Source organism: Pipistrellus hanaki (genome assembly GCF_964339955.1).
Source record: "Pipistrellus hanaki genome assembly, chromosome: 6".
Taxonomy (NCBI): Eukaryota; Metazoa; Chordata; class Mammalia; order Chiroptera; family Vespertilionidae; genus Pipistrellus; species Pipistrellus hanaki.
In genome coordinates, this window is record NC_140508.1 from 32,888,679 (window position 1) to 32,960,767 (window position 72,089).

General features: G+C 45.3%; 2 protein-coding genes across 5 annotated transcripts in view; one reads left to right on the forward strand and one right to left on the reverse strand.

Moving 5' to 3' along the window:
• Window positions 1–4,044, forward strand: part of TMEM74B (transmembrane protein 74B) — a 7,987-nt gene extending 3,943 nt beyond the window's left edge. For all 3 annotated transcript variants that reach the window (XM_084888955.1, XM_084888957.1, XM_084888956.1), the window contains exon 2: window positions 282–4,044. In XM_084888955.1, the coding sequence (XP_084745081.1) occupies window positions 323–1,021 (699 nt within the window). In that variant the 5' untranslated portion in view covers window positions 282–322 and the 3' untranslated portion in view covers window positions 1,022–4,044. The remainder of the gene's footprint in view (window positions 1–281) is intronic.
• Window positions 4,045–14,344: 10,300 nt separating this feature from the next.
• Window positions 14,345–48,703, reverse strand: PSMF1 (proteasome inhibitor subunit 1). Of its 2 annotated transcripts, none has more exons than XM_084887711.1 (7): window positions 48,432–48,702; window positions 42,521–42,673; window positions 41,082–41,164; window positions 29,387–29,572; window positions 18,299–18,352; window positions 17,102–17,260; window positions 14,345–15,368 (listed from the first exon to the last, which is right to left on the reverse strand). In XM_084887711.1, exons 1-7 carry the CDS (start codon window positions 48,558–48,560, stop codon window positions 15,338–15,340), a joined length of 795 nt encoding a protein of 264 aa, XP_084743837.1. In that variant the 5' UTR covers window positions 48,561–48,702; the 3' UTR covers window positions 14,345–15,337. The 2 variants fall into 2 exon arrangements, with proteins under 2 accessions (XP_084743837.1, XP_084743836.1); XM_084887710.1 differs by lacking the exon at window positions 14,345–15,368 and adding an exon at window positions 16,170–16,567 and having other exon boundaries at window positions 48,432–48,703.
• Window positions 48,704–72,089: the final 23,386 nt, after the last annotated feature.

Consider the following 72,089-nt stretch of genomic DNA (forward strand, 5'->3'; position numbering starts at 1 on the left):
AAGGGAGGGGTAGTAGTACTGCCACTTAATAGATGGGGAAACCGAGGCCCAGAAAGGATACATGAATTGCCCAGAGCCACTTGCCAGCCAGTGGTGGGGCAGGATAGGACCGCCCTGCTGTCTCTGTCTCATTCCCACCTCCCCTCTCTCTGGCAGGCTCCCCTGTGGGAACTGTGCCTGGCTCAGCTGCACATCCCTTGGGGTCCAGGGTGCTGTCCAACACCAGCAGGATCTTGGTGGAGGTTTGCTAAATCCTACTGACTCCCTGTTTTCTCTTCCAGCTGCCAAGGGGCCAAGGGATGAGCTGGGGCCCTCCTTCCCAATGGCATCGCCCCCTGGTCTGGAACTGAAGACACTGAGCAGTGGTCCCCAGACCCCAAGGAGAACAGCTCCTCCAGGCCTCGTGGCCCCATCCAGGCGGGGTGTGGAGAACGCCTGCTTCTCCTCAGAGGAGCAGGAGACCCATTTCCAGAACGCTGGGGACATCAGGCTCAGCAGCTCCCCCAGCCCTCCGGGCGGCGTACCCTCCAGGCCCCGGTCCCAGCGGGATGACCTGTCCCTGCATTCGGAAGAAGGGCCGGGCCTGGAGCCCGTCAGCCGCCCCGTGGATTATGGCTTTGCTTCTGCTCTGGTTTTCCTGGTGAGTGGGATCCTCTTGGTGGTGACAGCGTACGCCATTCCCCGCGAGGCCCACGTCAACCCGGACTCGGTGACGGCGCGGGAGATGGAGCGGCTGGAGATGTACTACGCCCGCCTGGGCTCCCACCTGGACAAGTGCATCATCGCGGGCCTGGGGCTGCTCACGGTGGGCGGCATGCTCTTGTCCGTGCTGCTGATGATCTCCCTGTGCAAGGGCGAGCTCTACCGCCGGCCGACCTTCGTCCCCTACCGGGGCTCCAGGAAGACCTATGGCTCCATCAACCTGCGCATGAGACAGCTCAGCGGGGACGGGGGCCAGGGCCTGGTGGAGAACGAAGTGGTCCAGGTCTCAGAGGCCAGCCGCACCCTCCAGGGGTCTTAATCAGGAGCTCTCCTGATCTGGAACCCGAGGCTACAAGCCCCCCCAAGGCCTGGGGTTTAAGGCTGAGCTCCACCCAGGGGCCCGGGGCAGGAGTCTTGGGGGCTGGAAGGGGAGGCCAGAGCCTGGCTCAGGCTCCCCATGCGGAGGGTGGCCCCCTGCTCTGTTTTGTCGCTTGAGGTTTTGTATACGTTTTGCTCGGAGATGGCTTCTGCGGCTAAAAATACAGAAGTTCAGAAACGGCTGCCCTTGGAGGATGAGGTTTCTTGGCATTTCTGACAACGGAGAGCAGTTTGAAAGGCTGCCCATCCTGTTCCTCATGCCCTGGGAAATTCCAGAATCTCTGTATACAGTCCTCAGCAGCGAAGTGTGGGTGCTGGGCGACTTTGGAGGGACCCCCCTCAGCCCTGACCATCTAAGGTGGGAGGTGGCTTCACAACGAGAGGAGAAGTCAGCACTGGGGTGACCCTCCCCGCTGCAGGCCTCTGCCCCCTGCCAAGTGAGGGTTGGATTGGACGATCCCTTGGGCCCCTCCAGTCCTGCCCTGGGATGAGCCCCTTCAGGGAGAAAGCTGTTCGGCAGGTCCTGGCCATTCTCTGTGCCATTTTCCTGGGCCACTGCAGGAGCTCTCACGGTCCTGCTCAAGTTCCCTAAGCCTCCCGGTGATGCCAGGTTAAATCCAAAATCTGCTGCAGCCTGGTGCTGGTCTTGCGATTGAATTTCCTGCAGTGACCAGATCTTAGCACACGTTTCACAAAGTCAAGTGCACAGTTTTCACCAACTCCCTGAAGAAGAGGTGCCTCTTAGGCAAGAAAGGGTGAGGGCTTTGCTGGGTTTCTGTGGACACGAGGTCGGCCTGCACTGCCTCCCCCTCCTCCCTAGTATTTCTCTTGGGCCTGACTTTATTCTGATAGAAGAAAATTTTTATTTATTTATTTATTTATTTATTTATTTATTTATTTATTTATTTTAGTGCTGAATTATAATCTCCCCCTCTCCCCCAACCCTTCTCAGCAGTAAAGTGTAGTCCCAAAATATCTGGGGAGAAGTCAGGCACATTTGGGTGGCCTGGAAACTCCAGCCACGCTGGTCACCGTTTGTTCGTTTCTCCTGTGGAGTGTTTCCAGGCTCTGTCCAGAATCTTTTTAAACTTCTGACAAGAAAGGAAGTGAGTTCCAGGGGGCAGGGAGATAGAGGTGTCTGAGCATGAGGGGAGACATTGTCCGGTCCGAATGGCCCGGAAAGGCTTTGAGAGGACATGCCTTCTAGGCCACGGGTGGGAAGACCCTAAAGGGGCCATTTCAGTGAGCCCCCTGACTCCATGCAGGTCCTGCATAACTCCGTCTCCACTGGCCGTGGGGGGTCTTGGATCCTGACGGTCTCCTGGGGGTGGGCATGTGGGGTGGGTAGGGGGTCTGTAGGCTGGAGCAGCCCTGATTAGAGCTGTAACGTGAGCCTTCAGTCTAGTGAGTGGAACATCTGGGCAGTGAATGTCACAGCTTCTATGGAGGATCAAGTGTCTGCCCCTGCCAGCAGGTTTGGCCAGAAGCAGAGGGCTAGGGGAGGGCTGAAGGGCACAGGGCTGTTCAGCTTGGCCTGCCAGGTGCTGTTCCTGGTGACGAAGGGATGTGGTTTGAAAAGAACAAAGCTTCAAGATGGAGAAAGATTCACAAGTCAGGGCTTCCGCCACTGTGTCCGTTTCCGCTGGGCTCCCGGCGAGGAGTGGATGCACAAAGTGGCATGAGCCATTCCAGGGAACCGACAGTAGAACTGAGCATCCCACATGATGAGCTCAGGCCCTTTGAATTCATGATGATGATAAAAACACAAAGCCAAGCCATATGGATTCCTGGGGTGGTGGGGGACTTATTTGGAGACTAAACCTGTTGAGTAGATGCACCTGGGATTATCAGTTCCTGTAGCTCAAGTGCAAGGAATTGTATTTAGGAGCTAACTCAGAAGATAAAGTCCCAGGAATCTCAGGTTTTCTCTAAGCCAGAGGAGCCTGCTTTGCATCCTAATGCAGAAATTCCTTTAGAAAATGCGTGTAATGGATCGAGGCAGTCATTACCTTGTCAGTGAATTAAGAAAACCTGTGAGATGCCAAAAACATTTCTCCACGATTGCAGCTGTGGATGAGAAATGAGGTTAGGGAGGAGTCAGCAAGAAGAGAAGCATCGGGTGCTGAGGACCGACTGCAGGCGTTTTGGGGGTAGGTGCGGAGTGGGCCCACAGGACCCTGTGGTCACTGGAACGGCCTCACCTCCAGGAACTGCCTCTCCCACCAGACATGCTACGAGGGCCGCACGTCTTACTTTTCCTGGTGTGTTAGAACAGATAGCGATGTGGGAGTTGGGAAGACTGGGGTTGAACCCAGGCTCTGCTCTTCACTGGCTGTGTGACATTAGGCAAGTCGCTCCACCTCCGAGGGTATTGTTTTCTTTATCTGTGAAGTGAGAAGAATGAAAGCTCGGGCTCAGGGAGGAGGTAAGAGATGAGATAGAGACCTGCGTGGAATGAGGTCTGGTCAATGCTCGAGCTCCTTCCCGCCTCAGTTGGAGATAACTGGATTAGGCCTAAGACCTCAGGGTCAACTGTCTGCTTTTCCCCTCTCACACCTCCTCCTACCCACCCGCAGATCTTGGTTCTATCTTCAGACTCTGTCTGCTGCCCACCCTCTGCCCCTGATTCAGCCTCCACTCTGTAGCCAGATGAATCCTGTTAAAAGGCTAATTGGAGCAGGTCACTCCTCCGCTCTGAACCCTCCGATGGCTCCCTCTCACTCCGGGCAAAAGCAGAAGTTGTTGCCCTGGCCAGAGGAGGGTTTACCGGGAAGGGCCCTCACGTGCACAGGCTCCAAGGTCCGGAGTCAAGTTTTTGTTTGTAATTTTGATTTTTAAAAGGATGACCTCCTAAATTGCCTAAGTTTTAGGTCCCCCACACCGGGGTCTGGCCTTATAATCCTATATAATAAAAGTCTAATATGCAAATTGTCCCCTTGGGCGGTTGTTCGATCAGGAGTTTGACTGCTCGCTATGATGTGTGCTGATCACCAGGGGGGCAGCATGGAACATGGCAGGTGTAGGCGATGCACTATGACCTCTCACTGGCTACTTGGGGGTGGGGGTGATGGGAAAGAAGGTGCAGTGAGAATGCAGGGTGTCTGCTGAGCTCACTCTCACTCCCCCTGCTACCCTCCCCCGGGACACCCGGGCTTGCGCCGGGAAGTCTCCCTACCCTCGCCCCCACCCCCGAGGCCTTCTCCGGGTGAGTTGGGCCACAGCCACTGGTTCCTGCGGCAGCGCCTGGACTGTAGGGGCTGGTCCCAGTGGGTTCACACAGGAGGTGGTCTGCGAGGAGAGAGCACGCTGTCTGCCCAGCTTCTGTGTGGTGTTATTGGGCGGCCTAGAGGCCACGCTCAACACTGCATGGTGTGGGGACTCGGGCACTGTGACTCAGGCGGAGGGAGTGCATACAGGGGCCCGAGGTCCCAGGTGCTGCCCGGGGCCTAGAGGTCACCTGGGAACTGCCCTTCCATGCCAGATGCTCATGCTTCAGTTGCCAGCCAGGCCATTATCACTCCCTTCCTTGGGAATAAGCATCACCTTCTTAGTGATTTTATTATTTATTTATTTATTTATTTATTTATTTATATGTTTCTTTTAAAAAAAAATCTTTATTGTTGAAAGTATTACATATGTTCCCCTTTCCACTCCAGCCAGTCCTGCCCCCCACCCCAGGCCTTCACCACCTTATAGTCTGTGTCCTTGGCTGGTGCATATATGCATACAAGGTCTTTGGTTGATCATCTCCTACCCATCCATCCCCACCTCTTTTCCCCTCCCCCGGCCTTCTCTCCAAGATTCCACACTCTGTTCCATGCTTTCAGATATCTGGATCCGCTCCATCCATCAGTTTATTTTGTTAATAAAATTATGGGGATTCTCTTTAAAATGTCCTCTTCCTTCCATGTATGCACCTACACCTACACATACATGCACACCTGCAGGAGTACATGCCTGTGCATGCATATGCACTCACATTGTGCATGAACACACACACACACACACACACACAGCTCTCCATGGTCTGACCTAGCTCAGAAGCCAAGGACATGTGCTCTTGCAGCAGCTCCCAGCCAGGGCGGCCTCTGGACTATGGATGACGTTTTCTCTTTCTCAGAAGCCACAGGCCTTGCAGCTTTCAGGATGCTAACTCACAGCAACAGTCTCCTCTCTCCATACTAAGCTGCTCTCTCTATCCTTCCTGCTCCCTGATGGGTGGAAGCAGAGAGATGTCCAGGGAGCATTTTCTACCTGGAATTCGGTGTGGTTCTCGACTGGGAACCAGGTGAGCAGGGTCCTGCAGGCCACCCCTTCCCTGTAGGCCTTTGTGCAAATCATTGCACCTCCCTGGTCCTCCGAATAAAATTGGGAACCTCCCCACCTGCCTTCTCTGGGGATTGAGGAGAATGGGGAACCAAGCAGAGGCTCTTTAAAGCTACGGGCATGTTACCCTGTGTCTGGAGAGCTTCGGAGGGGTATGAGGAGGGGAGGAAGGGAGGCATCACTGAGACACAGGCGGTGGGTTTCTGTCTATAGGTTCTGTTTGGGAGGGAAGTGGGGTGTCGGTGGTACTGATGAAGTCAAGGAGACACCTCCAGCTGCGTCTGCTGGTTTCCCTGGGAGAGAATGGGCTTCACTTGTCCACGGGGAGGTGAACTTCAGCTAAGGGAAGGAGAAGCTTGCTGAGACCTGCCTGGGCTGGAGTGGTAGGTATGTTAGCATTTACTGTCAAGTGCTGGGTATCTTCAGGGATAGAGTAGTGGAGCCAGGCAGGATTCAGTCAAGAGGCTCTCCAAGCTCCCAACTCCCCTCCTTTGAGAAAACCAAATGCCCCAGTGACCAGAGCCTGGCGAGAGAGAGTAGCACCCCGGGCATGCTGTATCTTCTTGTCTTTGGTCAGAACACCCTCTTCCTCACGTCATTCTTCTTCCTGGGCCGGGTTGTTAATGAGCAGATGGGAGGGCCCAGGGTAGCTGAATGGTGCAGAGGATGGCAAGACCATCGCCTCCCTCCTCCTAGGAGGCCAGGCACTTCTGAGCTTTCTGAGTGACTGGGGGCAGGGCCCGTTATGGAGGTGGTCCAATGGGGACCATCCATCAGATAAAAGTACAAAGGCCCTGCAAGACTCTGGAATCTGATTCCCTGGATGCTTGGTGGCTGCTTAATGCACTTGAGCCTCTGTTTTCTCATCTGTGAAATGGGGGTGGCTAATAGTGCCTTCCTCATAAGACATGGTGAGCAATTAATGAATTGGCACCTGCAAAGCACTTAGCACAGTGCCTGGCACTTCATAATCCCTCAATGTTAGCTATTCCCGTCCATCTGTCCATTCACACCTAATCTGCATTCTTCCCTGGGCAAGGCACCATGGGGCAAATGGCACCTGCCCTTGAGTTGGTCACAGGCCATCTAGGGAAACAGGACAGTGCCCAGTAGGCTGTGTGTGTGTGTGTGTGTGTGTGTGTGTTGGGGGTGGGGGTACAGAGGAAGTACAGGATTGTCTGATTGAATTGGGATTAGAAGAGGCTTTTGTGGAAGGGATGATATCTAATAGGAATCTTAAAACAGTGAGGCAGTACTGGATGAGGGGGGCAGGAAAGGTATTCCAGGCAGAGGAACAGCATAAACAGAGGCTGAGGGGCATAAAACAGCCCGGTGTGTATTGGGGAGAAGGAAGCTGGGAGGGAGGCCTGCGGGTTCTGTGCTGGAGTATAGAGATGAGGCATTCTGTAAGGCAGGGGCATCATCGTGGGAGTTTGCATTTCATCATTTATAGAATGGGGACGACCAGTCCTCAACTCACTGGGTTATGAGGACTCAAGTTCTTGCTGGTTCAGCACCTTGCACAGGGCCCAGTATGTGCTGAGGCTCAGTCAACCATTATGGTTGCTTGCAGATGTGTGTGGCAGGAAGACTTTGGAAGCCAAGTGTATTGAAGAGGTGACATTGGCACTAGGGAGGCCAGTCCCTGGGACTGTGGTCTCCAGCTGCAGCCAGGGAACTGACCTCAAAATCTAGGACTCCATCTCGGCAGCCTGTCCCTTCTAAGCATCTGAGCTGCCAAGGCTGAGGTGGCAGCTGCTGCTCTCAGACCCGGGGGAAGGGTAATGAGGCCAGCTGGCCAGGGGAGCAGGGTGGTGGGGCATCTGGGCCAATACTGAGGTAAGGTCAAGGGCATTCAGAAAAGACCATCCCTCTCTATCTCCCAGTTATTCTCTTCCTCCAATCTCTCCCTACTCCCCCCCCCCCTTTTTAAATAAATATATTTTATTGATTTTTTACAGAGAGGAAGAGAGAGGGATAGAGTTAGAAACATTGATGAGAGAGAATCATTGATCAGCTGCCTCCTGCACACCCCCCACTGGGGATGTGCCCACAACCAAGGCACATGCCCTGACCGGAATCGAACCTGGGACCTTTCAGTCCGCAGGCCAATGCTCTATCCACTGAGCCAAACCGGTTTCGGCCCTACCCTTCCTTTTTGATTCCTCTCTGTCCACACCTTTTACTGAAGCCACTCCTAGGGGTTAAATATCCACAGGTGAATTGTTACTATTGCTGACTCACTGACAGCATCTGACTTTCATCCTGAGAGACTCCACCCTCCCCCATAAAAAATGAAAGCAAGGGCCCAAACGCCAATGCCTGTAGGTGACATTCACGAATGAAGCAGGTGGCTGTGGACAGCAGTGGCAGGATTAAAGGGGGCGCCTGTGTCAGCGCGGGCTGGCTGTTGCACTATGATGGATGAATTTAGGGTTGCCAGAATTTATGATTTCTAAAAAATCAGCTGGACATCTGCCCTTTGTGTAGGTAAAAGGGTGGAGAAAAGGATTATCCTACTGCCTGAGTATTGTGACAGGCCTAATCTGAGGACAAGAGAGTGCTCTGCTGGGTACCTCCCCTCGCCCCTGCCCAGGGCTTACAAAATCACTCACAGAGACGGGAGTTCTCTCAGGAAGTGGACTAGCTCTACCTCTCAGCTGGAGGCTGCTGAACCACAGGGCCTGCAGACCACTCGAGTACTGCTCATCCAAGATAATCCATTCTTCCAACAAAAATCTGAGTGTCAAAGGTCTCTGTGCTGGTTTGGAGGTGTAGCACCAAACAGATGAAAAATATAAGGAAGGTGTTCTCGAGGGCTTGAGAGGCATCTTCTGGAGCATAGGGGCAATTGTGAACATGGGGACGAGGTCTGTGTCTGACCTGCAGAATTCCTGGTGTGGGAGGCCTATGGGAACAGCCATGCTAGCTTGAAGGGATGGCGGTAGTGACAGTTAGGGAGGAAGAAGGGAAGTCCTGCATCCCCTCCCAGTGTTCTGAGGCCTTGGAGGGAGGTGAAGGACCCTGGCACTCCTGGGTACCAAGTGTTGATGAAGGCAGTGAAGGGAGGCTGGAGCATGGGGTGGTACAGGTGGCTATGGAGCCCAGCATACTTCCTTAATAAGCAGATGGACTGTGGGGCTTTTGGTGGACTGGACAGACACCCTGACTACCCCGGCTCTTCTCTGAGAGTCTAAGATGAAGCTCTAATCATTCCCCAAATTATTCAGTTTGTCTTCTGGAGACCCTAGCATCAAAAAAACAACAAAACACAAAAACCACCAACCAATCAAACACCCCCACCCCCTACACACACACACACACACACACACACACACACACACATCAAAAACAGTGTGAATTAGAATAAGAGCATCTCCCCACAATCCCCAACATCATGGCCAGTGAAGAGATAGTTTATTTTTCTCCCTTCATCCTCCCTACCCCACCATAGTGGAGCAAGGATTTAAGAGATCTGAGGAGACATCTCAGAACTGTCTGTGAGTAGGAAAGTTTTAAATTGGACTAAGTTTGAAAATCAAATTGACCAGTTAGCTATTGGTTGGACGCTCATTGCTGAGATGAGAAAGGGGGAATTAACAGAGGTTGGTAGAATAAAAAGACTTCCTGTTACTATATTTCAGTGAGCCAGTCATGCATCACACAAAACTTTACATGAAATAGTGTCCTCTCTGTGCCAGGCACTCTTTTAAATCTTTACATCTGCTAGCTTATTTAAACATCATAACCACCTTGCAGAGTGGATGCTATCTTCCTTCCATTTTACAGATGAGGCAGCCGAGGAACAGGTGGGTTACCCAAGGTCACAAGATGAGAGCTGCTAAATAGTGGTCAGGACTCAAATTCAACAATATGCCATTGTGCAGCTTACTAAATTTAATAACATGCAGGCCAGTCAGAGCATGTTTGTGGACAGATATGGGCTGTGGGCTGCCCCTCTGAGGCCCATGGTTTAAATGTGAGCTGGAAAGTTCTGTGGGGGAGAGGGCAGGTCAGGGAGTACTGAACTTGGTCAGGTACCCAGCCCACTTTAAATCACGGAATCTCACAGATGGATAGGACCTTGGCGACAGTCAGGCCCACCTTTATCCCCATTTTGCAGGTGAGAAGAGCTAAAAGACTTGCCCAAGGTCACCATGCTTGGGGCCCTTGCATGTCCCTCTCTCCTTCCTAGGCTTCTCGCTTGAATTTATGCCCTGGGCACCAAGCAGTCTACAGGATGAGACTGTGCTCCTGTGGTTCTAATATGAGGAGGGGAAGGACACCTACAGCCAGGTGCCCGTCTTTTAGGGATGCCTGTCTGTCCCAGGAGTGGGCCATCCTGGATTGGGTAGCAGACTCCGACCTAACCTGTCCTAAAGGCTGTCTGGCAGCGGCGAGGAAGGTGGGCGCTGACCAAGGTGCTGAACCCTTACGGCTCCTTCCTCTTACTGCTCAGGCTGAGGGAGAAAAGGGAGATGGGAGAGAAAAGGCGTATATTTTAGTCACTTGGGAGGCCAACCTGTTTGGAGCATTTTTAGGGAGAGCCTTGGAGCTAGAAATTCTGTGGTCTGCATGACCTTGGAAAGGTCACTTAACTGCTCTGGGCCTGCTTTTCCATCTGTTAAACGGGGAGAGTAGCTCCTATCCTACTCAGCTCAGGAGGCAGAGGTGAGCATTATTTGGTGACAGAGCCCTGCACAGAGCCCGAGCCCATTTCTGGGGCCCCGTGGAGGTGCTCAGGCGCTCACCATAACAGGGATTTCAAGGGCCTGTTTCTTCTGTTTAATGCTCCTGTGCTGGGTGGTTGCAGATGCCCCTCACCTGGGTGCCCTGGGCGCCGTGGCTGTATGTGGAAGTGCTCAGATACAGGAGCTAACCTGACAAACAGGACAGGACTGAGACCATCCTGAGGTTATGTTCCTGTCTTGCACAAGCCCTGACTTCGTTTTCCAGCTTCAGAAATAGGTGTTTCTCAGGGATCCATGCTCTTCACCTGCATAAGATGCAGCGGTTCTACAGAAAGAGCACTGGCTTTAGAACTAGGTGGACCCAGTTTTCCCACCATGCTACCACCCCCCAGAGGGCAAGTCCAGCACCTCAACCAATGCTGCCAACAGTGTTATAGCAGGGGTGGCTAAGATACTACACATGACTAGGAAAAACCTAGTATACTGAGTACCAGATAATGCTTGTTTCCAGCACTGGAGGGCAGTTTCCCTTCCTTTTGTCCGTGAGCCACCAGGCTCAGTAATAGTAATAGCTCGTAGCCACTGAGCTCATGTGGCTCAGTAATAGTAATAGCTGGTAGCCACTGAGCTCATGTGGCTCAGTAATAGTAATAGCTGGTAGCCATTGAGCTCCAACTATCTGTTTATAGGACACATCTGGCCGGATCCGACAACAATCCGAAGGTAGAGGCGATGCTCACTTTGCAGATAAGGCCACACACCGGCAAAGGTAGGGCTGAGAGTGCACCAATGCCTGCCTGATTCTGAGACTCTGGCTTGGTTTTGAGCAAATTACTGGGCCTTTCCAAAGTCTCTTTTTCTGGCCTAGAAAATGAGGATAGTATCACATTATGGTTATTATTTGAAGATATAATGTATTCTATAGTACAAGAATGTATGCATATTTAAAAACATATGAGACACATTTGATTCACGGGTCAAGCAAATGGAGTGGATTCAGGGGGTAAAAGTAGAAAAACTTAAAACAAGGGCTCTTGCATGCACTAATCATATTGTGCCATGAGCCAAGAAGACTGCACCTGATATCCAGGTGAAGGAAAATATTGTAGTTTGTACACTAGAGCATCTTAAACTTTAATATGCACATAAGACTCCCATTTAATAAGTCTTGGGTGCAGCCTGAGAGTCTACATGTCAAACAAGTTTCCAGGTGCTGCTGCTGATTTGAATACCCATGTAGAAAGTCTTTTCCTCCCTTCTCAGTTCTCATACTTGCCAAATAATGTGAATCACCTGAGGAACTCATAAACATGGATTTAAAGGCCAGATCCCTGTCTGGCTTGGGCTCAGGGTGTACTTTGAGCAAGCATCGCAGAAGGTTCAGGTGAGCTGGGGAAGCATGGCTGGCAGTGCAGACAGACATGAGACCAGGAGACCAGACCTCTGACCCAATGCACCTTCCTGAATGAAAGGCGGGAAAAGGAACAAAGACATTTCTCAGGCTCTCTTGCATCTATGGTTAGAGAGATGATATAGGTTCTGTCAGATGCATTCAATTAAGCCTTGCATTTGAGCTGAGCTGAGTGGGAGTCAAGATGGCAGTATAAAGGGTGTTCACTTTCTGTTGCGGATCTATATAGTTGCTGTGTGGCTCTGGAGTTTCCTGATCCCGATAATGACAATGATGATGTAACCTTGCTAAATCTCTATACCCTTTTCTTTTTTTTTAAGCCCAAGTAATTTCTTTTTACTGCAGCTTAACCACTGGACTAACAGTTCAGCAGGACCCCTCTCCCCCTCCCCATCACATCACTCTTATTTTATGCAGTTCATATGGAAAAAGGCCTTATGGGGCCACCCAGACTTCTCTATTAGACTGCAGTTAGACTCAGTAGGGACTGGGCCTTCACTTGGTACCTCCTACCTAGCCCTGCCACTAGTGGATTATTGGAACCTCATTATCACTGTTCCTCTTTGCATTTTAGTCTGTCCTTATTCACTTGAGACTTGCCACCCATCATTACTCACCATTCCTGCCTTTTGACCCACCCTACAGGTGAGATCCAGGGCCACGCACAGCTGAAGTGACTTGGGTGTGTCTTGTATTGTAGTATCCCGAGGACAAACAAAAGCTGAGGACTTGATTGCCTGTCATTGAACATCTCCAATGGTTGGTAGTGGCCCACAAGCATGTTTTATGAGAGAAAGCTGAGGACATAAATGTGTGTGTGTGTGTGGGGGGGGGGGGGGAGGAGGGTGTCTTTCCTCTCCTTGGTGGTGGGGCCTATTTTATTGGCACAGCACCAAAGTAGGCAAGATTAGAAGGTGGCAGAGGACATTAACTGTCCCATACATTCTAATTCTCCTTCTCTGAAGTGAGGCATTGGTCAGTAAAAGAATGTCACTATGACAGTAGAAAAGGAAGCCATGAGGGAAGCTGAGTTCCAAAGAGTGAGGTTGTGTGGAGCTTGCTACCATTTTCTAACCATGTGTCAGCAGTACTGGCCATCCAGCAGGAATATAAAGTCTCCATTTTGAACATAATACATTGGAGTCAGTCTCAAGAGACTCATGGCTTCTTAATGGTGGTTGTCAGAAGCTCATGACTGAGTAGATGACTGCAATGAGAAACACAGCCAGCTCAAAATTAGGAGGAGATAAGGCAAGAAGAGAAGGTGGGAATGTGGGGGGTGCCAGGGATGGTAGTGCAGTGGTCTATGGCACTTCACCAAAAGACAGGAGTTGGAATAAAACCTTTATTTCACTTGTAAGCCACCAGATAAACAAAGTTCAAACCAAGCAAAAGTGATGCCATGAATGTCACTAGACTTGGGAAGGTCACGGGAAGTTAACTGCAGACAGCACCTGTCCGATTCACATCCAGCCCGCAACCTTCCCCCAAATTCAAACCCAATTATTCTATGGCTCACCAGCCATGGTCATCCCAAAGGTTGTCACCAAAGCCATGGTCTGCTCCCCAAGGGGGACTGGCTCTGGTCTCCACTCTATTTGGCCTAGGTAAAAATTATTTTTTTAAAAATTTTTATCCTCACCCAATGATCTTTTTTCCATTTATTTTATTTTTTAAAGGGAGGGAGGAAGGCGGCGGGAAGAGAAACATCAATGTCAGAGAGACACATCGATTGGTTGCTTCCCATTTGTACCCCGACTGGGGCAGGGAATGAGTCTGCAACTGAGGTACATGCCCTTGACTGGGAATTGAACCCGTGACTTTTGGTTAACAGATCAACACTCTAACCACTAAGCAAACTGACTAGGGCAAAATTCTTTTTCTTTTTTTTAAAGAGAGGACAAAACACCAACTAGGAGGGCTATACACAAGAAGACTAACAAATATTGACAAGGATGTAGGGAAACTGGAATCCTCATATCCTGCTGTTGGGAATGTAAAATGGCACAGCAAAGTTGGAAAACAGACTGGCAGTTCCTCAAAAGGTTTAGTATCAATTATCATATGATTCATCAATCCCATTGCTAGGTTTATATCCAGGAGAATTAAGAACACACCTCCACATAAAAATTTGTACACAATGTTCACAGCAATAGTATTCATTATTGCCAAAAAGTAAAAACAATCCAAATGTCCATCAACTGATAATGGATAAAGAAAATGTGGTATATTAATATAATAGAATATCATTCAGTCATAAAAAGGAATGATGCATTGATACATGCTACAACATAGATGAACCTTAAAAACATTAACTGAAAGAAGACAGGTGCAAAAGGCCACGTATTATATGACTCCACTTATGAGAACTGTCCAGAATAATCAACTCTTTAGAGACAGAAAATAGACTAGTGGTTGCCTGGGGTTGGAAAGGGGGAATGGAGAGTGGCTGTTAATGGGTATGGGTTTTTTTTTTTTTGGAGTGGTGAAAATGTTCAGGAATTAGATATAGTGATGGGTGCACATAATACGGACACACTAAAAACCACTTAAGTGGCCGAAATCAGTTTGGCTCAGTGGGTAGAGCGTTGGCCTGCGGACTGAAAGGTCCCAGGTTTGATTCCAGTCAAGGGCATGTACCTTGGTTGCGGTAACATCCCCAGTAGGGGGTGTGCAAGAGGCAGCTGATCGATGTTTCTAACTCTCTCTTCCTCTCTGTAAAAATCAATAAAAATATATTTAAAAAAAAAATAAAAAACACTTAAATGCACACTTTTAGAAGGGTGAACTTCATAAGTATGTGAATTATATACAAAATTATTTAAAAAAGAGAACTAGGTTTTTAAGTGCTGATATTTATTAAGGCTCCAACCTTTAGGGTTCCAAAAAACAACCCCGAACCGTTCCCATTTGCTGCTTGGCAATTACTTATGGCTGAGAAGGAAGGACGAGGCCTGACTACAGCTTGACCTAGAAGTTCCTACAAGCCCCATGGAACTAAGACATCATCTGTGTTACTCAATGTCCTTGATGCAAGGAGACCCACACACAAAATGGCTGATTCTGAAGATGAATCACTAAAGTTTCTGTTTTCAGAAAACAGAATTATGTATTGGACTATCCTTTCAACCTCTGCTACTAGTAAATCTAAGTGGCAAATTTATTGTTTCGATCTTGTCTTTTCTCTGAGTCAGGGTTCTAAAAGTGATCTATCCCCCTTCCCTGCTTATCAGATGTTCTTTTAAATGCCTCCTTTTATAGGAAAGGATGCTTTTATGAGTTAATTGCCCATGTCCTTTTGGTAGCAGGTATGACCCAATTGCAAAACAAAAACATTCCACCATCGCTGGCCCCTGGGGAAGCAAACTAGACTGATGACTATATTTGCAGCTCTGCCCCCCTTGGTCCTTCTCCAGAGCACACACGTTCCAAAAGACCAAGGTGGTCTTTTACTAGATCAGTGCTTGAGATGGGGTCTGCCAGAAATGCCCAGAGCGCCCACTCATGCTAGCCTCCCACCCTGGCCCAGCCTCCACATCTCAGGTTGACCTTGGGCCTACGGGCCAATTTATTTTACCCTTAAACCACTCTCTGGCAGGGCAGACAGGCAGTCCCAGGGTGTAGCACATTAGCAGATACCTCAGAAAGGCTCTGGTAGCCCCTGCCCACAGAGAAATAATATGTCCTAATTTAGGGGAAGGAACCCAAGGAGCTGAGAAATGAAACATGGCTGAAATGCTAGTTGTGGAATCAAAGTGACTAGTGCTTTGATGTCTTGCGTCTGAGCCTGGTGCTCTATGGTGCTCTCTCCACTCCAGCATAAGGTTCATCACTGATCACTTCTGTCAGGCCTCCTCGGGCTGAAAAGGATCCGAAGAACACCAAAGGTCAGGTGGGCCTGGACAGAGGGCACAGGCTTCCAGAGGCGGGGATCCCTGGGGGGAATGCCTTCCTGGGTGGTTTCGTGCTTGACTAGTTCTTCCATCCACCCCAGCCAATGGCTTTGAGGCTGGCCTCCCACTCCTCCCGGAGTTCCACACCATGCTCAGATGGAGCCCGTGCTCCTGTGCTCGGCTAGGCCCCACGGGGGGTGAGAGGCACAGAGTGAGACTCTGTAAGTACCACATAAAGCCTTGGACCTTCCTTCCTTTCCTTCTGCCCCAGTTCCAGGGGTTGGCATACACAGAAGCAGACATCAGAATGGGAAGGGCACCTCAGATTCCACAGGTGGCACAAAGCCATGGGAGGGGAAGGGACTCAGGGTCACTCAATAAGTTAGTGGTAAAAAGAGATCAGTGCGCAGGTCTGCTCTGTTTGTAGGCTGCCACTGCCCAGCCACAGACTCAGGCCTGGGTCAGGTAAGGCGGGACTGAGGGTTCTGCCCTCCAAGAAGCAAGCAGTCTTTCTGCAATGTGCCTGCCTGTGTGAAACCATCCTTGTGTCCTATGAGGTTTCCAGCCACTCATTTCATCCATGCAGCCACACTGGGACCATCTTGGTGATGTCAGGAGCCAACAGCAATTTATGAAGGGAAGGTGCCCGAGAAGTAAGAATGGGCCCAGGGAAGGAAAAGTCATTTAGCCCCACAAAGATTCAAGCTCAAAAGTCTCAGAATTGGAAGGAACTGTGCAGTAAAGAAAAATGGAAGACGGCAACATGACTTCTGTATTGACATTTGGTTCTTAATAATAACATCCAAAATGCATTTTGTTCTTATAGCGCTGCACTGGGTAGAGGGTATATGTTGCCGGAGTTTCCCTTGGGAAGTGGGGAGGAGCTGGTGGTGAAAGAGACTGACTTCTCTTTGGGACCTATATGCAGCCCAGTGGAGAGCTGCAGCAGGTGCTGCGACTCTGACAGGGAGTAGGGAGGCAATCCCAGCCAGCCTGCAAACACTTGGGCAGCGTCCCTTGCCCCCAGCCCGTAAGAACACGGTTGCTGATGGGGCCAGAGGTGGTAGCTCCAGGAGAGTGGAGGGAAGGCTGGGATGTTACATTCTTGAGGCTTTCACAGGTACATGTCATCGTAGCCCGGCGGGGGGAGATGGTCTGGGTTAGGTCTGGAATGGAAAGAGGGGCTGGTGAGTTGGAGTGATGGAGGGCGGACAGAGCCCTGAGCTGAGGGAGACTGTACTCCAGAATGATGTGGTGGTTTGTGGAGTTGAAGAGCACACATGTACTCTAGAGCCAGACTGACTGGGACTGAATCCTGATTCTTCTACCTTGGCTAAGTTACTTCATCCTTCAAGGCCTCGGTTTTCTCCATCTATTAAATGTGGCAGTAATATCAATCCATGTTAATAAGTGTTGATAAGGATCCAGTGGGTTCCTGCCACAGCTAAACACAGTGAGGGAGTCGCTCCTCCTCACCTGGGTCCTCTCTGAGGGGAACTGGGGGGAGGGAGGCACTGAGGAACGGGCGCTCCTGGAAAGCTTCGGGAGGGCATCTGACAGGGCCTGAAGGAGGCTCCACTCTCTTGCCAGTGGGGGATGGAGCTATGGCATCTGTGCCTGGTGTGATGCCTTCGTTCCTGCAGCACTGAGACGTGCTGTCATCAGGTCCTACTTCTCAGCATACCTGAGTGAATACCTACCCAGCTGGACTGGTCCCAATGGGTCCAAAGGGGTCAAAGCGCGCTCCTGGAGGCACAGCGCCTGGAGGGAGCCGGTTTGGAAGGCCTGAGGATGGGTCAACTTGTACTCTTGGGAAGCCAGATCTCAGAGGATCCACAATCATGCCACCTCTTCGATACCTGAGGCAAGAAGGAAAAATGGGTCTGCAGGTATGGCAGGGAGCTTTGGAGAAGAGGCGAAGGAGGTGAGAACAGACTAAGAATGCCTGGGCTAATCCTGCATGGTGGCTCAAGTAGATGCACAGGGATGGCTGCTCAGGGCAAGAACACAAACAGCACAGTTGGACTTCTGGATCTCCAGGGTCCCTGAGCCTACAAAATAGACTCCTGCCATGACCTGTACCCAAGGGGAGCAATTTGATCAAGAACAGGTGCCAGAATTTGCCAAGGTCAACGCAGAACCATCATGGCAGAACCATTATGAGGCTCTGCAGGACACTACTTTAGGTCTAAGGCCTAAGGATGACATTGGGACAATCCATGCTGCTTGCCTTTCTGCTGTTTATTTAAAGAACCCCAGGGCAATCTATGGACTGCCTGTGGGTCCTGACAGCATCTCTCTCATGAAGTTCCATGGACCCAACCTCATGTGCTCAAACTAGGACACATGTGCAGAGGTCACTGTTCAAGCTTAACCGTGCACTTCTGGGACTTCATCACTTGTCTAAAAATCAGATGGCCAAGCTGGGACACTTTGCAGCAGAGGTTAAAGTCTAGTGTGACTCATTCAGAGAAGACAGTGCATAGCTCAGGCTGTAATGACGTTAGTGGATATGTGACAAGAACCACCCAGAGCTTATTGGGGATTAAAGACTCCCCTTATCAAGCGAGGTGACCTCTGAGTAGCACTGAGATGTCCTAAAGTCTGTAGCCCACACCGGATAAACCGACATGGTATCCTGCCCTCCAAGGAGGGGGCTGCTGTCCTCCATATCATTAAGAGGGGCCAGAAAGGGCAGAAGAGCTGCTTGCTGTGCTGGCTTAGCCCCTCCCCTACACTCAGAGCAGAACAATGGCAATGACTTCTCAGCTGCTTGGCAACAGACTGCTCCTTCCCCACAAAGGAAGACTGATGAAAGCTCTAGAATTAGAAAGTGAGCTGGGCTGAAAAGCCAGGAAAGCAAGCTGTATTGCTGCCACCTCTCCAGCAGTACTCACCCAAAGGGGTCTAGGTCATCTCCCCCGACAGCAAATGGGCCCAGGGGATCACACCTGAAACAAACAAGGGACAATTACTGTCAGTCCCAGAGCAGCCAGCACCTGGGCCCCCAGGAGCCTGAATCTGACTCCCAGGCTTGGGGACAAGGGAAACCCTTGCATGAACCATCACACAAGGGATATTTCAAAGTGGCCCTTGGCAAAGACTAACACTGATAATGTCACAATGGCTGAATACAAAGCTACAGAACATGGAGGATCCCAATTGTATAGAAAGAAAAATATTAACAGTGGTAATTGCCACATACATTTTATTTTATTCACACCCTTCTCAAACTCTTAAACGTTGGATAAAGAACCAAGATCTTTTAGACCAGAAGATTATTTTAAAACCCAAAACCAAAAGCTCAGATTTAAAAGCTTTCAAGGATAGAGTGAGATGTGTACTCACATACAGCGAACTCAGTGCTTCTCAACCTTTTTTTTTTCATTATGGTTCCTGCATAAAATTTTCCCACCACAAGTGCTGAATATCTGTTTATGCTCTGTAGCCCACTGGAGGGCCACAAACCATTGTAAACGCTAAGATTTTTTTCACTCCTCCCCCATTACCCTCATTGACAATGCATGAGCAAGGAGAATAAATGGAGATTTTGTATTATATAATATATACACCCACAAAATAGAGCTCTCTCTCAAAAGCTTTATGTATCTTTATATTCTTTGATCCAACAATTGTATGTCTAGGTATCAATCTTAAAGAAAAAACACTTAATTCAGATTAAAATATCTCACTAATCGGGACCAGTTAGGTACATTAGGGCATATCCCTAAATTCGGCCAAGGAAACAATGCTCTTAGAATGTTTTAAAATGATGTGTAAAAATGTTTCTGTTCGAATGTTAACTGTGGGACAAAAAGGGATTATCAATAGCCTAAGAAATCAACTGTGAAAAGCGTGGGTGGGTGTGGATAAATAAAACTGGAAAGAAGGGCACTGAAAATATAAACAGCGGTGAGTTTCTTCTATAAAGAATATGGATATGAATGCAATAAAATAAAAAAGGTTTAGTATTTGAAAAAGTGGTCTTTGGAATCTGCTTGGAGTCCCAGTGAGCAATCTGAGCCTGACAGTTCTGGGGCATGGCAGATTCTTCATTAACAGCCCCTAATCTAAGCTCATAGGTAAGAAGCCATTAACTAAAGATCTGGGGAAAAATCCAAATGCAGGTGCTTCTCCAATCAGTCCTACCTCATGACTGGAAGACAGTGTGATTTAGATGGACTAGGTTTCCAAGGGGAGGTTATTGTCCCCAAGCTGGGCTCATGGCGCTGGCAGCCAAGGTCTCTGGTGGCCTCCCAGCATCCTGCCTCACTGGTCGGACCAACTGGTGCCAGAGGGCAGCAAGCATTTCACCTATCCCCACCAACTGCCCCCTTTAGAGCAGCAAGCAGAGGCCTTCTAGTGACTATAAAAATGCCTGGGAGAACTGAGTCTGATGGCTCCTGAAACATGCAGCCATCTCTATTTCTCTCTCGTGAGCCACAGACGGTGGGAGGTGAGAGGAAATGGAGAACAATGGGGCCTAGAATGGCAGCCGCAAGGCCAGCCCCAATAATTTGTGTACTTGAAACTGCCACAACATATCCTTTAGGCTCACACTCAACACACGCACACTTCAGTTTTTCAGTGAGCTCATTATGGCACATGTGCAGAATCCATTTTAAAATAGTCTCCGTCCTGGATGTGCTGACTGAGGCTCTAGGGTTTAAAATAAGAAAGTGACTTTTGCACATGGTCCCTGAAATCAAGCCCTACTACTACATCTGGTAATCAACTGAAGGAAAGAGTGTTGTATAATTAACCCGTAGGCACAACTTCTTGGCTGGCCCACAGGACAGTATGTCTCAGCTCTAAAAGAGGCCCCTTTAAAGGATTTGAGGTGAGTCTAGCCACCGTTTCCTTCTTATATGCTCCCCCTCCTCTCAGACACACAACACGCCTCTCCTGGACACACAACTCGGGTGGGCACCATGCCAATGGCTGAGGTGCTCTGGGGAACTGGAGTGGCCTCAGGGTTGGGATTAAGAGATGAGCTCTGGACTCTGGGTGGGGAACTACCTAGCTGGTTAGCAGGGGTCTATCACTAAACCTCTGCATCCCAGTCTTGTAAGATGGAAATCTAAGTAGTGACACCCACAGGGACTGCTTTGGAAAATATAGTTATTTTAATAAAATTTCTTATTTATTTTAACATATAATGGTTTTATTATTGTCATTTTAAAATTAATGACAAAATGTGTATTTTTAAATTTTGGGCTGTAATTTCTTATATGATAAACACTGACAGATATACCTCAAACAGAGCTCCTTGGGGTCCTTAATAATTTCTGAGAGTGCAAGAGGATTCCTAAGACCAAATGTTTGGGATCTGCCAGCATAGGAAATATAACTCAAGGAAGTTAAAAAAAAAAAAAAATATATATATATATATTCCTCCTATATAATAAAACCCAAAAATGCAAATTGACTGAACAGCAGAAAGACTGGTCGCTATGACATGCACTTAATGCAGGAGCTGCCCCCTGGTGGTCAGTGTGCTTCCACAGGGGGAGCACTGCTCAGTCAGAAGCTGGGCTCACTGCTGGCGCCTCTATGGTACTAAGGACCTCTCCAAGTGGTCCCGGACTGTGAGAGGGCGCAGGCCAGGCTGAGGGGACGCCCCCTCCCCCGCCAAGTGCATGAATGTCGTGAACCAGGCATCTAGTACACACACACACACACACACACACACACACACACACACACACACACGGGCGCGTGCATGCACATGCATGTTCATAGTGTGCAATTTAAAATGAAATACTGGACATGCTAAGAATACCCCACTGAGGTTACACAAATGATAACATAGCTGTATTATATAATATCAGATACTAAAAAACCATACTTAATACTTTAGTCAATGAATTATGAAATTAAAAAAAAGTAGAACACAAAATATTTGGAACATTAAAAAATATGTAAAGATATAGACTGGGATTAAAAATGAATTTTGAATGGCATAAGAGCTTTATATCTAAGGATTTATTTTTATTAAAGCTGTTTAAGCATGGGGAAAATTGTTTTTTCAAAATGGGGAACAGGATTTGGGACAATCTCCTCACTGATGGACGACAGATGGAGCAAAGGGAAATGGGTAAGAATTGTAAGTAATAACAACAAAAAAGTTAGACTTATATGAAAACAAACAATAAAACAACAACCTCCCTTACAGATCTCAGGAGTAGGACAGATCTACTTTTCACCCTCAATTCTCCATCACAATGGAATGTCCTCTCCATCTACACCAACATCAAACCCAGCATCAAACCAGCAGACCCAGTAGCCTTTGATCTCTGGACACACCTCAACACACAAAGAAGCAACTCTCTTTATGGACTAGGGCAGACATCCCAACTTCGGTTTGCATTTGGAAGTTTATGGGGTAGGCAAGATGAGGGTGTGGAAGGTGAGAGGTGAGACACAGAACTATGTCCTATGGGAAGTGGAAGAGGCTGCTATTTCCTACTGGGAGCATAAGCCAAGCTTTTCAGGGATGGGGTGATGAACACTCTGAAGTACCAGATAGGTCTGCTGCTGTATTGCTCTTTCTCTACTCCCCACCCTAAAGCCTCACCCCCAAATTAGGCATTTGAGGGAAAAACAAAAAGGTGAAACTGTGAGTGGTGGCTTGCCCAGGAATGTGGTGGTGGTGGTGGCGGCTGTGGCTATAAAAAGGAATGGATGTCATTACAGACATCTGGGCTACAAAGAAAGGGGCTGGCAAAGAGAGGGGGTGGAGGAAAAAGGGGGGTACAGAGGGAAGACCTGACAGACTCAACTCACTAGTGGCTGACAAAAAACCTCCTAAACATCCCGCCTCTTCTTCCAACGATCTCTTCTAGTTCAGTGTCCTAGTCCCGGGAAACAGGCTTGCCTGAGAAAAACCCAATGGGGCGGGGTAGGAGAAGGTTTTTCTCCATATGCCCCACATTGAACTTGTACACAAATTGATTACATGAACTAAACTGAAAGGAGCAGTGAGGAAAGCATAAGCTGAGGCGGACTCACAGAGGGGCAACCTCCAGGGAAGTTATGCTACTGTCCTACCTCTGTCCCCCGCCTTGTAAAGTACGCTGCGCTGATCTTACAGGGCTGTCTGGAAGATGAGCAACCACAAACGAAAGCCAAGAACTAGCCTTTACTCCTGTCCTCGATAAATGGCTGCCAGTTTTGTTTGTTTTTGTTTTTAATATATTTTATTGATTTTTTATAGAGAGGAAGAGAGAGGGATAGAGTTAGGAACATCGATGAGACAGAATCATCAATCAGCTACCTCTTGCACACCCCCTACTGGGGATGTGCCCGCAACTAAGGTACATGCCCTTGACTGGAATTGAACCTGGGACCTTTCAGTCCGCAGGCCGATGCTCTATCCACTGAGCCAAACCAGTTTCGGCCTGCCAGTGTTGATGTAAGGAAACAATGTCCATAAGGGGCCTGGATCTAAACACAGCCATTAAAGACACCATCCGGGTCAATCCTCTCCCACCACTGTGGCTCTATTGCTTCAAATCCTTTTATGGGGGTGGGGCAGGGGGATGATATAGGTAATTAAAAACAAGGTTCTCTCTGGGGAGACCCTCTACTCATTATACCTTCAGTCTTGTTCTCATCCCTGTTACCTGAATGGGACCTGCTAAGTATTTATTCAACATTTACTATATTCTGAGCAATGAGCTCAACATGTGATATTCATCAAATTCAATCCTAAGAAACCTCTGAGACAGGAATAATGACCCCAAAGTGCAGATGAGAAAACCAAGGCTCCGAGAGGCTACATGTGCTGGCAGGTAAAGCTACAAGGTCAGGATTTGAACCCAGCTGATCAACCTCCGAAGCTTGTGTTCCTAACTGCCATGTAATACTCTCTCCTTGACATGGGGGTTGGATGGGAGGCAGAAAGAAGGGGAAGAAGCCCTGCCTGCTAAGAGTGGTATGCAGGTGTGGTGAGGCTCGGCCTTCTGCTGTACCCCCTCCAACCCACCAGGCTCTTTAGCCAAAAGCACTACTGCCAACAGAATCCTTCAGTGGTTTCACCTGCCCATGGGGAGAGTCATGTACTCCACATCAGGGGCTTCCAAAATCTACCCATCCTCCCCAGCTGCTGTATCCTAGGACTCCAGACACAAATTCTTCCTCTAATTTCAGGGACAGTCCCATGCATCTGGCCTAGTGTTCCCTCAGTATGGAAACTGCCTCCCCCCCCCCACCCCCAGAAGAAATGCTATGAAATAATTCAGACACACAAATGAAAAAAGAAAAGCAGCTTAAAAAATACTGCTCTTCCCCATGAAGACACAGCTGAGGTAGCAGCTCCTCCACAAAGCCTTGCCCAGGGTATCCATGAAGGATCTCCGCACTAACCTCTGTTAATGGCCGCTATCACTTTAATTTACTCCCTTGTTTGCAAAGCTGGAGGGAGAGTGTGTGCCTCAGGCTAGGGGTCCAGCCCTAGGGATCTCTACCCCACAGGAAAACATTTGCAGAATAGGGAACTCATCAAATATGTGCAAGGCATAGTAAGTCCAGATGATGGAGCTACAACGAGGTGAAAAGTGGGGCAAAGTAAGTACTACTTAAAAAAAAAAAAAGCCAATAATCTTGGGATTAGACAAAAATAACTGAGTGGGGTCAACCCCAGGCTAGGGGCCAGGGGTTTTGGCTAACAAAACAAACACAAAGGGCAGGAGAGTGCAGAGCTGGCCGTGCCAGCAGCAGGCTAATGATTGGCTGACACCATTCCCAGGCTCTCTTCCCCACCTTGTGGGCCTAGAACAATGCCCACATCTTCCCTGAAGCCTTTCTCAGCCCGAATACCAAGAGCCTTCACTTAGTAAAGGTTCCTAAACTGAGGCCCACACCACTCGCCTGGTAATTATCCTCCTTGATAGGAGTATTGTATCCTGTCCCTTCCCTGAGTGGGGAAGCCTGCTGTAGGCTCTGCAACCACTCACCACCACCACCGCCCTACTCCATCTGCACCCGCTCAGCTGTCCTCCTGTCCTTCTAGGGCTCCGCAAAGGACAGGCCTTCAGACTGGAGCACCCTTTCTCTCCTGGGTAGAGGTCAGTCCCTCCTTGGGGAAGCCTTCCCTGAACACAGTGTGCTTCAGGTTCCGCTTCTTATGTGTTCCCAAGTACCCCGCTGTTCCCCTGCGAGATGAAATGAGAGCAGAACCCAGATGGTGTCACTGGCCTTAGTGAATCACCCAGGGCTGGATCTAGTGAGCTCAATGAATAGCACAGATTTAAGAACCAAGTGGCTCATCAGCATCTAAATTTTAAAATAATTATCCATGAATGTATGGATTATTTCTGGACTCTCAATTTTATTCCCTTGCTTTACACGTCAGTCCCACACTGTCTTAATTACTGTAGTTTTGTGGTAAGTTGAGACGCATAAGTTTTTTTCCAAGACTATTTCCACTATTTTGGTTTCCTTGCATTTCCATATGAATTTTAGAATCAGTTTGCCAATTTCTAAAAAAACAACAACACTAACAAACAAAACCTTCCAACAAAAACACTCTGGGATTTTGATTTTGATTATATTGAATATGCAGATCAATTTGGGGAGTATTGACAATAGGAAGACTTTTTACCTATGAACAGGGATGTCCATTATTTATATCTTCCTTAATTTCTTTCAACCATCTTTTGTAGTTCTCAATGTATAAATCCTGTACTTCTTTTGTTAAATTTATTCTTTTTTTAAAAGATTTTATTTTATTTTATATTTTATTGATTTTTTACAGAGAGGAAGGGAGAGGGTTAGAGAGGTAGAAACATCGATGAGAGAGAAACATCAACCAGCTGCCTCCTGCACACCCCACACCAGGAATGTGCCCACAACCAATGTAAATGCCCTTGACCAGAATCGAACCCTGGAACCTTTCAGTCCGTAGACCGACATTTTATCCACTGAGCCAAACTGGTTTTGGCTTAAATTTATTCTTAAGTATTTTATTCTTTTGGGCATTATTGTAAATGTGATCATTTCCTTAATTTCATTTCTGGGTTGTTCCCTGCTAATGTATAGAAATACAAGCAATTTTTGTGTATTGCTCTTGTATCCTATCACATTGCTGACTTTGTATATTAGTTTTAAAAAGTTTTTTTTTTAATTTCCTTAGGATATTCTACATATAAGACCCCATGTCATTTGTAAATAGAGATTGTTTTACTCCTTACTTTCTAATCTGGATTCTTTGCTCTCTTGAGTGATCGCAGAGCCTACAGCAGATACCCTTGCTTGTTCCTGATCTTACGGGGAAAGCACTGAATTTTCCTCTGTTAAGTTGGAGGTTAGCTGCGGGCTTTTTACAGATGTTCTTTATTGGGTTGAGAAAGTTTCCTTCTATTGCTGATGGCTTTTACCATGAGAGGGTGTTGAAATTTGCAAATGCTTTTTCTCTATTTGAGATGAACATGTGGGTTTTGTCCTTTGCTCTATTAATATGGTGTATTACATTGATTTATTTCCAGATATTAAGCTAACCAATCCTGGAATGAATTTCATTTGCTCTTTATGAATACTCCTTTTTATACATTGCTGGATTTGTTCTGCTACTATTCTGTTGATGATTTTTTTTTTTTTTCGGTCGAAGATTTTTGCATGTATATTCAGGAGGGATACTGGTTTGTGGTGTCCTTGCCATATCATTGGTTTGGTATCAGGGTAATACTATTCTCACAGAATGAGTTGGGAAGTGTCCCTTCCCTTTCTATTTTCTGAAGGAGTTTGTGAAAGATTGGTATTAATAAAAAATTATTAAGAAAATTTTCAAATGGCCCCAAATAGTACAAATAGTATAATTTATGAATCCCCACGCATCTTTCCACTCAGTTTCAATAATTATCAATATTCTACCACTCTTGTTTCACCTGTAGTAATGCCTGATTCTTTGGAGGGTGAAATTACTTTAAAGAAAAAGACTTCATTATAAATATTTGTAAAATATATACCTCTAACGGACTTCTTCTTTTTCAATATAACAAAAATTCAATTGTTTCACTTAACAAAATTAGCAGTAATTCCTAATGTTACCTAATACCCGGTCTATGTTCAAATTTCTCCAAATTTTAAAAAATAATTTTTAGAATTACTATGAATCAAGATCCAAGGAAAGTCCAACACTGTATTCAGTTGATATGACTTTTATTAACAGTCCTCTCTTTCCCTTTCTCCCCCATGCCATTCATTTATTTGATTGGGGGGGGGGGGAAACAAGGTCAATTTATTGTGTAAAAATTTTTCATGTTCCTCATGTGTCTGTTTAACTCGTTCTTCTATCCCTATGCTTCTCTGAAACCGAAGCTTGAAGGTTCGATCTACATTCAGGCTGCCGTGAACTTACGTATAGAAGAAACAATGTCTGGCTGTACTACTTTCAGGGTTAAGATTGACCTGGGGTTTCAGGAGTTATCAGTCTGATCCATCTATTATAAAATTCCCCATCAACCTTTTATCTGATGGTTTTAGCGACTACTGACAATGTGTATGACGAAGTTTGCAACATGGTGATTTTCTAATTCTTCCACTTCCTCCATGGATAGGATTTTTTTACCTTTATAATTCTAGACTCAGGTCTATGATTCCAAAATTAGGATGGCACAGCCTTCAGATGCCAATTGTGGGAGCTCTGGGGTGTTTTTGCTTGTCATAGTGTCTGGAGAGTCCTCGAGGCATTAATAGACAGAGACCAGATGCTGCCTGCTCTACAATTCACAGTAGAATCCCACATAACAAAGAATGTACTGCATCCCACACAACTTTTGAAAGACTTGTTAGACATTAAAGGAGATGTAAAGCCTACATAAATTATCTGAGTCCAAGACTATTTTATACATGAACACAAAGTATTTTTCATACTGGTCTAAAACAAAATTTTCCAGGACTATAAATGATGTTATCAAGAAACATTGTCTATCCATTATTTTGTTTGCCATTCTCCTAAGGGCTGTTCACCATTTCAGAAAAGTCATGTTAGCAATAGCAACACAGTTTATATACTCGAGTTGCTGACATGACTCATCTGTATGTGCCAGCTTTTGTTGCTGTCAAATTCAAGATAATTCCACATACAAGAGCAAATATCTGACTATGTTTTCCAGTGAAGTCTTGCTCAGGCATCTAAACAATGAAATACACGTTATCTTATTATTAACCAGAAGCCAGGTGCATGAAATTCATGAGGGGGGGTAGAGGGGTCCCTTAGCCGAGCCTGCACCCTTTCTGGGACCCCTGGCTACTAACTGCTCGCCTGCCTGCCTCATCACCCCTAACTGCTCACCTGCCTGCCTGATTGCCTCTAACCATTGCCTTGCCTGCCAGATCGCCCCCAATTGCTTGCTTGCTTTCCTGATCACTCCTAACTGCTTGCCTGCCTGATCGTTCCTAACTGCCTCTCTCTGCCTTGGCCCCTAGCTATGGCTTCATCCGGAAGGATGTCCAATGATATCCAGAAGGTCTGGTCTAATTAGCATATTATGTTTTTATTATTATAGATTACTCTCTTTATTTCTCATATTATAGTTAGGATTTTACACCAATTGAATTTGAAACTGAACATCTGGTAAGTAACAACATTTATGAATTCCATTTTGAGAGAGTAAAGGAGATTTCACAGAATATTTATTTTGAAATGGGCAGTGAGTCCAAAATAACTGAGAATTATTATCTACTTAAGGTCTAAAAATCTTCTCCAATTTGACTGCTGCCCAGGCTTCATTCTGAAATCTTGCCACTATATTCTGGTTACATCACAGCCAGAGCATTGTGCTGGTGTGAGGATACCTGGACCCCAGCCCTGCCTCTGTCTCATTTTTAGTGGCTCATGACCTTAAAAAGGTCATCTTACCTCTGTTCCTGTCTGTAAAATAAGAATGTTAGACCAGCTGAAACTGGTTTGGCTCAGTGGATAGAGCGCTGGCCTACAGACTGAAAGGTCCCAAGTTCGATTCAGGTCAAGGGCATGTACCTTGGTGCGGGCACATCCCCAGAAGGGGGTGTGTAAGAGGCAACTGATAGATGATTCTGTCTCATCGATGTTTCTAACTCTCTATCCCTCTCTCTTCCTCTCTGTAAAAAATCAATAAAATATATATATATATTTTAAATAAAGAATGTTAGACCAGACAAGCTGTTTCAGCCTCTCAACCATTTTTATTATTCTTTACTCTCCCACAGGACCCAGTATTTCTGAAGATTGCTAAAGAGACTACCAATTATTATTATACTAATCAAAAGTATATCAATTGACAAACAGAATAAAATAACAATGACAGCACTTACTGAGTGTGATTATGGCCTCGAAGTGAACCTTCCCCCACCCCTGCCAATCCCACCGTTGCCACTACATGGTGGATCCCAGATTGGAAAGTGCGTCTCAGCCAGAGACTGAAGTCTCCCTGGTCCTTCTCTCCTCCCCTGGAGCGTAGGCCTCCAGCCCTAAAGGCTGCTGTGCTCATCTGCAAAGACCTTGGACATGATCTGTTCATACACCATGCTGTTTTGGAAAAGTTCTGAAGTTGTCATCAAGGGGTCAGGGGACTCCAATAAAGTGAAATAGGTAAGATACTGGGACTACATCCTCTAGGGGACAGTACTCTGTATCTTTGCATTTTCCCAAAAAGCCCGCCCAGAGCCCTGCACACACAATGAACTCTGGAATCAATGACTGACACACCTCAGCAGCCACCTGGGAGTACTGAACACAAGCCCCATGGGCACTGACCCTTGGGCTGACCCAGAGGCTCTCTGTGGACTCTAGAAAGGGGCAGGCAGCCTTAAGGCGCTGGGTAGTTAGCTGACTAGTGGCAGCGCAAGAACTCACTGCTCTACTTATGTCTTCTATCTCCATACACTAAGGCTCTGACAATTCTGTTGAAGACACATAGTGGCCAGTGAAGAGGTCATGGCAAGATGGTCATGGCTGGAATCCTTCTACAGAAGCGTGACTGCCCACTGGGGGCTCTACTCACCAGGAAGGAGGCCGACTAACGTGTGGGTGCTGTGGCTGAATCCGGAGTGGGTCCACCTCTCTGGCAGTGGCAGGCGGAAACTCCCGTTGGGGACTGCTCACACTAGTCTTGTCCCAAGGGTCGTGAAGAGGTGTGATGATTTCAGACCCAATACGACACCGAAGTTCCTCACTGTTCCTGTAGGTCCTATAGGAGGTAGATGAGGTGTCAACTGCTTGTTGCTGGCTGGCAACCCTCAATACAGAATTTTGGTGGCTGCGGCGGCCTTGACAGCTCTTGAAAGTACGCTTAGACCGTTTGCAAGGGTGGGAATGGGCCGCCCAGCGGGCCTGGGTGAGGGGGGCAACAGCCCGAGGTTGTCTACGAGATTTGCGCCTAAGCTTCTTAGGCATCTGAGTTGTCCCTCCTCATTTACCACCCCATTAGAAAGCGGTGAGAGTGTAGGGGCATAGGGCCTGGACTGGCTACTCCTCTGTACCCACCCCATCCCATCCCACCCTCAATTATGTGTTCATCATGTGTCATGGGAAGGGTCATGGAAGGCAAAGGCTCTGTGGGGAGGATAAACTTGGTTCCTGGTCCAAGTAGGCAGGGCTCTGGGGGCTCAAGGTCTAGTTCTGTCACTAACTCAGGGGCCCGCGGAAGGCTGCTCTGGGCCTCCCTTATCTGCCAATGAGAGAAGCAATGTGAGCTACAGATGAGGTATTGAGGCAGAGTTGGGTAGCAGGTGTTTTAAAATAAGCCAGATGCTAGGTCAAAAAGCAAACCTCACAAATGTTAAAAACTGAAATAATATGTTTTCTGATCATATGGGATAATATTAAACATCAATACAGAAAGGAAGTCTCTAGATAGATGGAAATTAAGCAACATTAGCCTAGATAATTCATGAATCAAAGACGAAGTCTTGAAAAAAATACAAAGCATTGAATAAAATAAAACATATTAAAATATGTGGGATATAGTTAAAGCTTCATTGAAGGGAAACTTCGTAGCATTAAATGCTTACATTGGAAAAAGGGGGGAAATCACAATAAATCTCAGAGGGAAGGTGGGGGTGAGGGGGTAAGAGAAGAGATTAAGGAAAATTCTGACTTAAGAACCTAGAAAAAGAAGATCAAATTAAACCCAAAGCAAGCAGAATAAAATAATAAAGAACATAAATCAATAAAACAGGAAAGTAGTAGAGGAAATTAATTAAAAAGCTGGTTCTTAAAAAAATGAATAAAATTGATAAACCTACTGCAAGACAGGCAAGCATAAAAAGAGAAGACACAAATCATCCGTATCAAGAAAGAAACGAGATTTACAACAGCTTTGTTGCTAATGAAAGAATAATACTATTAAGAAAACTTAATTCAACAACTTAGACCAATTCTTTAATACCACAAACTGTAACAACTCAGCCAAAATGAAATAGATAATCTGAATACAGCAACTAAATTCATACTTAAGCAACCCAAAAAGAAATATCCAGATCCAGATTATTTCAATGGATAATTCTACCAAACATTTAAAGAATTAATTTTTTTTTTTTAAAAAGAACATCAATTTATAGTCACTCCCAGAAAAATACAAGAGGAGGAAACATATCCCAACGCATTTTTAGAGGCCAGTGATACCCTGATATCAAAACCAGACAATGAGTACAAAAACGGAAACTACTGACCAGTATTTCCTATGAACTTGGATGCAAAAAATGCTCAACAAAATATTAACAAACTGAATTTAAAAATATGTAAAAAGAAATATACATCACAGGATTTATTGTAGGTATGCAAGACTGGTTCAGTATTACCATATCGATAAGGTAAGAAAAAATCAAATAATTATGTCAATTGATGCAGAAAAAAATATGACAAAGACACACTATAGTAAATCTATTCATGAGAAAAACTCTCAACAAATTAGGAACAGAGGAGAACTTCTTCACTTTGATAAAGAGCTAACAATATATTTAATGATGAAAGTCGAATACTTTAGGAACAAGGCAAGAATATCCTCTCCTACCACTCTTATTTAGCATCACTCTGGAAGTTCTCGCTTTTTCAATTTTGCAACTTAGAAATTCACACATGAAACCTATATGTGCATGTTGACCAATGTCAACCAGTAAAATTTAATATAAAAAAACACACATTCAAACCTGAAAAAAATTAAGCAAGAAAAAGCACACAAACTAGAAAACAAGAAATAAAACTGCCCCCATCTGTAGATGACATGATAGTCTACCTTGAAATCCTAAAAGAATCTAGATATAAACTCCAACACCGTAAGTTCACCAAATATTCAATATACAAGGCAGCATATAAGATCAATACACAAAAATAAATAGCATTTCTATATACAAACAATGAACATTTGAAAACCAAAATTAAGAACTTCATTTACAATCACCTCTAATCCCTCCAAATATAACAAAAACATGCTCAGATTCTATATGTTTAAAATTACAAAATGATGATGAAAGTAATCAATTTAGATCTAAGTAAATGGAGACATACTTCCCTGTTTCCCCGAAAATAAGACAGTGTCTTATATTAACTTTTGCTCCCAAAGATGCACTAGGTCTTATTTTCAGAGAATGTCTTATTTTTCCATGAAGAAGAATATGGTACACATTTATTGTTAAATGAAAATAAAGAAAATTTATTACCTGTCTACGGTACGGTAGTACGGTAGTTGTCAACACAAACCAGACAAACTGTGAATCCTACAAGAATTTACTTATTTATTCAATGACAATCATGTCATCATCTTCTGGAACATCATCATAACAATTCAATTCTTGAATTTCCTGGTGAATTTCTTGTGACTCCATTTCTTTCAGAATCAGTGGACCAAATCTCTCATGTTTAGCCTGGGAGGGCCTTATTTTCGGGGGGATGCCTTATATTTCACTCAGAAGGAACCTGTAAGTAGGTCTTATTTTCGGAGGATGTCTTATTTTTGGGGAAACACGGTGTGTTTATCGTAAAAGTGTTAAGTTTCCCCATCATAGGTTTAACGATCGATAGGTTTAATGCAACTTCTATCAAAATTCCAGCAAGTTTTTTATAGTCACAAACTTATTCTAAAGTTTATACAGAAAGGCACAGACCTTGGCATAACTAAAACTATCTTGACAAAGAAGTGAATGGAGAAATCATCCTTCTCAATATTAAGTTCTACTGGGTATCTATAATAATCAATATTGTGTGACAGGGGCAGAGGAATAGACAGAAAGATCAATGGGGAAAAAAACCCCCAAAAAACCGGAATAGACCCACAAAAGTATAGACTACTGATTTTCAACAAAGTTACAAAAGCAACTCAATGTAAGAGCAAATGGTGTTGAAACAATGATATACACAGGCAAGAAATCTCACATTTTATACGTAAGTTAACTTACGCCCTGGCTGGGTGCTCATTTGGTTGGAGTGTCATCCCATACACCTAAAGGTTGCATGTTCGAATCCCAGTCAGGGCACATATCTAGGTTGCAAGTTTGATCCCCAGTCAGGGCATGCCCAGAAGACAATCAACTGATGTTTCTCTTTCTCTCTCCCCCCCAGTCCCTCTCCTTTTCCCTCTAAAAATTAATAAAAACATATCCTCAGGTGAGAATTAATTAAAAAAAATTTAATTTAAAATGAATCACAAACTTAAATGTAAAATAAAACTAGAATGTTGAGAGAAAATATTTGAGAATCTAGGGCTAGGCAAAGAATTCTTAAAACTTAACACAATAAAAGCAAAATTTGATAAAACAGATATTATTAGAATTCAAAATTTGTTTTGTAAAAGTCCCTGTAAAGAGAAAAAAAACACACACCACAGAATAAAGAAATTATAAACCCCCATCTAACAAAGGCCTTGCATCTGAAATATATACTTGTATAAGGAACTCTGAAAATTACAACAGTAAAAAAAAAAAAAAAAATAGAAAATGGGCAAAAGACATTTTGCCAAAGAAGATGTACAAATGGTAAATATACACATGGAAAGATGTTCAACATCATTAGCCATTATGAAAATGCAAGTTAAAACCACAATGAGATATCACTACATATCCACCAGAATAACTAAAATAAAAAATAGTGATAATACCAAATGTTGGTGAAGATACAGAGATCATACATTAACTGATGATGGAAATGTAAAATGGTATTTGTACTCTGGAAAATTGTTTGGCAATTTCTTAAAAAACTAAACATGCAATTACCATTGTACTCTTGGGCACTTACTGCAGAGAAATAAAGTTTGTCCACACAAACTGTACATGAGTGTTCATAGCACCTTTATTTGTAATAGCAAAAAGCTGGAAATAACTCAGATGTCCTTCAACTAATGAATGATTAAACAAACTGGGTACATCCATACCACAAACACTACTCAATAGCACAAAGAAACTAACTATTGGTACATGCAACAACTCAGATGGATGAGAAAGTCAACCCCAAAAGCTTACATTCTGTATGATTCATTTATATACGTATCTTTGAAATGAGAGAATTTTAGAAATGAAGAGTGCGTAATGGTTGCAGGAGCTAGGCACCGGGAGGAGGAGTGACTGTGGCTAAGAAAAGCATCAGGAGGGATCGATCCCGTGGTGGCTTGTATCACTGTATCCAAGTCAAATCCTGGTCATAAATGTCTAGTATAGTTTGTACAATGTTATCATTAAGGTAAAAAGTATAAAGAACACAGTCTCTCTGTATTATTTCTTAAAAGTTTAATTAAAAATACATTTATTGTATAACCATTAAATAAACGGAGGTTAGACTAGGTCAGTGGTTTCAGGTCTTTAGCAGAGCAGAGAAGGGGGGTTCAGGGAGGGCAAGAGAAAAGCCAAGTGGATGGGGCATAAGGACCTCCATTTCCTGCTCTGCTCCCCTTTCCACCAGAGCAACTGCTTTAACCAGTTAAATATCAATCCTGAACACTGTGCTTGAAGAAAGAGTTACGGTTAGAAAGTGATAATACCCGCAACTGCGTGAAAGTGCCAAGGGCCTGTGGGGTCCATACGTTCCTACAAAGAATAGGTTTCTACTTAGAACACAGAACTCTGGGGACTTTAACTGCTTCGTTGACGAAGTTGGTTGGGAGGGATAAAGGAATCTAACTCCTCTTTCCTTTCCGATCAGATGAATGGTGTGTGATGCACTTAGAAGACCCCTGATATCCGTATGCAAAATGTTTGCATGTAGAGCTCAGGTCTGATTCAGAAACTACCAAGGTAAGTTCTCACAGTTTCAAAGTCTGTAGAACTGCCACTTTGGTAGTAGCAAAAGACATCTTGTCATCCTGTCTAAGAAAGAAGGGGCATGGCAAATAAAATAGGTTTATACTCATTGGCAATTCACAATTTGCTCACAATATGTGTCAAATACACAATATATGTGTATATAACTAACTAAAACAGACAAGACATGCATAATGACCTGACAGGGAGGGCCATACGAGGAAAGGGGACTAGAAGCAGGCAGCTCAGTGTTATGCACAGTAAGGCAGAGGGAGGGCGGGCCTTATGATTAGGAGGCAGATCCCAAACCCTAACTCTCAAAGCCTCTGTTTCCATGGAGATGATTCCCAGTGATCAGATTTCCCCCCTTTGCTATTTACTAAGAGCTTGGGCCCAGCACTAAGCACTCTGCGCTGACATCTCATTTCATTCTCAGAACGGCAGCTGAAATAGTACTATTGTGTCCCTCCTTTCACAGTAATCAAAAAACAAAACACCCACCCACATAGGACCTAGCAACAAAGGTATTTAAAAAAATAAGTAAACGTTAATACTATTTCTCTCTCAGTATTGCAGAGACAAGGAAATGCCCTAATGTGCATGAACAGCTTAATACAGGCCTCGATTCTTCCCACAAGTTCTGTCAATTTCTCTCCCAGTGGAATTCCAGAATGAAGAGGTCAAGGGAGATCACACTCCAAATATTCTTCCCTTATATCTTGTTAAGGGGTTTGGTGGGGTTATGGTGTGGGCAGCTCTCCCAAGGCCAGGCTGGGCCTCACTTGACTCCTTGATTCCTTTGTCTACTATAGCGATTTTCAACCTTTTTCATCTCATGGCACACAAATTACTAAAATTCTGCAGTACACATACACACACACACACACACACACACACACACACACACACACACAAATATATATATATATATATTGGCTGAACTGACAAAAAAAGATATAATTTTTATTCATTCATAAATGGTTATTGTGTTGAAGGCTGTCATTTTTTGTTTTTAACTCTAACCTGATTTGCTTTTGATTTGAGGAGAGGGCAATGGATCGGTTGCCTCCCATGTGTGCCCCAACGGGGACTGAAATCACAACTTAGGCATGTGCCCTGACCAGGAATTGAACCCGTGACCCTTGGTTGCAGGGGATGATGCTCCAACTAACTGAGCCACATCAGCCAGGAATTTGCTCGTTTTTTTATTTGACAATCTAAAGGAAAAAAAGTCAGTGTGTCTGACTAAACAGTCAATTATTGCATGTTTTAAAAATTCCTGTGGCACACTGATTGAAAATTGCTGGTCTACATGCAAAACAGACCCAGGGCTTGCTCTCAAGGAGAGCACACACTAACAGGAGAAACCAACTCTAAAAAGTTAATCATAAAATACCCACTTATTACATTTTTAAAAGGTTGTTTCAAAACACCAAACGTGGGGTGGGGCAGGGAAGGCTTCTCCGAGGAGCCGGCATTTAAATGGAAACTGAAAGAACAGGAGCTGGCTATGTGAGGTAGCTGGGGAGAGCATGCTAGGCAGGGGGAAGAACTCTGAAGAGGGAGAAGCATGGCACCATGGCTAAGACACAGGGGCAAGTGCCACAGAATGAGGTTGGAAGGCTTAGGCACAGGCTTTAGGCCTCATCAAGGATTTTGTTCTTTATCCTCAGAGAAATGAAAATTCACTGAAGGGTTTTCAGCCCCCCCCCCCAATTAAAAAATACTTAACATTGTATCAATATAACATTTAAGTGTACAGTTCAGTAGTATTTAAGTACATTCACATTATTGTGCAATCCACCAACAACCACCATGTTCAGTACTCTTCATCTTGCAAAACGGAAACTCTGTACCCATTAAACACCCTCTTCTGTCCTTGCCCAACCCCTGGCAATGATTACATTACTTTCTGTCTCTAGGAATCTGGCTACTCTAGGTATCTGATATAAGTGGAATCATACAATATTGGCTGGCTTATGACTCGTTTATTTCACTTAGCCTAATGTCCTCAAGGTTCATGCTGAAATCCTCCTTCCTTTCTAAAGATAAATAATATTCCATTGTACGTATATACCACATTTTGTTTTTCCACTCACCTGTCCTAGGTACTCATAGGTACTTATGTTGCTTCCACCTTTTGACTATTGTGAATAATGCTTCTCTAAACATAGGTGTACAGATATGTCTTTAAGAGCCTGCTTTCAGCTCTACCAAGGGTATGCCCAGAAGTGGAACTACTGGATCATACAGTAATTTAATCTTTTGAGGAACCACTTTCTATAGTGGCTGCATCATTTTACATTTCACCAATAGAGTACAAGGTTTCCAATTTCTCCCCATTATCACTAATACCTGTTATTTCCTGATTTAAAAAAAAAATAGTAGCCATCCTAATGTGTGAAGGATTTCACTAAAGGATTTCAAACAAGGGTTTTTAACCATGCTTTGATCTATGTTTTAAAAAGGCTGGTCTGACTGCTGTGTGGTAAACCGACTGGGAGGCGGTAAGCAGGAATGGAAGCTGGGCTCTCCTCACAAAGAGGTTGTCTGGGAGGGGAGGAGACAAAGAGGAGTAGCCAGAATGATGGAGGTAGGTGATATGGAAGTCTGAGAGAAGTACAGAAGATTCAAAATGGTTATTGCTGATTAGATACAACTAAATGCAACAGGGTTTCTAGGCAGTTCTGATGACTGTCAATTATAGTGATACCAGGCTTCCTCCAAAATCCCAAAGGAGTCAATGAAAATGGGGAAAAAGTCCCTAAATGGAATAAAGTGGAAGTAAATGATGCTCCAACTAACTGAGCCACATCAGCAAGGATGCTGCTCAATTAGGACCAATTATATATTAAACAGATAATTTCATTATACTGGAAAAACATGCATTAACTTAAGTACCTTTTAAACATAATACTCTTGACTTTACACATCCTCAGTGGGATACCCACAAAGGACAAAAGACCTGGGAAGAAATCATATCTGAAACTTCATTTAGATTTGTTCTTGGTGGGTACTGATGTAGCAGTTCAGAAACTATTTGTGTATTCTTTAGGATCAAACAAATAAGTAAATATATTGGTAGTGATGGGCACTAGAGTTCTCACCACAGGAGGGAGATAGATACAAGGATGGAATAAGAATCACACGGAGTTAGATAAAAAGTAGAAGTATCAGCTTGAAATTTAAGACAAACAAACTTTAAGGAAAAAGCTGCCTACCTCTATTTTCTAAGACCTGGAAGCAATGACATCCTTAGACTTAATGAAAATACTCAGGGTGAAGATTTTTGTTTTTAAATAATATTCTCTATGAACAGAAATCATGGTTCCTTAGAAAAATGGCTAATTTAAAGGCAGGGAAAGGAAAGTGCAAGATGAGACTAAAACTTCTTATTGTGCCAGAAACTATGAAAACACTCAAAGAAGGATGAGGACATGTCAAAAGCTTGAAGAGGTTCCTACTGTCAACTCTGGAACAACTTGAGCATTCAAAGAATGACAGAAATGGACTATAACTCTGAAAAAACAAACAAAAAACAATAACAACAACAACAAAAAACCATAAGTCTACAATGATATATATATTTTTGAGGTTCCTACTGTCAAAATATATATATTTTTGAGGTTCCTACTGTCAAAAAGAGGTTTTTTTTTATATAAATATATTTATATAAATATTTTTATATAAATATATTTTATATAAATATATAAAATGATATATATATTTTTGAGGTTCCTACTGTCAAAATATATATATTTTTGAGGTTCCTACTGTCAAAAAGAGGTTCCTACTGTCAACTCTGGAACAACTTGAGCATTCAAAGAATGACAGAAATTGACTATAACTCTGAAAAAACAAACAAAAAACAATAACAACAACAACAAAAAACCATAAGTCTACAATGATATATATATTTTTTAATCTTACCTTTTTAAAAAATATATATTTTATTGATATTTTACAGAGAGGAAGAGAGAGGGATAGAGAGCTAGAAACATCTATCAGCTGCCTCTTGCACACCCCCTACTGGGGATGTGCCCACAACCAAGGTATATGCCCTTGACTGGAATCGAACCCGGGACTTTTCAGTCTGCAGGCCAACGCTCTATCCACTGAGCCAAACTGGTTTTGGCTACACTGATATTTTAAAAATTAAAAATAAAGGGGACAAGAAGAATAGAAAATATTTTTTTAAAAATGCTATCTAATAAATATAGAAAGAATAATAAAAATTACTATTTTATAATTGTCCTATATAATAAAGAGGTAACATGCAAATTGACCCTCATGCCCTCACAAGATGGTTGCCTATAACCAGGCTGGCAGGGGGTTAGTGAGGGACAACCAAACAACTGAATAAGCAGGCTGCGTGGGGCAACCAGGTTGGCAGAGGGGGGCAGTTGGGGGTGACCAGGCCTGGAAGGGGGGCAGTAATAGCCAACCAGGCCAGCGGGGGAGGGGGGGCAGTGAGGGGTGAGTAAGCCCAGGGGGGCGGGGGCGGGCAGTTGGGGGCAACCTGGCCGGCAGTGGATGGCAGTTAGGAGCAATCAGGCCAGCATGCAAAGACAGTGAGGGGCAATCAGGCCAGCAGTTAGGGGCAACCAGGCAGATGAGTGATTAGGAGCCAGCAGTCTAGGATTGTGAGAGGGATGTCTGACTGCCAGTTTAGGCCCGATCCCTGGGATTGGGCCTAAACCGGCAGTCAGACATCACCCAAGGGGTCCCGAATTGGAGAAGGTGCAGGCTGGGATGAAGGGGACCCCCCCGCCCCCCCGCACAGATTTTGTGCACTGGGCCTCTAGTCACAATAATAATAGACTCAGGCAAGAATCTTCGATAGATGCTAAAACCACTGGGTGAAAGACAAGTGGGAAGCAGATTGTTCAGTCTGCTAGTATAATCCCACAGATCACTTATTAAACACAAGGAAAAACACATGTCTTTATTGTAGAGAAAACTGGAATATAGTATCATAATGAAGTGAACAATTGAACAAAATCAACTTTGAGACAGATGTCACATGCCTGATGTAAAACACTAAGAACACAGCCTCACCCATGAAGTATTCTTGTGGAAAATGTTTAACCTACATCGAACGATGAGGAAACAATCTGATCAATCCAATCCTGAGGAAAAAAATCTGAACATTTTACACAACTGACCACAAGTCTTTAAAAATACCGCCACACACACACACACACACACACACACACACACACACACACACACAAAAGGTACAAGAAACTGACTAGGTTAAAGGTAGTTAAAGAGACATGAAAATAAATGCAAGGTGTGATCTTATTTGTATAGGAAAAAACCCTCAAACCCCAAAACAAAAGACTAGCTAGCTAAAAGGGACATTGCAGTGCTGACTGCAGAAATCTGAACATGAGCTATGTAGTAAATGATAACGAATGTATCAATGTTACAGCTCCTGAGGGTGATGAACTGTATTAAGGTTATAGGAGAATGCCCTTTTAAAGAGATAAATACTGAAATATTTAGGAGTTAAGGTCCACAAAGTCTGGAAATAATTCTCAGATGGTTCAAGAACAAAAAGGCATCTAAATGTTAAGCAAATATGGCAAAATGTTAAAAACATTTGGTGAATCTAGTTGATGGGTATATGAGTGTTTACTGTAATATTTTTGCAACCATCTTTTCTGTAGGGTTGTAAATTTAAAAATAAAAAATTAAGAGAATGAGAAGACAAGACTAGGAAAAAATATTTGCAAAACACATACTATATGATAAAAGACTGTTATCCAAAATATATAAAGGATTGAAACCCAACAACAGAAAACAATGTAAAAATTGGCTGAAGACTGAAGAGCCTCACCAAAGAATATATACCGATGGTAAATAAGCATATGAAAAGATGCTTAACATCATATGTCATTAGGTAACTGCACATTAAAACAAATAATGAGATACCACTACACATCTATTAAAATGGCCAAAATCTGAACTACTAACACCAACAAATGCTAACAAGAATGTGGGACAATAGGAATTCTCATTCATTGCTTCTGGGAATGCAAACTGGTACAGTTGCTTTGGAAAACAGTTGGGCAGTTTCTTATAAATCTAAACATACTCCAACACCACCAAGGGTGAACTCTAAAGTAAACTATGGAACTTGGGTGATAATGTGCATTAGTACAGTTTCATCCATTAAAAAAAAAAAAGCACCATCTTAGTGAGGAATGCAGACAGTGATGGAGGCTGTGCATGTGTGTGCGCGTTGTAGGGGAAGGGGGGGCAGGAAGTACATGGGAACTCTGTACTTGATGTTCCATTTTGCTGTGAACCTGGAACTGCTCTAAAAATAGTCTATTAAATAAATAAGTTCGGCCCTGGACGGTGTGCTCAGTAGTTAAGAGTGTTTTCCCATGCACTGAATGGTCATAGGTTCTATTCCCGACCTGGTTAGGCAAATTCCCAGGTGAAGCTATCACTTGGAAGTACCTGGGGAAGTCAAGCAGGTTTTCTGAATCAATATAATCATCCAAGTTGAGGGTCAAATCTGACACATGCTGTGAGCCATATTCCTAGAAAAATAAAAATAAAAAGTGAGAGATGGACTGTTTCTGGGCTAACGAAACATGTATGTGCACAAAGAGACATAGATAAGGACTGTTTGTAATACAAGAAATGACCTTCTAATGCTTGGGGACTTCTCTGATTTAGGAATATCGTGTTTTGTTTTTTTTTGAGGCAGAGCCCAGAAAATCTACTTCTTAGGCTCTTCTGCAGCCTGGGCACAGGCATATAACTGAGGAGCCAAAAAGATGCACAACTTGGACATGGAGGTGGGCAACATGGGAAGCAGGCTGAGCAAGAGACAGACCTCTCACTAAGGAGGGGTTCCAGGATCAGTGGCTCAGGAGAAGGAGCACCAGGCTGGCAGTACTGGCCAGTCCCTAGCATCCTTGTGGTGGCCACAGCAGTGGTTTCAACAGCATGGTTTGGGGCACTATCCTGGAGCCCAGATTTGAACCTATTTTCTAGCCCTTCCAATAATTCAAGGAACTATCCCAATTCTTCAACAAACCCTATCTGTTTACACTAACCTGAGGGGATTTTGTTGTTTGAAACTAAGAACCTTGTCTGATACAAGATCTAAGTGCTCATCAAAAGAGGAAGGGATGAATAAATTATGGCATTGTGGAATATGGCATAGTAAATTAATGAATAAGGTACTGTATATCTATATGCATTCCTATGTAAAGACCTCCACAACATAATACTTTTTCATGAACACACACAATCAGAACAAAAAGAAAATCACCGCCCTCATGGCGCTCACTGTCCAGCGATAAAATACAAACATAAACCCAAAGCATAAATAAGAACACATTGAGGTACCAGGCAGGAGAATGAAATGATGAAGGAGAGTAGTACACTTTAGATATTTCTGGCAGGTGAGAGTAAGTAGTCAGGATTGAGCTTTTTGTGGGAATGAACTGAAAGAGGGCGCAGGCCCAGAAAAAAAGGATGAAGGTGTGTAAGCATGTGAGGCACTCACAGAGGAAGAGCTTCCCAGCACAGGAAACAGGAGATATAAGGCTCCAAGGCAGCAAGAAGAGCAGCTTAGCTAAAGAACTAAAAGTATCCCTCAGGGGCTGCGGTTTTTCCTCCCAGGTTGTCACCGAATGGATTTATCTGAATTAACTTAACCATTCCCCTGTGATGGAAAGCCCCCTGCGCCCCTCCACCACCAGTGGTGAAAACCTTTGAGCACAAAGCTTTTCTATCTTTAGAGTTCTTGCCTCAGAATAAAATTCCAGAAGTAGGATCAATGGGTAAAGGCTTCGCAAATATTTAGGACTCTTCACCCATACAGTTAAATGGGTTTCACCACATCTACTCTCACCACCAGATCCCTCCTTGTCGCAGACACTCACCAGCGCATTGATGATCATGCTCTTCTCCACAGGGACAGCCTTCACAAGGAGCTTTCTGGACCCATCCTTCGACTCATACCGGAGGACGTACAGGTCTTTATTGCTGTTCCATCCGACAGGCAGCAGTTCTGATTTCTTATCACTGGGCTGCGGCTGAGAAGACACCAGGGTTGAGAGGAGGAAGGTTACAACCTCAGAACACAGCTAGGAATGACTTATAATCTAATCACATGGCTTGCTTCACAGATGAGGGCACAGAGGTCAGGAGAAAGACAATGTCCAAGGCCCCCCACAAGTCAGAGCCTGGGCCCCTGGTCTCTGGACTCCCGCCCGCTGCTCTCATCTCTGCCTGCCTTTGTCTCACAGCACTGGAACCTGTCAAGGATCTGCCTTGCTTCAATAACCTCCTCGCCATCCCTCTGCCCGAAAAAGGCCAACATTTCAAGGAAATCTGTGAAATTCTAAGGTAGTGCTTTTAAAAGTTTGGAACTGGGCTATCCACAACACAAAAGTGTTGACTAAAATACAGATTCTAATGTGCCCACTCCAGACTTCTGTAGTGGCTTAACAAAAATTATGAACAATTTTCATACACATGAAATACAGCATATGTGGAAGATAAAAAAGAATTATAAAATGGACACCTATGTATCTGCCACCAGTTTAAGAGATAGAATATCATCAATACTGCTAATGCCTTGAGTAGTGTACCCCCAATGAAGCTCTCTCCCTCCCCCTCATAGGTAATTACTACGATTCATCCATGTCAATGCATTTCACTAGGTGATTCACTATATAGTATTCCATTGCTCTACAGTTCACAGCTATATAGCATACCATTGCATGAATAACATACAAGTTACACTTTCACTTGTTGCTAGATATCTGGAGTGTGTACAGATTATCTGTTTAGCTATTCTAAAACTGCTATGAACATTCCTGTACACATCTCCTGCTACACATGTGGATAAATTTCCACACAGTATGTCTGGGGGAAGAACTTTTAATTTATAAGATAAAGTGTAACTGTATCTCAAAGAGGCACTGATTTACACTCCCATCAGCAATGTATAAGAGTTTCTGTTGCTCTGTGTGGTCAGAAACATTGCTATTGTCCAATGTAAATATTTCTGCCAACCTGGAGGGTGAAAAATGCATCACTGAGCATTCTGCTGTCTTCCTTCCTTTTCTTTTTCAGCAGCCCTAGGACTCTCTTTTATACACTAGGGTTTGAAAAATGGTTCTCAAACTATTTCTATAGTGACTTCCAGGTGGGGAAAGATTTCTTAAAACAAAACTGACAAAAGAAAAAAAGTGCTGCCTTTGAGACTACTCATAATTTAAAGCTGCTCTTCAACAACAAACACTACAAACAGGCAGCCACAGGTTAGGATGAGGTATTTGCCATGGCTACAAATGAAAAGGATTAATAATTAGCACATAAAGGAAATGCTTGGAAATGAATAAAAGTTGTGAACCCACTTGAAAAACTGGCAAAAGACATGCATAATCAAAGGTAAGTGCAGCTAGCAGTGTATACAGGGTTGTTTACTAGCACTTAGAGAAGCACAGGATGAATTAATGAGATACCAGGTTACACCCATCAGATTATTATCCGTATTTCTACTTTTAGTCAGGTGTTTGTGAGGGTGTGGGAGAACAGGAATCCCTAGACACTGTGTGCTGGGGCCACTTCAACTCTTACAACCACTTTGGAGGGTATTCGGTGCAATGAGGTGAGCTGACACACCATGACCTCCTGGAAGAAACCCTGTGCACAGAGGCACAGAGGACACGACAAAGAAAGTTCATCACCCAAGCGGAGGGGAAATGAGACATATCCTCACAGAGAGAAGGATATAGCAGTGAGAAGGAACTAGATCTAATTGGAGCATTACAGATAAAAGTAAAAAATACATATATATGACAAAGAAAGGTTAAGAAAAAATGAGATTTACAGCTGGGTGATATTTATGCACACATTTTTAAAATGCACATAAACTATATGTTTTTCATGGGTGCGTATTTATACAGCTAAATATGGAGAAAGTGGATGGGGAAGACCTGTATTCATGAGAATATATAATAGTACGAGAGAGTGAGACCAAAGATACAGAACAAGGGCAAAAGAAGAAGGTCCAGCAACAGAGGCCTTACACACCCCACGGACAGCGGGAAGCCAGGAGCGGAGAACTGGGGGCCTCTCCTCTTTGATCACCCCTGGTATTCAGGAATCCAATGGAGGGAGAGGCTCCAAATAAAAGTCAAGATGCTGCAACTGGCATGGTTGAAACCCTGGATGGATGACAAGGAAACTCCCAGGCTTGAAGCAGAGAAATGAGAGTGAAGGAAACCAAAAGTGAAACTAATCAAACCACTCTGTGAGAAAGAGAAACTCCCTGCATCCAAACTGGGTAAGTTCCCTGGAACATGTTTGGCATTGTGGACGTAATATTTATTTTGGAAGCCACGAATTTGATAATATACCTGTCTTTGTTTTGTTAAGGGCCTTTGAATATAAGTTCTCCATCTATAACAACCCATCAGAATTTTTTTTCTTAGAGTATAGATAACTCAGTCTGCTCACTATTCCATAACCTCTGGCATCCAGAATAAGAGAGAATCCTGGGGCCAAGTGAGGTGATGCCTCTCACTGCAATGGAACTGATGTTCCTCAGCCCAGGCGATGCCTTGATATGGGGAAAATAGCCTTGATGTGGGGAAAACAGGTGGGGCAGAGAGAGTGGTATCAGTCCAAATAAGGCATTCAACTGCCCTCCAGGCCCTGACAACAAGTATCAGGCCTCCCAGAAAGCTACAACTGGAAAGCAGCCAAAGTGCAATTGTGTAGTTTACTTCCCTTGGAGGAAAGTCTAAGAAAGGGCTGACAGGGCCTGAGAATTGCCCAAAGCCATGGTAAGTCGGGGACAGAGCTGGATTTGGTAGTCAGAGCTTCTGGTTGCCCTGGCTATGGGTGGAGAAGATTTTTCCCAGCCAAGACCACCAGACTGGCTCCAAGAAAGGAAATATAGTTGTCCCCTTAGGCAAACTGCTGGGGCTGGATGCATTTTTTAATGGTCTTGAGCTCATCCCAGTGCCTCTGGGCTAAAATGCTCCCAAAGAAATCAAACTGATCATTCTGGGCATTTTCTCGCTTTCATCATAATCTTTAGATTCTCACAACAAAAACAATGTTCTCTAAGTCTATGAACATCTCTTTCCTTTGCCACCTAAGCCACTTGACACAGCTATAAAGCTCTTATGAGGCATGGCGCTGACTTCAAGGAAGAAATACAAATTCAAATATTGGCTTTTTACTGAAGCCAGTGAATGCACTGCTCTCCTAATCAAGTATTATGCACACAATCCCCCAGTTCCAAAGGAGTCAAAACCGAAGAGAGAAGACAATTTAACTTTTTACTTAATTGCCAATATATTATATAATCAAGAACATACACACTTTTGGGACCTTCCTCTCTCTTTTATCACCCAGAGAAGGGTGGGGAGCAGGAGGTGGCTGGTTGGCAACACACACATCCTCTGAGCGTGGCCAACACCGCTGGTCGCTGCTGAGTCTTCTGGTCCCAGGCCAGAAAATTGAACCCTCCCTTAAATAAGTTACTAAGAAAGATGCCTCAGCTCTGAAGAAGCAGACTCAGCAGAAGTGAGAGGACACATGCAACCTGAGCCCCAATGACAGTTGAAAATAAAAGGGCCAAGAGTAGCAAAGATATTCTCTGGCATGCAATACAAGCACCCATCCCCTCAAAGAGCATGCGCACTTTAGCACTGGGTAGCCATATGAACAGTGGGCAGTGCCATTCCCACTCTCCCTGGCCTCCCCTATGATGTGTGGAGCCGCACCATTTTCTGTATGAACTCAGCGCATAGCACTACGAACAGAGTGGAACTAGATGGACCTTTGGGAATTAAGGATCTTCTATTTACTTCCTAAAGTCAGTATTAAAATGAGATCATATTCTTTCTGCACATTTCACCTGAAAATTTTGGAGTCCAGAGTATGTGGCAAAGGAGATGGTGCTGGCTGGAAGGAGGCAATAACCTAAGCCAGTGGTCGGCAAACTCACTAGTCAACAGAGCCAAATATCAACAGTACAACAGTTGAAATTTCTTTTGAGAGCCAAATTTTTTAAACTTAAACTTCTAATGCCACTTCTTCAAAATAGACTTGCCCAGGCCATGGCATTTGCCCAGGCCATGGCATTTTTGTGGAAGAGCCACACTCAAGGGGCCAAAGAGCCACATGTGGCTCATGAGCCGCAGTTTGCTGACCACAGACCTACGCTGTCAAAGTGAATCAGAGTTGCTGACAGGATGTGAGAGGAAGAGTGGTAGAAGCAGATCTGCAGTGTAGGCATGTCTTTTTAGCATGGGGAGAAGAGGGAGTCACACAGGCCCTCTGTAACAAACACCTGTTCCTACGGAGAGAGGTTCTGACAGTGTGTTAGTTAGACTCGCAGTGTTTCCCAACCTTCTCTCATGATGAGAATCACCTGGTGGAGTTGTTAAACCACAGATTCCTGAATCCCAACTAAGAAGTGCTAAACTAGAATTTTTGGGAACATATAGGTAAAATTGTATACTTAACTAGTGCTCTAAGACAGATTTTATATACAGGGCACTAAGTTAGGTATGCAATTTTACCTATATGTTCTCAAAAATTCTAGTTTAGCACTTCTTAGTTGGGATTCAGGAATCTGTGGTTTAACAACTCCACCAGGTGATTCTCATCATGAGAGAAGGTTGGGAAACACTGAGTTAGAGAAGCATTAGCTAGCTGGCAGGAGATAAGGGGAGTGGGGTACATGAGAAGGGGCAGAGAGCAGGGCAGGCATGTTAGATCTGAAAGACGAGAAAAAGAAGTGTGGGGGGCAGGGAGCTGAGGACCACTCGGGGAGTTCCAAGGTCATGACCAAGTCTAACTCCTCTCTCCCATCCCACTGTTCCATGTGTTACCCTACACATCCCGGGAGACTTCCCAGGAAAGACGGAAATGAAATGATTAGGGGAAGTGAAAGAGTGTTAAAGATTAGAAAGCTGAAGTAGGGCAGGTGAGGAGATGCTGGGCAGACTATACACTGAAAGGGGAAACGGGACTCTTGTGAGTGGGGGCTGTTTCTACCTTGTCCCAAGGTCTGAAGTACGGGGTAAATAGGCCACGAAGAGGCATTTGGGAGGGAGAAATGGCTCTTGCAGTGTGTGTGTGTGTGTGTGTGTGTGTGTGTGTGTGTGTGATCGACCCTTCTTTTCCGCAGGCAGCTGAGGGTACAGCTGTGGGGAGGAAACCTTCTCTGGCCCACATACGCAGGGGGTATGTGTGTACGTGTGTGAGGTGCTTGTTTTCCAGAGTCTGAGCTGGGGACGACAGCAGCGAGTGGTCTGCCAAGGATGGAGGGTGTGAGCTCTCTTGGCCCAGGCTGAGGCGTGAAGAAAGGACCCTTGACAAGGGCTGAGTAGGTCCAAGCTCACCCCGACGATACCCGTGCTCGGATCCCGCTATCTGGTGGAGCCCAGAACAGCATGAGGGCAGTTCCCCGGCCCCGACTGTGTGGGAAGGAACTTAGCGGACACCAGGTCGGAGAGGAGTGCGCAGGGGAGCAAAACCCGTCTGGGTGCCAGGCCCACACAGTCCTGGCTCGGAGACTGGCAGGCTGTGCTGAAAGCAAGTTTCTGACCGTGTGTTTTCCACACAGCTGTGCTGTGAGGTGCTCTGAGCGGAGTTGGGGCGGCAGAGCACCTCCCCGACCGCAGGCTGTACCAATGGCGTCATGAACCCGAGACTTGGGAGAGGGGAAGGTCAGAGCTCTGCACCAGGCCTCCGGTCCTCTGGGTTTGGGCAGAAGACACCTTCGCCCCTCCACCCTCGCTCCGAGCCGGCTCCCTGGCGTACCTGTTCGCCAGCACCCACGCAGTGGTAGCCGCGCATCACCAGCTCCCAGTGCAGGAAGCAGACCAGCGCGTCCTGCGCGCAGGTGATCGTCGGCGCCGCCGACGCGAACAGGACCTCCAAGCCCGCCATGCGTGCCCCCGGCTTCTGCGGGCAGAGGGAGGGAGAGAGAGTGCGGTGAGCCGGCCGGCCCGCCGGGTACTGATGACTCCGCACCGATAATCCACTCGCTCTGGCTGCTTCCACCCACCGCCAAAATGGAGACGCCCTCGGGTAAGGGGGCGCGGCTGCCGGAAGTAGCTCTAAAGAGCGGCGCAGCTGCTCCAGCGCGTCCGGGCTGGAAACAGGAGCGAAACACTTCAAAGGTTCCGCCTGGCTGTGATTGCTAAATGGGGGAATATGTTATGAAATATGGCAAAGATATATTATTAACAGTAATTACCTCTTAGTCATTTCTTGCTACGTGCCACATTATTCGGAATGCTTCACTACTTCTATTCATTTATTTAATCCTCGTGACACATATAAGGTTGGCTATTATTATACTTATAGCCACATTTTACAGATTGGTAAACAAAAGTACAAAGGGTTTAATTTGACCAAGATAACACAGCCATACAGTGAGTGTGGCAGAGATGGAATTGGGATTGAGCTGACTGACTCCTAGGATAGCATTTTATTATTTTAAATCCTCACTTGAGGGTGTTTTCCCCCCCCCATTGATTAAAAAAAAAATATTTTATTGATTTTGTACAGAGAGGAAGGAAGAGAGATAGAGAGTTAGAAACATCGATGAGAGAGAGTCATCGATCAGCTGCCTCTTGCACACCCCCTACTGGGGATGTGCCCGCAACCAAGGTACATACCCTTGACCAGAATCGAACCCGGGACCTTTCAGTTCCCAAGCCGACGCTCTATCCATTGAGCCAAACCGGTTTCGGCACCCTCCCCCCGCCCCCGCCCCGCCCCCGCCCCGCCCCTAGTGATTTTTAAAGAGAGTGGAGGGTAGGAAAGAGGGGGAGAGAGAAAAACATCAACGTGAGAGAGACACGTGGATTGCTTGCATACCCTATGCACCGGGACCAAAGCAGGGAATCAAACCTGCAATCCAGGTATGTGCCCTTGACCGGGAATCGAACCCACTCTTCCATCAATGGGCCAAAGCAATCACTGAGCAACCGCGTGGGCTAGGATAGGATTTATTAAGTGTTTATTGTGTGCTAGATGCTGTTCTAAAACCTTTACATCACCCTAACAACAATTCTGAGGTTTGTTTCATTATCACCTGCATTTTGCAGATGATAAAGCCAGCTCAGAGAATTAAGGCCACTTCCCCGAAGGCCACTTCCCCCAAGTGCCTGCCACAGAGCTGAAGTTCTTGATCTACTACTAAACTTCAATAGGTTATTTGCCTGTCTTCTTCATAATTACCACCTATTATTTCTTCAACAGATTTCTTGAAATCTAGTTTCCCATCTCAGTCAACAATTGGCTACAAGCCATTATTTCTCATTTTGATGCCTTCATTAGCCTCTGAACTGCCCTCTCCTGTACTTCTGTTCTATGTTCTACAACTATAGATTACATTAGAACATACGCTAGATCACATCCCACACCTCTGCTTGAAACTCGCAGGGCTCCCATCACACTCAAAGGAAAAATAAAGTCCTCCCCATGGCCTGCAGGAATCTGCATGTGATCTGCACCCCCATCTCTCCCTCATCACTTACCTCTCGCTGACATTAGCTACTCTAGCTCTCCCCTCATCACCTGCATTCTTGGTTGCTGTAATCTTGACTCCCATCTTCTCTCACACCCACATTTGCTTCAACAGCAAAGCTAGTGAACTTTACTCTCAAAATATATTCTGAGTCTGACCACCTCCACCTTGATCTGATTCTCTAGCCTCTCATGCTTGGACTATTGCAGTAGCCTCCTCCCCAGCCTCTCTCTTTCACATGTGCTATTCTCCTGGCCTTTCTTTGCATGTACTGCTGTCACTGCCTGCAGTGCTCTTTCTCCAAACATCTGCATGGATCACTCCTTCCTTTTAGGTGACTCCTTCCCTCTTCTCCTTCTAGCCTCAGCAGAGGGCTTCCCTGACACCCATCCAAAACAACCTCTTTCATGCAACCACTTTTTTTTTCTTTCCTGAAAAGTATTCATCATAACCTGATACTTCATTAGGTATTTGTTTGCTTGTTTATTTAATGACTGTGTTCCCACTAGACTGTGAAAAGGAGCAGAGGCCATGTTTGTCTTGGATATAGGTATGCCTGAGTATCTTCCCAGCTCAATATATACTTATTGAATGAATGTATGAATGAATGCATGCACATATGTGTGAATGAATGAATGAATGGGCTAGTCTCACTCACTCTTTTGCAGTCCACCACTCACTTTGTTAGCTGGCCGTGTATCTCTCAAAATTCTATGTTCTTGAGGTAACCCTTGGATGCCCAGATTCTTACACCTCATCTGTGGAGATTCTAGATGAGCAGATCTAAGAGTGGAATGCAGGTGTGCTGACCACACTCTGGGTGATGCTACAGTTGGGGACTGTGGAACTCCTGAGATGTACTGAGGGTGGCATAAGGCTATGTGCTCTTTCCACCAAGATTCTCTGCATTTTCAGGCATCCCTGATTTTACTTGCTCTGTCTCTTCTGCCCCCGATGTCTTTTACCAGTTATGGAAAATCCCACCAATTTATTCACTTAATCATTAACCAAACCTCCATAGGCTGGGCTGCCCTGGATGGTGATGCAGGCTATGTACTGCACAAAGGTGTCCCCCCACCCCACCCCAGTGGCAGCCCTATCCCTAAGTGCCTACTGTGATCCAGGCCCAGATGGACAAGCCATAGTTCCTGCCACTATGGAGTTCACTGTCTAGTGGTAAAAAAAACAAAAAAAAACAAAACAAAAACACACCACACACACACACACACACACACACACAAAAAAAAAAAAAAAAAAAAAAAACAGACTAAGAAAGCCCAGTGTGGAAACTGTAGGGAAGAGGGACACTTGGAGGTCTGTGCAAGCCCAGAGGAGGCAACTAATTCAGGATAGGGGTCATGGAGAGCTTCTTAAAGGAAGAGATGTCCAATTGCACTGAACTGTAGTGGAAGATAGGGAGCAAAAGGTGTTCCAGAAATAGGGAACGGCATATGCAAAGGCTTGGATGTGTGAAATGCAGCCAATACTCTGTGATTAGAAGGTCAATGCTGCCTCCAGAATGAGGCTTCCCTTCATCTCCTCTGCCCCAAATTAATTCCTCTCTCCTTAGGGCCATTGGCCAGGGGGTGGTGCCAAAGGGGCGGGCATGGGCCAGAGAGAGCTAGCAGACTCAGTGGGGAGGAGAATTTTATCATTCAAGATGACTAAAATGTCTGGTTCATGGTGATAATAAAAAGCAGACTGGCTGTTGATCAGTTTTATTATTGCTTTAAGCTTGTTGTTTTTACAGACAGTGTGCTCATGCACTTGCCTGCACTTGGGCAGACAGCTCCCCACCCCCCTCGGTTTGTCCATTGCTTTGAGCACAATTGGTTATAACTTGAACCCCGCAGAATTTTGGTTCCCTGTTATACATCATCATCATCCCTGTTAGTGTGTGTTCCCTCAGAAGCCAATGTGAGACAAGGATTTGAACAGTTTATTTGGGACCTGATTCCAGGAAATAGCAATAAGGGAGGAGGGGAGTGAGACAGGGAAGGGAAGGAAGCCTTAGGTGTTATGTGATCAAGCCAAGGTTTCACCCCTGGTTTGTCCCAATTGAGAGCAAAGGAACTGGGTGTTTCCCTCACTCCCTGTCTGCCCCAGGTTGAGTGAGGGCTGACAAGCCCTCAGGCAGAGAATTGCAGAGTTTAGAGAAAGCAGCTTTTGGTGCTTAGTAGGGAGTGCTGAGGTGTGAGTGGGACACTATGGCATCTGCTTACCTCTCCTCCCCCATTAAGGGTGAGCCAGGTCTTTGAAAGTTTCTGACCCAGGAGCTATCATGGAGTAGGCACTAACATTTGAATACGGAAATAATAAGGTAAGCTCTGACTATTGCACTAGGCTGTGAGTCCCCTGAGGGCCAGGACTGTGCTCTGTCCACCCTGGACCTCAGGGTCTCCATTGTTCTCCACAGATGGGAACAAACAGGAGGGTCCCGTGGGGCTGGAGGTTGTCCATGTCTGCCCCGGACCATCCATCCAGCACTTTCTGTGGACTTACCTCTGTTACCAAGAGTTTCAGTTGTTCCTGTGAGGCCTGTGTGTGGCTGAGAAGGTAAACAGGTGGAAGGTGCCTTGTTAGCTGGGCACCCGCTGCCTGGGCAGTGCGGAGCCCATGGGCCCAGGGTGATGGAAGAGCATGGCAGGTGGCTGCAGCCACCAGGTCCTGGTTGCCAAGTGACAGCAATGTGAGTATTCCGAGTTCTCTGGAGACCGTCTCCCTGGATACTGTAGAGGTGAGCTAAGGGGCAGGTTCCATGTGGACCCGGAGGTGGACTCATTGACCGCTGGAATCCTTCTTCTGTTCCTTGTGCCTAGCATAAGCCCAACCACCTCACCTCCTCAAGGAAGCTCTCCATGATTAGTACTGCTCAGTACTAACTGAAACCCAAGACCTCCTATTTCCCCTTCAAAGTGAGGTGCCCAGCATATTTGACATCTGGAAGAGAGAACTGAAAAGAATCCGAAAAGACTACATACTGTATGATTCCAATCATATGCTATTTTGGAAAAGACAAAACTATGGAGACGTAGTTTGCAAGATGAAAAGATCAGTGGCTGGCCGAGGTTAGGAGTAGGGAGGGCCAAGTAGGCAGAGCACAGAGGATCAGGACACTGTATAAAACTGTAATGGAAATACATCATTATACACTTGTCCAAATCCACAGAATGTACAACACCAAGAGTGAACCCTAATGTAAACTATGAACTATGCTGATAGTGATGTGTCCATGTAGATTCACCAGTTATAACAAATACACCACTCTGCGGGGGAATGTTTTCTTTTTTCCCCCCTCGTGCAGATGCCCATGATAGCACCATTTGTTGAAAAGAATACCATTTTTGCATTATATCGTCTTTGTGAAAAATCACTTGTTATAAAGACCGTCATTTTCCCAAGGGTGAATGGTCTTGGCACCTTTGTCAAAAGTCACTTGACCATATATGAAAGAGATTATTTCTGGACTCTATATCCTGTTTCTTTGGTCTATATACCTATCTTTATTCTAGTACCACATTCTTTTGATTACTGTAACTTTACAATAAAGTTTGAAACAGGAAGTGTGGGTTCTTCAATGGATCCCCCAACTATATGACAAAATTCTTTAAAATAATAGTCACATAGTAATAAATAGAAATTATTTTCCTGATTCATTCTTTTTTTTTTCATTTGTACTATAACTTATATATAGTACAAATCCCCCCTTTTCATGTACAATTCTATTTTGACAAATGTACACAGTCCTGTAACTATCAGGTACTCTAGATATTTCTGGAAGGTAGAAATTTTTAAAATATCATCTTTATTGATATATAATTTGCATACAATAAAACCACTAGTTTAATTGTACACTTCAGTAGGTTTTGGCAAATGTATATACCGGTGTCACCATGATCACCAAGATGCAGACATTGACATTGCTTCAAAAGTTTCCTCAGATGTCTCTGCAGCCAATGTCTCCGACCTCTGGTGCAGGCAATTACTGGTCTACTTTCTCTCTCTATTGATTAATTTGGCCTCTTGAAATTTCTCAAAAATGAACTGTATCTGTTGGTTTGGGACCCTGGGAAACGATGTCAGAATAGAGTTAGTATGCTAGAGAATTATAACAGATAAGGCTTGTTTTAAAGGGGGGTGGGGGGGAGAGCACTCTAATAAATTTAACAAAAAAGGGGAAAATTAAAGCCACATTATGATGCAGGTCTGACACCTGGAAAAAAGGGGAACAATGAGAATTGGAAAGGAGGGGCCTCAGGCATCAGTGCAGTTGTGAGAAAGTCTCAGCCAGCTCAACAAGGAGCCCCAGAACAAAGCCCCACAGACTCCCATGTCGGGCAGAAGTGGCGAGGCGTCCCTCTGTACCCCCGCTGTGCCCATCACTGGGTGGGCTGCTGTGAAGGGCATGGCCTGAGCATTATTCCACAGGTGCTACAGCTGGAGGTTGCAAAACTCCGCAGTTTCTTTCTTGAAGAGCGGTTGTTATCCCTCCGTGGCTAACACTTAAAATACTCTTTGTGCCTGCATTTTTTTACTCATCATTATGACTGAGGTTCATCTATGTTGTTGTGTCAGTTCCTTCCTTTTCATTCCTGAGTAATGTTCCATTGCACGAATGTATCAGTTTATCCATTCCCTTCTTGATGGACACTTGTGTTATTTCCAGTTTGGGGCGATTGTGAATAATCTATATTATATATATAAAAGCCTAAGTGACCATTGCAACTGAACAGATGACTGAACAGTCTGCGTGGTACAACTAGGCCAGCAAGGGGGGTCAGGGAGGGTGACCAAACAACTGAGCAGCAGGCTTCATGGGGTAACCAGGCTGGGAGGTGGGAGGGTGGGAATGCTGGTTAGTGAGGGGCAACCAAACAACTGAGCAGCAGGCTTTGTGGGGTAACCAGGCTGGGAGGGTGAAGGGTCAGTAGGGGGTGACCAGGCCAGCATAGGGGGCAGTAAAGGGTGACTAGGCCAGCAGGGGGGAGGCAGGGGTACAGTTAGGGGTGATAAAGCAGGCAGACAGGTGAGTGGTTAAGAGCCCATGGTTCTGGATTGTGAGAGGGATGTCCGACTGCCAGTTTAGGCCCAATCCCCAGGGCAGTCAGACATACCCTGAGGGGTTCCAGATTAAAGAGGGTGCAGGCTGGGCTGAGGGCCCCCCTTCAAACCTCCCCCCCGACATGAATTTTGTGCACTGGGCCCCTAGTGCTACTATAAATATTCATATACAGGTCTTGGTGTGGACATGTTTTCATCAGTCTTGGGTAAATTCTTACAAGTGGATTTCCAAAGTGGCTGTACCATCTCACACTCTTATAAGCCACGAGTGAGAGCCCTGGCTGCTCCACATCCAGCAGGAAGGCTTTAATATGAAAAATGTGGTGCTCACAAAGCCACTGGGTGGGTTGGGATATAAAGATTAGGCTGGAGGCAGCTTTGAGGGAGTCTGGAAGTGGCAAGGTGGCAGGAAAGCACGGGCAATGTCCCAAGGCAGAGTTCAAAGCCTGCAGAGATGACTGCAAAGCTGAACCCTGAAACTCCGGGTTCTGCCATTGCTGTTGGAGAAGCAATAATGTGCTGTTGCTGCCTCCTGTTGGCTGAATTTTACCCAGAACCCTGTGGGCAAGTCATTCTGGGACATGTTAGAGTGCAGGCCCCTGCCATACAGAAGGTGTGTGTGTGAGCCGGTGGGAGACAGGGACTGTTTTGTGGTTTTAACAGACAAATTGGATACCCTGTTTCCCCAAAAATAAGACAGTGTCTTATATTAATTTTTGCTCCCAATGACGCGCTAGGTCTTATTTTCAGGGGATGTCTTATTTTTCCATGAAGAAGAATACGGTACACATTTATTGTTAAATGAAAATAAAGGAAATTTATTACCTGTATACGGTATGGTAGTACGGTAGTTATCAACACAAACCAGACAAACTATGAATCCTACAGTATCAAGAATTTACTCATTTATTCAATGACAATCATGTCATCATCTTCTGGAACATCATCATAACAATCCAATTCCTGAATTTCCTGGTGAATTTCTTGTGACTACATTTCTTTCAGAATCAGTGGACCAAGTCTCTCATGTTTAGCCTAGAGGGGCCTTATTTTCGGGGGAATGCCTTATATTTCACTCAGAAGGAAACCTGTAAGTAGGTCTTATTTTCGAAGGATGTCTTATTTTCGGGGAAACACGGTAGTGAGTATTATCTCATTTAATCCCACAACTCTTTAAGGTAGAAGCTATTATGAATTTTCATAGAATCATTTAACTCTTTAAAGTAGGTGGTTGTATAACGCTGATAACATAAAAGCTAATTAAAAAATATTTTGTGTACTATTTTTACTAAGGTTCTTCAAAGTTAAAAAATATTTTATATCTATATTAGATTCTATGTTTAAAACAGACTTTGAGTATGAATTATGATCGGGAATTTAAGGTAGGACAGAAGAGCGGTCAATGCAAATGGCAAATAATAGTTCATCAGCAAATAACTTAGGAAATGGATCTGTAACCAGCTTGCACAGAACTCCTGCTCTTTCATCTTGGCAGTATGTTTCATTAAATATTTGAAATAAAAAGAAATTAAGGCTCTCATTATTAAAGTATAAAAAGTAAGGCACAGCGAGGTTGCACAATTGCTCCTAAGCGATGCAATCAAAATGTGAACCAGATGTTCGGCCTATATGCTACAGCACCACATGGGATGGCATCACAGGGGCTTGCAGGCAACCCAAGCTTTTTCTACACAGGAAAGGGGGAGAGAATGGCTTTTTGGGCCTGGGCTGGAGGCAAGAAAGGCTGGGTTAGGGAAAAGGATCCAGGCTCGGGACAGAGAAAGGATCCAAGCATGGAAAGCCCCTCCAACCACAGGACTCATGGAGGGTCCATGCAGACAAGGGAGGCCACAAGAGGGCGCTCGGGACCACCCGAATGCCTACCAAGGGCAGCTGTGCAGGGTGAGGTACATATTCCCTTTATCCTGAAGACTAGTACGTTCAGGGGAGCCCCAGGCTGGGGGACCTGCGCAGGCTCTGTCCTCAGTGCAGTCACAGTCTTCATGCATGGAAATGCCTGCTTTGAGCTCTGGACATTGTTGACCCTCAAGGAGCGACAGTCCTCAGAAAACCCAAGTCCCTGGGGACACAGATGGTCAGCTGCCCTTGATTCTGAGACCATTCTCCTCATATCCTCTATGCCCCTCAGCAGACATCTTTGTATCCATCCTTTCATAGACTTGGTTCTGATATTTTCCCATGCCTCCAACACCAGCCATGTCCAGCTCCAGCCCCAGCACCACCTCAGGCACTTGCCCCACCTTGGTCAGGCAGGGGGGATGTGCAACCGGTCTTACCTTAAAGGCCAGAAGCTTTGTCTGATCGATGCTCCCCTAACTAGAATATGAGCTTCATGAGCACAGACATTTGTGTCTGCTTGATTCACTGCTGTACCTCTAGCTTCTAGAATAGGGCCTGGCATACATGGTAGGTACCCAATACAAATTTGTTGAATTAATGAATAAATTAGTGAATGTACAGAGTGGAAAAGTGTCTAGGTCTTGGAGTCAAGCGACCTGGGTTTACATCTTGGCCTCATTACTTACCCTTTGTGCAACTTTGGTCACACCAGGGCCTTCTGTCCACCATCGGATCTATCGCAGGGGATCCTGGAAGGAGATGGGGTCGAAGGGTTGTGAGCACCATCCTGCCCTGTAGCTAAGGAAGCAGAGGGACTCAAGCTGCCTGCCACAGGTTACTTAGCAGGTCAGTTAAGAACCTCTGTGATATCATCCTCGCTCCTCCCTGGGCCTCAGTGTTCTCATCTGCCAAACTGGTAGAAGGGCACTTGAGCCAGATGGTTTCAAAACTCAGACCTGGTGTAAAGTTCTGGAGTGAAAAAGAAAAGAGAGAGAGAGAGTGAGAGAGAGAGAGAGAGAGAGAGAGAGAGAGAGAGAGAGAGAGAGAGAGAGAGAGAAGGGGGGAAAGAAAGGGAGAGGAAGAAAGGAGGAAGCGACCCAGCGTGTTAAAGGGGTGGCTTAGATTTCCGCTTTTCTTTCTTTCTTTCTTTTTTTTTTTTTTAGATCATAATGAGAAAAGATTCGAAGCAGATGTTGTCCTGGTGACTTGCAGTAGCAGAGAGTGAAACTGTGGTGTGATAATACCACACTAGCTGAGAGCAATATATCTATCAACAGGCCCAGTCATCAGAGCAAAGCAGTTGGCATTTGCAGGAAGCTAGTGCCCCACGCCTGAGTTCGGTGTTCGAAAGGGCCTCGGACTCCCACTGGGTTCACAGATGCTTCTGGGAAAGGCCCATTCCTCAGAGGTTGTCCAGCCCCCAGCGCCCACTCCCACCTCTGGGGAGAGCCTCACTCATAGGGCGAGGCCGCGACCCCAGCTGCTCACTTGGCGACACGCTTGAGTCAGAATGGGGAGGCAGCAGTCAGGAGAGCCAGGCTTGGAGGGGGCACATGGAGCGTGGCCCAAACAGCCCTCAGGATCACAGGCCGCATGGTTATTACTTTTTAATTAAAAGGGCGTCTTTTTCCCTTATTACAAAAGCCATGTCTGTTTATTTTAGCGAAATTAGACAGGCCAGACCAGGAAAAAGAAAAAATTAAAAACGACCAGGATCCAGAGAAAGCCATTGTTACTGCCTGGCGTACTCAGGAGTCATAAACCCAATGCTCAGGGGCCAGGCAGTTAATGTGATGTGAACTGGATGGCATTAAGATGAATGTAGATGTGTGAGGAGGGTAAATTAAATTTATACAGAAATTAATATAAATATGTGAACTGTGATCTTAAAAGTAGCAGAAATGTTTGAATCTGTGGAGTAATAGGTAGCCAGTGTAGACATTTAAAAGTCAAAGAGATTTTAAATAATGACTTGGGCTCTAAGGATTACCAGTTTGAAATCACTGCTGCCTATCTTACTAGATCTATCTATCTAGATCTATCTATCTATCTATCTATCTATCTATCTATCATCTATCTATCTATCTATCTATCATCTATCTATCTATCTATCTATCTATCTAAAGTAAACATATATATACATGTATCAATATGTATAAAGATATATACAAGCATACATATACACATACATCAAGTAGATTTTTATGTGGATGCTCAATGTGATATTCAGATAAATGTGTAAGCGCTTTGGTTAAAGAAAGATTGGGGGCCAGTACCTCCATCTCTTCTTGCCACTTTCTCACACAACAGTAGCCTCTACATGACTCTGGGCAACACAGGAATCTGATCTGAAAACCAGTCATCTTATTCCACTGGTCCCTAGTCTTCACCATTTCATGGACTAGTAAATTCTACCTTCCAAAAATCTAGAGTTACCAACTATTTTTTCATTCAGTGTGGCAGGCATGGCTCGCTCCCCTCTCAATAGTTGTTTCCTACCTCTCTACCCCCTTTTTTCTTGGTTTTATTTGAGGGGCCATGCACTCAATCCCAGACAATAAATCGTCATTAGTAAACCCAACATAGTAATCTCATTTCCTTTTGCCAGATTATTGACTTCCTAGACTTCCTTGCTGCTAAGAGTGGCCTTGTGACCTAATTTAGCTAATGACACAGTGAGGAAGTCTGCTGGAGACTTCTGAGAATGCTTCTGCCTTCCTGTAAACCACAAAATGTCATTGGTACCATCTCATCCCCTCTCTTCCTATCTTGACCCATGGATAGAATGCCAAGAGCAGTGGCAACCTTCTTGGAACCTGAGGAAAAGGGCAAAAGAATCAGAGAGACTCCTATCTGCCTAACGTTGGTGAGCACCGAAACTTCCCCAGTACTCACCATCTCCAGACTTCTTTTAACGTGAAAAAAATAGCTCCTATTTGTTCATGCCACCATTAATATTTTGTTATGTGCAGCTTGGAAAGAAGTAAAAAATGATCCATTATCATCATCAAGCCAAAGAAGTAAAAAGGAGATAATGCAGGGAAAAAAAAGTTTTATGAACATCTTTTTGTTGTTCCTATTTTTTCTGAATTTTGCCACAGACTAGCAAACACTTTTTACTGAGCAGCCCTGGCCCATGGACAAACATCTGGGGACTGTCAATCTTGACCACAGCAACAGATCAAATAAGTAAAGCATAGCCCATCATCAGATTTCCAGACCAGACTCTTATTTGTTGGAAATTCAGACTATTTCCAGCTATTTCCTATAGAGTGTTGCAATGAACATCCTTGAGGCTAAACCCTTGCCTTCATCCTTACTAATTTTCTTAGGATACATTCTTAGAAGTACAATGTGAAGTTTGAAGAATATGTATGTTTTAAGCTTTAGCTCCTATTGCTCAACTGTCTTCCAGACAATAAGTACACAGTCATCTCCCCACAGATGTTTCACCAACTTGGATGGATAACACAAGTCATCCCAGGATCCTTCCCAAGCTGTGCTTTGGGCCATGGTGGTTTGAGTTGGCCAGCTTCCACCCCCTACAAGGAGGAGTCCTTATTTACATACGGGTGCCACTTCCAGGCCTCCCAAGGTCAAAGCCACTTGCATATTTACGAGTGGCGGCTGCCCATCTTACAATCTACCGTTCCCTGTTCCCCCAGAGCTGGGGGCATGAGGTTAGGGGTCTGGCCAGCCTCAGACACAGTTTGTGCCATCAGCACCTGCCTACACCCTCAGCTTCCTTGTCTACTTTTCTCTGGCACATCTAGCTATAGGGAACTATTTTCTTTCTTTCTTTCTTTCTTTCTTTCTTTCTTTCTTTCTTTCTTTCTTTCTTAAAATATATTTTATTGATTTTTTACAGAGAGGGAGAGAGAGGGATAGAGAGTTAGAAACATCGATGAGAGAGAATCATCGATCAGCTGCCTCTTGCACACTCCCTACTGGGGATGTGCCCGCAACCAAAGTACATGCCCTTGACCGGAATCGAACCCGGGACCTTTCAGTCCGCAGGCCAACGCTCTGTCCATTGAGCCAAACCGGTCTCGGCGATAGGGAACTATTTTCTGTTTTACAACCACATCATGAGCTTTTGTGTTTCTATGCCTTTGCACATGGTGTTCCCATCACTGGTAAGGCCTTTCCTCTCTTCCTAGCTAACTGGTGCTCATCTGTCAAAATTCGGCTTAACCATCACTGCCACCAGGAAATCTCCTTGATCTCCCCAAGCCGGGCGAGGGCCTTCCCCCTTCTCTAAATGCTTTTCCCATAATAGCTTGGTCACACTCTGTGGTGACTGTCTGTCCACCTGTCTCATTCTGCCACCAGGCTGTTAGGTTCTCAAAGGAGTGAGAGAGCTGGGAGGGAGAACTCCCTTTGAGGAAACCCCTGTCCTCTTCCCTGCTCTTCACACATACAAACTTGGCCCATACTTCAAGCCCCTGTGTAAAACCTCACAGCCCCTCCCTGGACATCTTAACTGGTGGCCTCAGACCCATTGGCTCCCTGAGGGCCTGGCTCTTTTGGCCTTGCCCCTGAGGAGACAGTTGCCAGAGAGCAGCGCCTAGAACCTTGCCCAGGCTTTGTCACTGTCTCGGGCCCCTAAGGACGCTGCAACAAAATATCATAGATGGGGAACTCAACACTTATTTCTCACAGTTCTGGAACCTGGGAAGTCCAAGATCAAGGTGCTGGCAGAGTCACCATCTGATGAGATTTTTTTTTCTTGTTCTACAGACAGCTGACTTCTTGCTGTGTCCTCAGGGGGCAGTAAGAAAGAGAGAAGGCCCTGGTCTCTTCCTCTTCTTTCAAGGACACTAATCCCACCATGGGACTCTGCCCCCATGAACTCATCTAAACCTAATTACCTCCCAAAGGCTTCACTCCTAATCCCATTCTGTGAGAGGTCAGAGTGTTAACGTATCAGTTTTAGAGGCTCACAGACATTCAGGCCATAACACCCCTGACAAGCTGTCTGACCATAGGCACATCCCTCCTCCCTCTGAGCCTGATCTCTCCTTCTGTACAAGGAAAGGACCGAAAAGGAAATCCTTGACCAGCCAGAAAATTCTAAAGGGGCATTCATGGTTTGTGACTCCATCTTCCCAGCATCCATTCCCTTTTCTCCTGGAAAATGCCCTTGTTTCCTTCCCTCTGTCCAGGAGGACTGGGGTTGGAACCCTGAACTTAGGTATTTCTTAGTCACAGTGATTGGCGTGGCATGTGGGCGCTGAGAGCCAATTAGAGTGAATCCCCAAACTGCTGCTGGGGTTTCTGGATGACTGTCACTGTTTTGTGCAGCCCTGGGATCAAAGGCTGGTGCTGCCAAGGTCGCTATAGAACGGGATCCACAGGGATGGGCCAGGAGAGAAGCCAGATTCTGAAGTGTTTACATGCTGTATCTAGCCTATTTGATTCTCTCTTCCCTCCTACTTTCCTGAATTTTCCATTCTCTGCCTCTCCATCCCGCCCCCACATTCCCCAGCTCTTGAGCATCTTGCTCCCTCTGCTGCCCTCTCCCCACATGGACAGATGTTTCAGGCTCAGGTCTATCCAGGCTGGGCCCTGGAGCAGCTGCAACCTTGATCCTAGCGAGGGTGGGAACTGGGTCCTCAGCAGAGCTGCGAGGAACAGGCTGCAGAGGACACATGGAAGGGGCAGAGACTGTGACAGGCAGTGTTCCCAGGACCCTCCGTAGGGTGGTTCTTTGTTCTAGGCTCATGGCTCAGTTGATGTTGGCAGTCTCCTTAAGGGCGTAGGAGCTTGCCCCATGCCAGCTTTGCTCAGCACTGTCCCACTTGCTCATTATTCAGACTGTCTAAAGTCAGCACTAGACAGTGCGGGGAGAATTTAAGGGAAAGGTTTCCATTACGGCTTTAATACATTCTTGTGCCGTTAATTGGCAGGAAGCACAAAAGACATCTATGCCATCACCTGGGTCCATACAGCTCCCACTCAAGCCTGGCTCGTCATCTCTTCCTGGGACGATTGCCTTTTTATGCTTGCCCTGCCAGGAGCTTCTTCTCTGGCCTCCACATCACTGACAGTGTGCTTTGTCTGAAATGTGAGGTGCTCATTCAGGCCACTCCCCAAATTCAGGGAGTGGGTCAGTTCTGTATTGCGGCATAAAAATAAAAATAAAAAATCACAAAACAAAGTGGCTTTGCAAACCATTGTCCTCAGAGGGAAAACCCTGGCCTGCTGCTTGTTTTTGTAAATAAAGTTTTATTGGAACACGGCCGTGCCTATTTGTTTACATATAACCTATGGCTACTTTTGCAGAGCTGAATAGTTTGAACAGAGGTTAAAATACTTTTACTCTCTTTATATGAAAGTTTGCCAAATCCTGGATTCACACGATACTAATCATTTCTTATCTCTCATGGTTTCTACGGGTTTAGGAATTTGAAAGCAGCTCAGCCAGGTGGTTCTGGCTCAGGGTCTTTCACGGGGTTCCAGTTAGGGACTTGCTGGGGCTGCTCTCACTTGAAGGCTTGACTTGCAGCTGAAGGATTCTCATTCAAGAAGGCTTGCTCAGGTGGCTGGCCAGTCAGTGCTGGCTGTAGGCAGGGGTCCACAACACTGGGCAGCTTGAGTGTCCTCATGTCATGGTGGCTGCTCTCCCCAGAGTAAGTGATTTAAAAGAACAAGGTAGTGCCAAAACCGGTTTGGCTCAGTGGATAGAGCGTCAGCCTGCGAACTGAAAGGTCCCAGGTTCGATTCCGGTCAAGGGCATGTACTTTGGTTGCGGGCACATTCCCAGTAGGGGGTGTGCAGGAGGCAGCTGATCGATGTTTCTCTCTCATCGATGTTTCTAGCTCTCTGTCCCTCTCCCTTCCTCTCTGTAAAAAATCAATAAAATATATTTAAAAAAAAAAGAACACAGTAGCATCTCACTGCCTTTTGAGCTGCATTCAGATTCCATGCACTGTCACTTCTGCTGTGTTCTACTGACCACATAAGCCAGCCCTGATTCAGGATAGGAATGGCTGCAGCCATTGTGCCGGACTTGGCAGAGGCTGCCCTGTGAGTGTGCATTTGGGCTCTTGCCAGCACTGGACGGTGGCTTCTGCCTTGTGGTCAGCCCTGGCGGGGGTGGTGGCAGGGGTGTGTGTGTGTGTGTGTGTATGTATTGGGGGGAGGTCTTCAGCCACGTTTCCATGGGGACCCATTACTAATATGTCTGGGAGAAGGACATCCAGCGCCTTTTCAGTGACAATGGCCGACTCCTCGAAATAGACCTTAAAAATGGGTACTGCTTCCTGGAATTGGAGTACTCCCTTTGCCCTAAACAGATGAATGGCAAGAACCTCTGCGGGGGCGAGATCATGGAACACAGGGTGCTATCTCCATGGCTACAGCTACCAATGCCGCGGTGATGGGTCAGGATACAGCAGGCAGAGAACTGCTGGAAGAGACAAACACTGACCACCTGTTGGAACAGAATTCAGGCTTATGGTAGACATCTTTCTAGTGGTCACAGTAGGCAATATCTAAAGAGTTTCATGAGATAAACAGGTGAAGTAACCTATGCAGATGTTCGCAAAGAACTCACAGAAGAAGGAGTAAAATTGAGTTTCCCTCCTACTCTCACATGAAGCTTGCTTTGGATCAACAGGATGGCACGAAAATAAATGGCAAAAATTTTAGGCTCATTAAAGATAAAGCAGGAACTAGACATGGGCGGCTCGTGAGCCACCAAGAGCCGCATGTGGCTCACGAGCCGCAGTTTGCTGACCACGGGTCTAGGTTAGGGGTGTCGAACTCAATCAGAGAAGGGGCCAAAATCTAAAATCCAGCCTAAATCGCGGGCCGAATGGTTTACTGAACAGTCATAAACTGACAATGTCATAAACTGACAGCGGAGTGCAGTGATGACAGCGCGGTGCGGGCCACATTGCAAGGCCTGGCCGGCTGGATTTGGCCCGTGGGCCTTGTGTTTGACACATGTGGTCTAGGTAGTTACTCTTCCGTGTTTGTACTTGGCCTTTTCTGCAAGAGGAATCTGAAAACAAAGGCGCAAAGAAATTTGTTTATGGCCAAATTTGATGAAATTTGGAAGCAGATCAAGGCCACAAGTTGAGCAGCCACAGCAGATGGCAAAGGATCTCAAAAAGTTGTTCCCGATTCAGGTCTCCGAGCAAAGGTTGTTCACTGTCTCAGTCAAAAGGCTGGAAATCTAGATTAAAGAGCAAATCAAAGCCCAAGGCCGATCAGGAATCCCATTTGCATTCTCGAAACAGGTCTAAGGGTGAGTATGGGAAGTCTCAAAGCAGGTCTCGTTCTCAATCTCTCCCGCCCCCCAAAAAATAGTAATATTAAATAAAAATCTAGAACATTCCAAATCTCCCCTACCTGCTCCTCCCTCTAAGGCTCATTGTGTCCCCCTGCCCAGAAGAGCTTCAAGTTCCCCTTCTAGGTCCCATTCAAAGTCATAGTGCTGGTTCAGACGGAGTTTCTGAGACTAACTCAGAACTCTGTTGTTTGGATACTATTTCGGAACACTTTCCTACTTGCCTAGACAGTTACTCTTCCGTGTTTGTATTTGGCCTTTTCTGCAAGAGGAATCTGAAAACAAGGGCGCAAAGAAATTTGTTTCTGGCCAAATTTGATAAAAAAGACGAGGTTCTAAAGAGATGGTGCCATGAAGACCTCCCTTCTTTGTAGATTTAAGATGACTAATTTTATAGCTGTTAAGCAAAAATAAGTTTCAAAAAGATTAAACTTGTCTAGATTATTTATTTGTTTAAATTAATTTCAGAGAGGAAGGGAGAGGGAGATAAGAAACACCAATGATGAGACAGAATCATTGATTGGCTACGAGGGGATCAAGCCCGAAACTAGGGCATGTGCCTTGATTGGGAAATTAACTGTGATCTCCTGGTCCATAGGTCAATACTCAACCACTGAGCCACACTAGCTAGGCTCATTTAGATTTTTAAAAAGTTTTTCAGCAGGGTCTGCTACAAGGGTTTTGTTGTTTTGTTTGCTTACTTTTAAATTAACCATTTCAAACTTTGGTTACTTAAGCCTTTAGAGAGAGAACTCACTTTTCAATTATGTTGGCTTTTTTTAAAAAAATATTTTTTTTTATTGATTTCAGAGAGAAAGAGAGAGGGAAAGATAGAAACATCAATGATGAGAATCATTGATCAGCTGCCTTTTGCACACCCCACACTGAGGATTGAGCCCACAACCCAGGCATGTGCCCTGACTGGGAATCAAACTGTGAGCTTCTGGTTCATAGGTCGATGCTCAACCATTGAGCCATACCAACTGGGCAATTATGTTAGCTTTTTAATAAAGCTTGAGTTATGTAAGATTTCAAACAAAAGTTTGCCACCAAGATGATTGCCTAGTTAAACAGGTCATTATAAATTCCTTTAAATATTGATATCTGCTATTTGTGAAAACAATATAAATTCTAATAAGTGTAAAATGAGGCAAGCCTCAGATCAGCAATGAATTATTCAATTTGCATGACATTATTTTGGGCTGTTAATCAAAATTTCCCCTTTAACAAGTTAAAAATAAATATATGTTGTAGTGTAAGTATATGAAAGGATGATGCAAGAGAATAGTTATCTCAGAGACTGGCTGCCATGTGGAGGATGCATACTCTCGCTCCCCTGAGCATTTTGATCTATAGGTATATTTTCTGAGGCTTGTACCATGCTTTAAGTCAATATTGTTAAACTGGGACATTTCACAAAATCTCTAAAATATCTAAATGATCCAACATTTCTACATGTTACAATAGAATAGTGGTGAACACGATTCTTTCTAGTTTACTACATTCCCTGCCATTTTTACTTGATTCCTACAGGGAAACGGAATTTTTGTGATCATTAATAATTATCCTTGGTCTGTTTTCTTACTGAAGAGAAATGTATCTGCGATCTCATCTGTATTAAAAGAGGGCAAAGAAAAGATACACTAAGAGGGCCTCCCATTTTAAGAAGAACCAAGGGGAGAAGACTATTTCTGTATATTTAATATGCAGATAAAATATACACATTTCAACAGCTACAACCACCACAGCTTGTAAATGTGGCTGCCTGCTCCTGAGGAGGCCAACCTCCTTAGCTTGTCATTGAAGATCTTTTGTAATCTGGCCCTTTCCTGCCTTATAGACAATGTGGCATAGAAATGAAGAATGTAGTCACTGAGATCAGACCACATGGGTTCAAATACCGGTTGTGAACTCAATTTTTCTCATCTCAAAAATGGAGATGCTAATAGTACCTATCATACAGGGTTTTGTGACTACTGTTTCTGCTCCATTTCCTGCTAGCACTCTACCTACCTGACACTTCAGACCATGTTAGTCCTCTGTGTCCTTGCACATTTTGCTTCTTCTGTCTACAATTCACATGTCCTGTTTCTCTGCTGCAGGGCTTAGTCCAGTTACTCACTAACGCCGTCCTTTACCCTGTTCACCAAATGCATCTGGTTCTCCTGGCATGAAGCCTGTGATGGTACTTCCTTGTGGTTGGGTTGGGGCTTTGTGACAAGATCTGGTCAGTAATTTGTGGGTACAAATAACACATGTCTCTTTTGGGCTTGGACCATTTCACAGCAGGTTCAAGCTCTCCAGAATTCTCTCTTCCTACTGCCATAGGAACTGAGTCCTGGAGTGAGAATGGTGGTGGTCAGAGCCACAGCCAAGCCATGTGAGATGTGTGGGTCAAAATGCCACCTTTAGTTTAAGAGGGAGTTGTTACAACAGCATATGTAGCCTGTATTGACTCCTTCTTAAAAGAAAGCATCCTTAAGTTTTCCCCAAGCAGAGCTGATAATGGTCTATGGGTTGCCATGGCAAACAGTGCAACCCTGTATCAATAAGCTACCCTCTATGATCCTGTATTAAATGACTGGCTTGTATATATCATGATGTCCACTGGCACTGTTCTCTTCTCTGAGTGACCTTCCCTAACTAACCATTGTAATAACATTCCCTGAGCTCTTCTTTGAATGAACACCCAGTTTAATTAGTTGTTGGTACTTTATTCCCAACAGCAATTATTTTTATTTATTGTTTATTGTTTGCCTCTTTCACAAAACAATAAGTTTACAGCCCTGGGGCCCAGTTCAGTGTCTGGCACAGAGATGAATTAATGATTGAATGAATGACCAATGAAAACTGTATATCCAGTGTTTAGAATTGGTGCTTGGTGCACAGCGTGTGAGCCTAAATGAATATATATCCTCCCCCGAACCCCAATACAACTCAACAATGCACCAACCCTTGAACATATTCTCCAGTGTTCTCTCTGAGGCCGGATTTGGGAGGCAGCAGAAAGCCCAGTAAGGAACTCCTGATGCTGCCTTTATGTTCTCCCCTGCCGCAAAATCTCCTGTGACCGTTTAAAGCCAGGAAGCAAAATCAAAGAGCGCTGGATTCAAAGGACACTAATTACCTTTCAAAGCGTTCCCCTTGGCTTTAGCCCCACGATTCCCGTCAGAGGCCGTGGGAGTCTGTGGTTCCTGTGTCGGGCTTTGAAACTGGGAGGGATTAATGGGACTTGATTAAACCACAAATGTCAGGAAGTGTGGAGGGCAGCTCAGAACGCTGCCACCTCCATCCATCCTGGGAGGAGGGACAGTCCCTGACCTCCCCTCCTCCACTAGGCTTGAGCTTCTGATAAAGTAATGAAGAAGGAAGGCACCCTCCCCTACACTCAAGGGTACCATGGTCATGCTTATGGTGAGGCTCACTTACATGGAAATGACTGCGGTGCCAAAGAGAATTTAATTTTGCATATTCTTAATGCAGGTGTAATAAGAAACCTGCCCATTAGTTTTTCATGTCCTGACATCTGAACAGCAACTTCCTCAACTCTACGACACTAGTCGTGTGCTAACATAATTGATGATAATGACCTTAATAGGTACCGGTTCACTGAGTACCTACCACATAGAGCTCATTGCTTTGTATGGTTGATCTCATTTCATTCTCATAACCTCTCTGGGGGGGAGATAAGGACTCTCATTAGCTCCATTTCACAGATGAAGAAACTGAGGCTCAAAGAGGTAGAGCCACTTGCCCAAGGTCACGCAGCATGAAAGTGACAGACCACTTCTGAACCTACACTGCTCTATCCTATTCACTTCTTGTGGTGAATTCTGAGTGCCCATCCTTCTGATATTCCAGGGGGTATGATTCTGTGAGAAACAGGCCGTAAGATAAGAGAAGTGGACAGACATGTTGGAGAAGTCTGTACCAGCTGTGATGGAGCCTCATTTTATTTGCATGCCAAACCTGAGCCTGACTCCCGAACCATTTTATGAATCCCCTAACTCCTGAGGAAGAAGCAGGTAACACTTTCTGTCAGGAAACTTTTCAGCTGGAACTCAACTCAGTGAGAAGGCGCCGGATTTGCCCATCCTACATCACCCCCAGCTTTCTTTGCCTGCCTCCACTATAAAGGTTGGAAAAACCAAATATCCATTTTCCCAGCCTCCCTTGCTGCCAGAGGTTCCCATGTGCCAATTCTGGCCAGTGAGACATACGTGGAAGCCTCCACTTTCCCCAGTAAGAGGGACAGAGATGGCTTGTGTCCTCTTGTCTGGAACATGACGTGACACCTGATCTGTGGTAGCCATCCTGAGCTCGGAGGGAAAGACCAAGAGAGTCACAGACATTGCTGAGCCATCGAAGCAATGCTAGGCACTGCCCACCTTTAGAAATTCAGAAAGTGAGAAGAATAAAACCCCTATTTATTTAAGCTCCTAAGAACTGGATTTTCTTTTGCTTGCAACCAAAAGCATCTCAATGAGTACAACCTTTTACCTATATCTCTTATTACGAATGCACACGTTTCCCAGGAGCTCTCTCCCTGCAGGTTCCCCTCACGTCTCTGTCCAGGATTTTGTCCAGTGTCTCTCTGGGCTAATAGCTTGATCTGAGGAAAGGACCAGTGGTTCTAAAACTTGAAGTGCATCATAACTAACTCCTAAATCTGTGTGTCAGGGCTGGTTTGAGTACAAGTAACAAAGTAAGTCAAAGTGGCTCTCACACTCAGAGGCAAGGCATGGCTGAATGGGGGGGGGGGGGTCTCACGGGTGTCATTAGGGCAGTCTCCCTCCACCTACCTCTCTGCCCAGCTGTTCTCTCTGTTCGCTTCATTCTCATGCAGGAATCCCCATACCAGAGGCCCCAGGTTTACTTGATTCTCACCATTGGTATCCCTACAGAAAATGCGGAGACTCTCCCTCCTGCAGCATCTATGAGAAGGACTCTTATTAGTCAGCCTGGCCTTGTGCCCACCCCCTATAGGAACACATGACTGGCAGTCCCACTAAAATCCTCCTGTGGAGTCAGAGATGGAAGGGAGAGTTCCCAAATAGAGGAGATTGGACTGGGGAGTGATGCTAGGTGGCCATAATGGCAAAAGTCCAGTACCAGGCAGTCTCCACTGCCCCTCCCTGACTGGGTTGGGGAGACAGGAGGTCTTGGCATATTGTAATGTCTGGGACTCTTACTTTGCTTACCTGGCAAATGGGGAGCCTAATCACACTGGGTGGAAATCAAATGAGGAAATGCAGGGAAAAGATTTGTAAAATAAGACAATCTGTAAGGAATTGCTTACATCATCACTGGCCTTAATTAGTAGTCACCCTTCAACTCAAGATTATCGAATGGCTCCCTGTTGCCTGACTCATCAAGTTGAGGATTCTCTGTAGGTCTTGCAAGTTTCTTCATAGTCTGGCCCTCATTGGGCCAGCTCATTTCTCCCTAACCCACCTCCTTCACTCTAAGCAGACTGATCTCTTGCCAATCCCATGGTTCCACCTGGAATGAACCCACCCACTTGCTTGAGTGACCCTGGGTATGTACTTTCTGTGAAACTCAATTTGCTCACCTCTTAATTGGAAACCATTGCTTCCCAAAGGTCATTCTGAGACATGAAAGAATGAATATAAAGAGGCCAAGAGTACAGTTCTCATGGTCTGTGCTTGCTCTTCCCTTGCACACCCTTTTCCGTGCAGTCCCCGTAGGATTGCCTTCGAGAAGGTAATTAATCAGTCAGGAAGGAATTTCCCTCTGGAGCACTTGGGCACCAGAGGCACTTAGGTCAGGTTACAGAAAGAGTGGGGTCAGCTTTCTGTGTCCCAGGACTTAAGCAAGATTCTCCTAAGAAGGAAGGAGAAGAGAAAATGGTTGGGGCTCTGGGTCCATGAGGAAGTGGATGCCTCAGTCATGCTGGGGTCAGACTGTGGCTTGGGATGGACCTGAGTCTGTGCACAGGGGTAAGGATGGCGGTGAGCAGGCACCATGATGGTGTGTAGATTGGAATCTGGACCAGGTCCTACTTGGCTGTTTGTTCTAAGGGAAGCCCTCCCTGGCAGCCACCCATCTGCTCTTGGCTCCACACCCATATCTCTGCTCTGGGGATGTTGGTGCTAGTCTTCACCTCACCGTGCAAGCCAGGTCTTCGTTCACTTCTGCCCTTGAGAGATGCTGCCAGCAATATTCTGGCCAAATCCAGCCTGCAGACCCATTTGGCATGGCCACGCGGTGCATGATGTTTTTATAAATGGATGTAAATTTGCAGACACTCCTCCCACCAAGAAGTCTGTGTGTCCTTTCCCTTAAGTCTGGGTGGGTCTGTGGCTACGCTGACCAACAGGTGGAAGCGACACTGTGAGACTAAAAGATAGATCATACAAGGCCATCCTCGAGTGCTCCCTCTCTGGCTGTTCAAAGCTCCTGGTCTGCCTACGCAGTGCTGGCTCTCTGGGCCCTCTGTCTCAGAACCCAGGGCATGGTGTGAAAAGCCCAGGCCACATGGAGAAGCCACGTGGAGGCGCTCCAGTGGACAGTCCAGCTGAGCTCAGTCTTTGAGTCACCCCAGCCGGGGCACCAGATATGTGAGCAGAGAAGCCCCCACATGATTCTAGCCCCCACCATTTGAATCTTCCCAGCTGAAGCCCCAGACGCTGTGGAGCAGAGTCAAGCCGTCCCCACTGTGCCCCGTCCAGACTTCTGACACAGACAGTTCACGGGCATAATA

What these genes read in the sequence shown, in the direction of transcription:
- PSMF1 (XM_084887710.1), bottom strand. Translation starts at nt 48,560, where the DNA reads ATGGCGGGCTTGGAGGTCCTGTTCGCGTCGGCGGCGCCGACGATCACC. An exon ending in GCGTGGGTGCTGGCGAACAG is followed by an intron (nt 42,674 to 48,431) that starts GTACGCCAGGGA and finishes GTGTCTTCTCAG; the next exon opens with CCGCAGCCCAGTGATAAGAA. An exon ending in GCATGATCATCAATGCGCTG is followed by an intron (nt 41,165 to 42,520) that starts GTGAGTGTCTGC and finishes TTATTTTTCTAG; the next exon opens with GAATATGGCTCACAGCATGT.